Source organism: Echiichthys vipera (assembly GCF_963691815.1).
Source record: "Echiichthys vipera genome assembly, chromosome: 10".
Taxonomy (NCBI): Eukaryota; Metazoa; Chordata; class Actinopteri; order Perciformes; family Trachinidae; genus Echiichthys; species Echiichthys vipera.
In genome coordinates, this window is record NC_139835.1 from 14,500,502 (window position 1) to 14,572,590 (window position 72,089).

The following is a 72,089-nucleotide window of genomic DNA, read 5'->3' on the forward strand; positions in this document are numbered from 1 at the left end:
TTCAACCTGAATTGCTTTTGAACCTTTTCTATCATGTTTTTAGGCTCTGTTTTTAGAGCAGATAGAAAACATTTAATCTGTTTTTGTCTTTATTACGGTACTAAAACAATGTTCACATAAATGCAAAAGCAACAGGCAGGAATGTATTTTTTTGTAGGTTTTCCCTAGGATTTGACTCACAGTGGTGAGGGATTTAAAAGTGGCACTTAGGTTTGATTCCACACACAGTTGTACAAACTCTTGTTTTTGTTTTTCAGAGTAAAGTAATATATGCATAGAACTAATTTTCTATATTTCAACCTACTTTGATTGGGTGGTGCTGTTTTTCTGAAATACACTTCAGTAATGTGAATTTTTTTTTTCACGTAAGTACCAGATTTGTTGTGACAACAGAATTCTTGTATGTCCAAACCATGTACAGTTTTGCACTTGTCACTTTGAAGATAGTTTGTGATTATGGGAGGAAACCGCTCAAACTGAAACCATGGCAGCTGTTATTGGTCCCATGTCATACTGATGAGATCATATTGTTTACTTATAATAAGAGGGTCAAATTCAAACTGTTGCACCTTTTAGACATATGACGCACTGTATGTATAAAAGTACAAATGAGACAATGTAATGTTTTCCATATACCTTTCACTTCACTTTATCGATAGGTGACACCAAAAGAAGGCTGCCATGGCTTTAGTTAGATCCGAGCACTATAAAGACCATTATCAGTGACACAGTAGGGCTGTTTCACAGTGGAAGAGCTGAGAGAACTAATGTTGTTTTTCTACTGACTATAATGTACCTCAAGTCCTCTGAGTCTGGTTTACTCATTTTTACACTGCTTCTTTGTGGGGGAGTTGAAGCAGTATGGGGCTCTATTAGTAGATCGCAGTGTTGTTTGTGCAAATCAAGTATTAAAATGTTTTATATTTACCTTTTTTACATCAGGAAGATTAATTTCAGAATAATCACTCAGATTAAATATTTTGTGATGAATTGGCTCATGTCAAAATGTAAGCGCCAAACTCCTGGGCTGCAAAATGAAGCCAATGTGGAAGTGACAAAAACTGCAGTTCCTCAGTGGACACTTGACCACTAACCAATGACCAAATTTACAGCAGAAATAAACATGTTTACAGCCTGGTACAAAAAATTGGTTTGGTCTCTGAAGCTTATTTCCCCATTCATGACAACTGTACAGGGGGTGAATTTTATATTACTCCCCAGTTTAAATTATATTAAAGCTTGAAATGATGCATAATTAAGGACATGGCCACTCTGAGTGACAGATGGGTGCCATCACAGGTGGCTAGCGTTGAATAGAGGCTTCATTTGGCCTCCGTCAGCTCCATCCATGCTCCACCTCTTTGACCATTTTTGGATTAGCCAGGTCAGGCGAAGTCAGTCACTGCCAAAATGGCGACAGCCGGACCCACACTCATTCTTCTTCATTTAATTAGGAATCTAAAGCATGAAAACTTGAATGAGTAAGTTATTTCCATTAACAAGCAGCTGATTAGTTCTACAGTAAATATGCAATCATCAAACTGATTCATATCCACCTTATCACCCTGGACCAGATTTTATATTTAATACATTTCCTGTATCGACCTCTTGTATTGCTCTAACGTTGCATGTACACAATCATTTGCTCATTAATCATCTGTGGATAGAGTCTAGATCAGAATGTGCTGTAATTTAGCCAAGGATCACAATGACTTTTTGACTGTTTTCCCAAATGTGTAAATCTTGCTTATATCAGATTTTTGGATCAATGACACATCCTAGATTTCATGAAAGTTCCCTTAGTATTTTGTAGCATTTGTACTCAAATCATAGGGCTTCATGTAACTGTACGATGCTCTCTTTTGATGTTGTACAAACCTACTTTGATCTCACTTTTTCAGATGCATGAATAGGGGAAATTCTGATCACTGTTCATACATACTGTGAGTCACTGTGTAAGTCATTGTTTCTGTCTTCTTTGTGAAATACTGTGAAGTTGTCATGTGGTGTGAATACACTGTTACTGAGCCACTGTTATCTTTGTCTTCACGCCTCATCCTTGAATACGAAATAAAGCAATAATGATTTGCATTAAGTCAGGGGTCTGTTCCATTACGCTATTTCTAAATACATACAGAATTTGTAGGAACATGGTATCAGTAACAGGGGAAAGACAAAGGATTGTCCGAGTCGTCAAACTGCATACAATACAATCATAAATGCTAGAGTCAAATTCAACTGGAACGAACCAAAGCTCCAAATTAAGCAGAGTATTTTGTTTGCCAGTCCTGCTGACACCAAGTGATTGTCCTTGTCTGGTGGTGCTGAATAATGGATGATCTGATGACCCCATGTGCCACCATTTACAGTATATCCAGTGCTTCCTGTCCACAAACTGTCCATGTAATACTGCACTCAGTATATTCCAAGTGGATCTATATACCATCTAATCTAACCATTCACAGCCGCCCCTCTACTGATGTCCTTCTAGGTCTCATCTTGGTCTGTCTTCTATTTCATGTTTACCAGAACAAATCAAGTATATAAATGCAGGATTACAGTTGTGCGTACATTAGAATCAAATGTGCTACTTGTGTAAATGTAAATGCTCCCGAGTCAGAGTCTGCTCTTTTGATATTTCTCTGATCTATGCTGTTGCCAAGTCAAATAAGATTCATAGAGGTCAGTGAAGTGATGAGCTTTTTCCTGGATTTCCTGGTCTTCCTGAGTTCCCTAAGGCAGTATCTGTTAGAGGACTGTTGATCGGGACGGAGCAGAGAGGCTGTCTGACTGCAGCTACTGACCTACATACAAAGTGAAGGGAGTAATGCCTATTATGTAAATTCCTCTGCCATCTTTTCAGGGAAACTGTGCCAACTTTTTTGCCTGGGGCCTCCGCTGTTGGACTAATCCATGTCCAATTTATCCGCATCTCTTCCTTCTTTCCACAAACAGTTTGATGATTCATATGAAGCCTAACTTGTGATTAAGCGTGCCAAATTGCCATCACATTGGTGACAAATGTGCACTGTCAGCCAAATGTTCTGTTGTCTTGTGACATACAGTGCCTACAAATAATATTCATCCCTTTTAGAGGATTTTGTGTTTTATTGTTTTACTGTACAACATCAAAGTAAATGTATCGTGGCGGTTTTTATGCTAGTCATTAGAAAGCAATATAATGTCAAAGTGAAAACAGATTTCTGCAAAGTGATCTAATAATAAATATAAAACATGAAATACTTGTTTACATATACTGATGTATTTCAAGTCAAGTCAAACCAAGTCGGTTTTACTTATTTTACTTATAGTCCAATATAACAAATCACAAATTTGACTTAAGAGGCAACATACAGAGGATGTCATATTATTTAAACTGCACTGAACGTGACAATAAGAGTTGTTTTTTGCCATATTCTTATGCTGCTGTTTTGTTTCCTGCACACATGTTCCACGTGATGTCGCTGCTCCGAAACCACACCACCATGCTGCTCTGCTGCTACACGTTGTTCGTTTTTAAGGTCAAAGTTCACTGCATGCGGAAGTAACATTAGCATGTAGTCGGGTTTTTTTTTTAGCACCAATGGAGCCTGTGTACCTGCAGTATTTGGCACTCAATAAACCCGTAACAATGCAATAAGTGTGTTGTTGTTTTTGCTAGGAGGCTAACTGACGTTAGGTAAGTGGCGGAGAAAGCTGTTGTGATGATTTATGTTAGCATAGCGTTTTATAAAAACAATGGGACGATGTTTAAAGGGTTGAGCGGCAGGGCTGCAAAACACTTAAAGCTAACTAACGTTAATGTTTGCCTGCAACTAACATTACTTGAAATCGAACTAGCTAATGTGAGCTGTTTGGATTAGCAATACCGTGTTTACGTAACTACGTTAATAGCTTAATAGCGTTTGTTTTGTCCAGCATGGTCTAAGTTTATGTATGCATTGTTAATGTTCAGCTAGCTAGCGTTAGCATAGTAGTTTGCCCCATTAAACAGCTAACGTTTAAATATTACCGTAACGTTGCAGTTAGCTAACAACGCAATTTACGTTGGTAGGGTTTAAGTCCGCGGGTTAATAACAAACAATAACAAGTTTTTCTTTAGCTTAAAATAAGCTAATGTTTCTAGATAGCGTGACTGTCACGACTAATGTTTCGCCGGTTGGTTGAAGCGTGACCGTGTCTTGAGACAAAACGCTGCTACTTGTTTGTACGTCTAAGCACTAGTAGTGTAGTACTAGTACTCTAACCTTGAATTACTAACGGGATCCTACCATGTTTTCTTTGCTTTTATTATGTAGTTTTTTTTCTCTTTATTATGAACTTTTTTTCCCTTGAATAATCTTTGTGCTGTCGATGTTGGCTGTCTTATCACTGTATTATATTATATTTTGGCTATACGATCTGCATGTATTAATGAAATGAATAAAAAAAAACAGTTAAAAAATGTAAGCACAAATACAAAAAGGGGGCAGACGTGTTTCCGGTGTGTTTTCTGATATAATAAATATGCAACAACATTGAATTATCAGAATTGAATGGAGTTTGTTATGGTAGCAACTAGGCAGTTTAGCACCATTTCGGTTATTTACGTTTGTAAAACGCTATTTTTGTTGTTTTTGTAAAGGCAAAGCACTAGTATAGTTCAGTAAGTAATTCAGGGTTTATTTTAAGAACAGCTAACATGTGCTAACAGTCTTCTGTCTCTCCAACCTTCCTGCAGCATCCCCACACCTGCTACCATGACTACCATTGTCCATGACACTGCAGAGGCAGTGTGCCTCTCCTCTGAGTACAACCTGTACCTCAAGCCCATTGCCAAAATGACAGTCAGTGTGGCTCTGCCCCAGCTCAAGCTGCCAGGCAAGAGCATCTCCAACTGGGAGGTAATGGAGAGGGTAAAGGCCATGGTGGCTCCAGAGCAGTTTTCTGCTCTTCGAATCTCCAAGAGCACAATGGACTTCATCCGCTTTGAGGGTGAGGTGGAAAACAAGGCGGTGGTAAAGACCCTGCTGGGCCGTCTGGATGTGAAGTGCATCAAACTTAGTGGATTTACTGATGTACTGAAGGTAAGGCTGACATTTTAGTGGACCTTAGATCTCATGGTCAGACTTTGCTGGTTATGCTGCTGATTGCAGAATCATTGTGTGGCACTGCCTTGGTTCTAAATATTACAAACATCTCTCATTAAAGTCCACCGCAAACAACCTCCAAAACTGACTATAAAGTTGTACTTTTACCCCTCTCAAAAGAATGGTTTAAACCAGGCATCTCCAATCCCGCTCCCGGAGGGAGCTGCCCTGCATATTTTAGTTTTCTCCGGCTGAAACACAGCTGAGTCTAATTATCATCAAACCCGTGACAAGCTTCTGCTGCTTGAAACCGAGCAGCTGAAGCTTGATAAGCAGAGCATTAGACTTAGGTGTGTTGGCGCGGGGAGAAACCTAAAACACGCAGGGCAGCGGCCCTCCAGTAGCTGGCTTGGAGATGCCTGGTTTAACAAAAACTTTGTTTTGCAGGGCTGTTGTATTGGACTGCATCAGTTTTATGAAAGTGTACCTCATGTGTATATCAACCCTTCTCTCCCTCTCTTTCCTTAGGTTCGTGCGGTAGAGAACAAAGTGGATTTCCCTACACGTCACGACTGGGACTCCTTCTTCCGTGATGCAAAGGACATGAATGAGACTCTGCCGGGAGAGAGGCCTGACACCATCCACTTGGAGGGACTTCCTTGCCGCTGGTTCAGCCAGAAGGACAGTCCGTACCCAGACCGGCCCTCTGAAGAGGTCCTCATCGCGGTCTTCCAGACGTTTGGCAAGGTGGTACATGTTTGTTTCTACCTGAACACAGAATTCCCATTATATTATTTGTTGGTTTGAAATAAGAGGATGTCCCACTAGGCTGTTAGACACTAACAACTATCAATGTGGCCTTCATTGCAAGTATAACACACCATGCAGAACTTTACTGGGGACTAATTCTTAATGTTTGGGCCTGTTAATTTAGCATAGAATAAACTTTGTTTCTCTCAGACAATATAATCCAAAGAGAAAGTTGTGATTATATGCATTATACTGTGTGTAAATCATTTTCTAAACATATCTGATTGATAACACTTACACAAGAAATGGACAAAAGTCATATATTGTCACATCAATATGAAGAGATTGAGCCAAGAATAACACCTTTAATTGTCATTATTCCACATTTTCAATTGTAGGTGCGAAATGTTGACATCCCCATGCTAGACCCATACAGGGAGGAGATGCTCGACAAGAACTTCAACACATTCAGTTTCGGGGGTCATCTGAACTTTGAGGCTTATGTCCAGTACCAGGAGTACGGTGGCTTTACAAAGGCAATGGACACTCTGCGTAGCATGAAGCTCATGCTAAAAGGAGACGATGGAAAGGCAGTGGCCTGCAACATCAAGGTACTGCAGGCTCCCATCGTTGTTAAGTACTGCATTAGCCATGGCAATTTTTATGGCAAAAACACAGTATGAGATGATTATAAATTTTCCCAGTTATTCAACCGGACCAACTGAAATATTTCCTCCCAGAGGGAGTTTGGGCTCAATTGATATCCAGCTCTTTCCTGATATCTGACAGAATTGTCAGCTCTGTAGAATGGGCAGATGCTAAGGTCTGCACCCAGGCAAAACCAATTTCCTGAAGGCTTCCTGACCTGGTGTTAGTTATTAAGCTTGATTAAGCAGTGTTCCCACCATCCTGGAAAACCTGGAAATTTAGTGACTAGTTTTCCAGTCATGGAAACACCTGGAAATTGGCTCACTTGTTGGTCTTTGAGCTGAACAGATTTGCAGCGATCTTTTTTTGTCATCAAGTCTATATTTTCTTAAGCCACGAGTGGGATAAGTGTGACAATACAAGGCCAACTGGTAAATTTAATGACCGTTTATGAGTAAGTGCTGTCCTTTATTTTCAAGAAAAACTCCTGTCGTGGGAAATGATTTCTTAAAAAGAGTGGGTACCCTGTTAATTCATTTGAATTTCTAAACATGTTTGCTTGCAAACCCACATGATTGTTGGAGGTTACTTTGTTACATTAAGAATGTATACTTTTTAACAATTGTGAAGCTATTTTAACAAATTGCTATTTTTGGTCTGATTGACTGCAAAAGGCATATCAGATATCTGCATACCTCTGTTTTACATGTGAGGCCGCATGCAAGTGAATTGGATTGTGCTGTTTAGAGTCACATAGCAGCTTTAAAACCTGTTAGTGGAATAAGATTTAAAGTTGCGTCATCATTATTTCCAAGGTAATGAGAGTAGAGTGGGGCTAGGATTCTTAATCCACAAATAAAAGCTCTGCTCTGAAATCTAAATTAGGGTTTAAGAAGCAAAAGAAGATCTGTATTAAAGACATGGGGAACAAAATAACATATTTATGTTGTTCAGCTTAAATAACAAACAGGGAAGCCATTTTATTATCTCACCAGCTCTTTCCTGAACATGAAGGGCTTGTCTCGCTTGCATATGATATGAAGTATTTTGACAGCGATGGCCCTCATTATAACCCTGATTATCAGTATTGTCAGTTTTAACCAAGATACTGTAGTAATCAACAGATAACATATTGCATTATAAAACTATATACTGTCGATTTCAATATCAACTCATTGTAAACATTTTCCGCCATCTCTTCTTCATTGGAAGGAATGACTTGCCACTCTAGAATAGCCTGGATTGTTAGAAATTGTCAGAGAACTGAATCTGACTCACTCAAAGTATTCTGTTATATATTAAGACTGTTGAGTCTGGTTTTACTGGATATTCTGAAATTACCCAAGCACAGATACTACAGATGGATTTAAACTGCAATAAATTATAGAGGTTTAAACACTAATAGTTAAAAAAAAAAAAAAAGATTTGACAAGATAATTAATATGCTGTTGTACTTTGTATACCATGAAAGCTGTTTTTGTAAGCCTCATATCTGTGCGTATGGGTTTTCCTCAGGTAACGTTTGACACCAGCAAGCACCTGAGTGAGTTGGCTCTGAAGAGAAGGAGCCTGGAGAGGCTGAAGTTACAGGAGCTGGAGAGGCAGAGAGAGGAGCAGAAACGACGGGAGAAGGAAGAGGAGGAGCGACGTAAGGAGGAGGAGAGGTATGATGGAAGACAAAAGAGAAATGGAAAGCTAGTTTATGATGAACTAGGGAGATTTCTATAACGTGACCCCCAATGCATGGTGGTGTACTACTGCATTCATTTTTTATGGGAAAGTAGATGAAAATGAAAATGTATAGGCAGTTTTCTTCAAGCTATATTCAGTAATGTTTGACTGTTTCAAAGGTAAACAAAATGAGGATTTTGGAGTTCATTTTCAGTATAATATTGAGGGGTTGACAATGAAAGGAACATGCTACAATGCATTGCTGCACAGCACTAATTGAACAGAGTTAATAGCCAAAAGATAGCAGAAATAATGGATAATTCACAGGTGACAGTTTCCCTTTTGTTCAGGAAACAGAAGGAGCAGGAAGAGGAGGAGAAGGAGAGGAAGAAGGAAGAGAGGATACGAAAGCGAGAGCAGAAGCTGCGGGAGAGAGAAGAGAAGAAGAACCTGAAGAAGGTGAGGCGACAGCAGGAAGAGGAGCAGAAGAAGCTCCAGATGAAGATCGCCATGGAGGAGAGGAGGCTGCTGCTGGCTCAGCGCAACCTGGAGTCGATACGGCTCATTGCTGAGCTGTTGGCCAGGGCCAAGGTACATGTACACAAAGATACACATTACACCACTGAATGAGGATACAAATTTTCAATAGCAATTTGATACCCTGGTAAACACTTGCTGAACCTAGCAAATGTGAAAGCATTGTAAGTTGAGGTTTGACGCCTCACCAGCCTCATAAATATTCAACAGCAAACAATACAGGAAGTGCAACTTACTTGTCTGTCATCAAAGTGGGCTATTGATGTTGGAGCTCGCTTTCATAATAAGTTAGCTGAGAAGATCGATACTACTCTCATATTTGCCTTTAAAATATGAAGGCAACACTCCCAAGAAGTTATTGCTCCCTGCCAAAAAGTCAGTGTCTCATCCTGTCTCTCTAACCTGAATTTGGATTTCACAGACAAATTTAGTTTTTTATATTTGTATTAAATTGTTTCTATTATCTGTACCTAATATTGTTTCCCCCTCCTCTCCAGGCCCTGAAGCAGCAACAGCAGGAGAAAGAGAGGATGGAACGAGAGGAACAGGACAGACAGGAGCAGGCCCGGCAGAAGGAGGAACTAGCTCGCCTTCAGCAGCTAGAGGCCTGCCGACGCAAACAGGAGGAGGAGCTCCGGAGGGTGGAGGTGGAGAAGGAGCGAGCACTGGAGCTCCAGCGCAGAGAGAGGGAGCTAAGGGAGAGACTGCTTTGCAACATTTTTAAGAAGAGGACTGGTACAACCACAAGAGCTCCAGGCACGCAGGACCAGGCCGGCCCTGTAACGAGCAAGGAGGCCGCCGATCCTGGTGGCAATGATGCAATGTTGGGAGTCCTGGGCCGTATGTATGGAGTGAAAGCAGTTGAGAGCACAGAGAAGCAGTTGTCCAAATCTAGTGTGCATTCCCAAGTTTTGGGCAAAAACAGAGCAACACAGGAGAGGAAAGGAGGGGACAAGAAGAAAAACCGTGAGGGAAGGAGGGAAGAGGTGGTGAAGTGCAGGCACAGTAGGGAGCAAGCGAGGGACCGGGGCCGCTCCCGCAGAGAGAGGACTACCCACAGCCGTAGCAGGAGGAGGCGCTCCGACAGCTACACCAGGAGGAGAAGAAGCTCTAGCCACCACAGGAGGAGCTCCAGTCGTCACAGGAGGAGCCTCAGTCACCGCGGCAGCAGGAGGCGCAGCCACAGCGGAAGGAGCACAAGCTCCAGTCAGGACAGGAGCAGGAGCAGCAGCGGGAGGAGTTACAGCAGAGGGAGGAGAAGCGGGCATAGTCACCGTAGATACAGCAGAGGCAGCTCTAGGACCAGCAACAAAAGTAGAGACAGGAGGAGTCACAGTCATTACAAATACAAGAGACACAGCAGTAGTAGAGACAGGAGCAACTCCAAAAGATGCTGAGCTCATCAGTATTATCAGTGATAATTGATATATTTCCCATTTCAGTTCAGGGACTTGTTTTTGGTCCCTTAAATAAGTGTGGTGTCTTTCTTCAGAATAAAAACAAGAAGTCTAAGATATTAAAAAAAACATTAATAATTAATGAAAACTCAACTCAACTGAAACAACATATGCAAGTGAACCCTGTATGTGTAAGGCATGTCAGTTGTTGCACTTGATTCTAGGGAGTTGCTTTTGCCCGTTTTAGTAGTTTTAACACTTCATACTGTCACATTAAAGTTTCTGTCCAAAATGTTCATTGTATTTACATTAAACAATTTCATGGCATAAAACTCCAAATGTACTATTAACGTTTGAACTGAAGTACACTCAAACTGGAACAGGAATAAATGTAATAGGGTATTTAAATTTGGTACAAAGTTAGTGATTAATATAATCAATGGTATAAATTGCATTGGACATTGGCTGGCTGATAAATGTTTGAATGAAAGGCTTCTATTATAGGCTCACTGTATTTGTTAATCGACATGCCAGTCTGACCCCACTGTAAACCCAAAAGCCTGTTGATGATCTCCATTTTCTGCAAGCAAGTTCTCTGTGTGCATGAAGAACAGTAAGTTATAGAAATGCAGAGAACACACTTGTGGACTGACTACAAAAGATAAAACACAGCATCACACTTTAATTTAATCAGCATGAAGGTTCACACACTTTCACACTCAGACCTCATGCCTGCCTTAGTCGTGGAAGACTTTTAATTGGACTACTGGCTGCTTTTCCATTAACAATGTGAAATGTCCATAGACCAGAAGACACCTCTATGTTAAGGCTGACTGTTAAATTGATTTGTTTCGCACTGCTGTGTTAGCTGCCTGAAACATTTCTTGGAAGACTGTTTCAGTATTGGCTTTTTTTGCTGATAAGCAGCTCAGAAAAAAACGTTACGACTGAACTCAACAGACTTGTCGTCAAGCTCCATCAAGCAGCCCCGTTTTTGATGATCACAAAGTTCCAGTCTGAAAAAAAGGACTGAATTATTTTGGTTTTATTTGAATTTCTAAATATTTCGGAAGAAGTAATTTGTTAAGTGAGTGATGACTTGATGTTGAAAGTGATAATAGCATAATGACATTTAACCTGCATTCCCTCTTAAATGCAAGTGTTTACAAGTCTGTGTCATCGTTTCATCAGTTTTGGGAATCCAGCTCTGGGACTCAAGTCAAACCAGCACAGCAAGTAAAAGTAAGATGTTAGGATGCGTTCATGACGACAGGTGTGTAGTGCTGGATACATTTAGCCTTACTAATAACTGTACAGACTGTTCTCATTGCTGTATTCAAGCTTTAGGGAGGTCCGGTAGTTTTGTTGATACTGCTAGATGTAGGTTACTTGTCGAGGCAAAGCCCATTTGTTCTGTGTACTGTATGCTCATGATCTACTAGAGCATGTCTAGCACATTGTTAAAATAAAAATTTGAGATAAACGATGTTCTGCCACCTTGCATTTTTTACTCTTAACATCCTCATGCTTCAACACAATTTAAATTCTGTCAAAAGTGCTTATTGTAAGTCAGTTTTTGGAAATGTTATATCGATCCAAACTTTCTCAAACCCCTGTGTGATCAAAGGAAACTAAACCAACTCCAGCTGTTGTGTCTGTGTGCTGTCGGTACACTGCTGGTTTAATAAACTGCGTGGATGAATAATTAATAGTCAAACTGATGAGTGTCTGTGTAATCTCATCAGGGCATGTGACATGACCGTCTGTGTCATTAGGTCTGATGTTACCATTAGTCTCTCAGCGTAAGTGCAATCATGCCATATGGAGGAGTGAAGGGAAGCGCATCTTTCATAAGACAGTTTCCCCTTTCCGCTGCGGGGTATTGCAGAAGTGTCAATCGCATGTTGGGGTCATGAAAACAAGTCTGGTATGAGAATGCACTGAGTGAAAGTCTCTATCCGAGTGTGTGTGAGTGATAATGAACAAGGCAGCAGTGTTCTGCCAGAGAGTTGTTTCTTTGTCCAATGCAGACTGAGCCCCTGCTCTAATCTGGGTTATCTGGGTGTAATCAGCTTAGCCCACTGCTACACTGGGCACTTTCTAGTCTGCTTCTGTATTCACTGCGATTCATACACACACCTGTTGGAGGGCCTCAGGAGCAGAACTAGCCAGCAGGGAAGTTCACTTGGCATGTATAAGAGGTTGGAGGAGTGCAACATTCAGAGTCCTGTCAAAACTGTGGCAATGGCTGAGCGTCCAGAGATGAGTTCATCAGAGGGGACACCTGCAACAGATGCGTACCCCAGAAAAATACTGGAGTACATGGAAGGATTCCTCATCTCCAAGGTAACATGCACATGTAGTAGATACACACTTGCCTTACACATACAGAGATGCAGCCCACCTTTACTCACTTAATGATATACTAGTTTCTGGCTTTGTCACCAACAGCAGGTCAGTTTACAGTATTATTATTATACTTGTATATACTTTTATCTATGCTATTTAGATACTGGATGATGAAGCTTTGTTTGAATGATACCAATAAACAAATCTTTGCAGATGGTAAAAGAAGACAGATGAGAAACTTAGGAGAGTGAGTGAAGAATGAAAAAATGCAAGATATGCAGCATGGCATTTTAGTATAAACATTAATGATGTCCATCATACATCGATGAAATACTGCAGCTACCCTATAGGTCCAATTAACATGAAAGTGTCAATGTTTTTTTTGCTATGTAGTCTTTTTAATCCTTTACTGTGCATGATAGTGACCTACTCAGCAGTGTGTAATGAAGCATGAAGCACAACAACAATTTATCTACAAAGGATGCAAAGATACGCTTGGACATCATTAGTACTGTCATGATAAGGGTTGGGTATTGTATGTTTTTTCCGATACTAGTGCTAAACTGCCAGTTTTCCTTCTGCTACAAAATATATCCTTTCTCTAAAACACACGAGGCGTCCTACCTATCAAGTACTTTTTTTAGCACATATTTCAGATCATAACTAGTAACACTGGTAAATGTGGAGAAGTTTCTTCTTTCCTAGCAAAAGTTTCAGGGACACACTAATTCTTTCAAGCTATATTTCTGCTATTTTCAGTCTGTGACAAAATGTCCCTCTTTCTAAAACGCACGGATGATGTCTTACCATCAAGTGTTTCATTTTGCACATATTCTATCATATCTGGTAACATTGGTAAATATGGAGACGTTTCTTGTTTCCTAGCAAAAGTTATAGGGAAATATATTCTTTCAGGCTGTATTTACTGACATTTTCAGTTTGCTACAAAATGTATCACCTCTCTAATACACAAAGATGATGTCCTACCATTGTGCTATATGTGACTAGAATTTCCTTGATCAGATTATTTAATCAGTGAACTCAAGGAGATGGATTGTACTGCAGACCGCGCACTGTAACTCTCACTATTCTACTCTGTTTGCTCTCTCTCTGTGATCTAGACCGTTTTCTCCTCCTGCGAGCTGGGTGTGTTTGATGTGCTGCTGGCAGCAGAGCGTCCCCTGTCCGCAGAGGAGATCAGTCAGGCGGTTGGAGCCAGTCTGGATGGTACGCAGAGACTGCTGGCTGCCTGCACTGGACTGCAGCTCCTCAACACACACCAGGACAATGGACGAGGTCGGCACACACCTGAAATAATAACAACTAATTAATAGTGTAACGGCTTGTCATTCTAAATAAGTAATAATCTGAGTAGCAGTAGTTCTTATTTCCATTTGTGTCCATTTGTCATATTATCCGTTGATTACATTGTCAATTGCTGCACCCTCTCGCACCCCCCCCCCCCCAGCCCCCCCAGTCCCTGTCTCCCATGTAGACAAAAAAGATTAAACATCTCAACACCTGCAGTGATTCATCCACAGTCACCTCCTCTGTCTCTCCTCTGTTCCTCCACCTCCCCCACCACCCGTTTCAGTGTTTTACAGTAACACAGAGCAGGCCAGTGTCTACCTAACTCGCTCCAGTCCTGTGTCCCTCTATCAGTCCATCCAGTACAGCTCCAGAACCATCTACCTCTGCTGGCACTACCTGACCGACGCTGTCAGGTCAGTGCACTGAGCATGGCCACATCCCTGCATACCTGCCTGCAGTTCGGACACTATTTCACAGTAGAAAGAGTTCATTCCATATTTATGTCGAGGGTCACCATATTGGGAAGCTGTAACAAATAACATTTTTTTTAATGTGTTTGATTCCATCACCATTACCTTTTGAAGTGGTTTTGTACTCTAGATGCTGTCAGAGTAGAGCTGCGACTTTTGTTTTAACCCAAATGTATGAATGTTTATGTCAATTACAATGATATATATTATTGAAAAACAACAGAGACATTGAAAACAGCCATTTTTTGGATATGTTGTAATGGATGACTCAAACAATGAATCAATAATCTTATAGTCAGTTGACTAATTGATGAATCAATTAATTAATCGGTTTCAGTATGTCAGACTATTGTCTATTACCCGAATCTCAGTTACACTGCATGATACAGTGATGTGATTTGATTGTTTTAGTCCCTCATGGGGTAAATTTGTGTCCTCTTTTTGGGGTGCAGATCCAATATCAGGTACCACAACTTTAATATGATCTGTAAGAATAAAATATAATTCACAAAATATAACTTGGAGACACAAAATGCTACAGGGGAAGTCAAACCAAACAAGCTTGCAACCATAAACACTGTTAAAAAAAGAATCAAACAATACTACTGTAAATAAAGCACAAGTAGGACGTTATTCGAATAAATGTAAGTGAAATAATACACAGGTGGGCCGTGGGGGGCTGTGAAAACTACAGGTTTGATTTGTAGCCTAAGGATGTGGATTCCACGCCTCCTTTTCTGTTTGAACAGTGTCTCAAGATGGATTTTACTCTCATTGTTATGTCTGAGGGAGGACAGCCAGCAGCTTGAAGTCCATCTGTGAGAAACACTGAAAACAGATAGAAATAAAGATGATATGATATGATATAAACATATGAATGAATACCAAACATTGTGTATTCATGCCGTCACATTTAATCTACGCCAGTTGTGCCGATGAGATGGAGCTGAAGCTGAGTTTAAGCAGCGAGAGGATCAATACCCACATTTGTACCCTCACATAACAAATATGTGTGAAAAGTCATGAAATATGTCAAATACTCAATACTTATATATAATGTGGTTGTTATATATGATTGTTCCTATCTTTGCCTTGCTCTAGAGAGGGAAGAAACCAGTATGAAAAGGCTTTCGGAGTCAGCTCGAATGACCTGTTTCAAGCTCTCTACAGGTAAGAAGCTGTCTTTGTTGAACACACACACAAGCGGATGAAAGTGAAACACATTCATGCACATTTACATTCCACCCCTGTCTCTCCAACTTCAGCCTGACTGTCACTCTGTTCTCTCTTCCCCCTTAAAACAAAAGGACTCATGGGGTTTATTAGGAGGCAGGGGATATGTGAGGGACAGAGAGTTTGTGGGCAGTGATGTGAGCAAGCTTGGAGTAGAGAGAGAGAGAGAGAGAGAGAGAGAGAGAGAGAGAGAGAGAGAGAGAGAGAGAGAGAGAGAGAGAGAGAGAGAGAGTCCCATGTGTTTACGATATCTAGTACCCACAGTTTTAACGCTTCACTGATCTGCTGGTCAGCAGTTTTTGGGGGTCAGACGCTCAAAGTCTCACACTTTGTTCGCTAATAGGTTTTCCGCCTGCCTGAGGCACTGCACTGTAGAAGACTGCCATAAGCACAAGACTGAAACAAAATCCTTTAAATATGCTCCCTTCTTGTTCTCATGGTGGTATGATTTGCACAGCTGTTGTACTTCGATGGAAGAAGATCTGAGGCGCACAAATGGAAGATGAAAGAGATGTTAAAATGCACATTTCCATTATTATATTACAGCTCAAATCAAATGTACCAACACCAATGCGCAGATGTATGAATTTTTTACATACACCTCTTCAGCTGAAGTCGAGAGTAAAAACTGTAACATTTGACATTTATTCGTATGTGAGTGCATTTTGGACTTTTAACATAGGCTGTCACCCAATTCATGTGTTTGCTGTTGGAACTTGTGCATAAGTTGTCTGTACAGTATATGCCATTTTTGATTCATTTTTGTTCTTGTATCGTTTTGAAAAGCAGCTGATGATCTCACAAAAACAGCCTCATTAAAGACGCATGCAAAATGAGAATATTTAAAGTATGAACCATATAATGTAAGACACCCTTATGCAGATGTGTTTGCAATTCAGCTGCAATTGATTGGAAATGAAAAAAAACACAGCAAGACAAAAATTCAACATTTCAATGTCTGCACACAATTGATTTAATTTGGAGTAGCAGTTGTTTGTCCCTGCTGATTTCCCCAGTGAATACTGTGGGTAAATTAGCAAAGGGGAAACAACCACCGAAGTCATTTCACTGCTTTCTCAAAGCACCACCAGCAGCAGCAGGATGTTTCAAAGCCGGCTGGATGACTCAGACTCCTGTTTACTCATCGCCATTTAACCAGGCCTGAATAATTTACAGCAGAGTCCCTTCTACAGCTGGAATTCTCATACTCGAGGAAGCAGACAAGATTTTAGAGTGAAAACTGGCAAGAGCTTTTGAGATTTCAAACCAAGACATTGCATAGGAAGAAGGTCTACGGATGAGTTCTTTTTTTTTTTTGTCCAAACCGGATAGATTTGTCTGATGGTTTCAACTTTCACAGATTAATGTCGTTTTCATGTATACTGAAATGGTGGTAATGCTTTAATCCATTGTGGTCATCACATTAATTCCTTGAGTGTCCATTAAAGGAGCTGTACTCGACATTCAGAGCATTAATATAGCAGCAAACAAATATTTTCTATATAAAGATATAGTGGAGTAATGGCGTCCTGAACGGAGGATGTAGTCCCTCTCTATCTGTGTGTGCGTTGCAATCCGACCTTCCCTGTTTATTTGTTTTAATAGCCAGATTGGCCGTGCGCGCATGTGAGTGCATGTGAGTGCATGTGAGTGCATGTGAGTGCATGTGAGTGCATGTGAGCGCTTTGTGGATCAGTATCAGATGGTGAGGGCCGTCTCGATATGTCTGTATTTGATAAGAGGGGCGGTTAGAATTGTATGAATTCAACTTTTTTATTCAGTATTTTGAGTTTGAGTATACCTTCATATTGTAAAAAGTGAGATTTCCATGACTTCTTTTTTTCAATCATAAAGTAGGTCTAGGTGCTATATAAATACTGTGAAAGTCTCAAAACACTCAATCTACAGAGAAATGCACACAGCCCCATATTCAGGCTCTTTAAGCCACAATACTTTTATACTTTACTTTTATAATGTTTAACTTTGGCACCCTCCTGTGGTTGAAAGGAAACATAAACCGCACCAGTTTTAATGATATTGTCACAATTTCTATAAATAACAATGAATAAAGAACAAGCCATTTAAGATTACTTCTTTTTTTGTTCCTGGATGTGTCTCAGCACACTGGGACAATACTGTCCATCAAAGAAATCATTCAGCGTAAAGATCTCCATTTTGGCAGAGATGGAAACACAAACACTAGTTAAAGAGAATATGTGTCATTCTTTTCTTCTGTTATCTGGATGTTGTGATAATGGAGCGGCTAAAGCTTCAAGACAGAAAAAAATTACACAACAGCGATCAGGCAGCCATGAGGCATAACTCAGCCGGTACAGATATGACAGAGACCTGCGGGGATGTTAAGGAGTACACCACTTGTGCAGAGAGCAGACAAGTCACCAACCACAATGATGTTATAACAACGTCTATAAGGACAGAAATAACCAGGCTGAGCAACTTTTCCTCAGTATGACTGGAGATTGGGTGAGATTGTGTGCACCTGTACTCAACAAGCGACAAAAAGGGCTGCAGATGTTATCGTTGGGGGGCATTCAATGACTTCTGTCCAAAATGTCCTCAAATTAAAGCTGACAGTCTGCTGTTTGGCCTCACAGTCATTTCGTCTTTTCACATCCAATGTAATCAGTCTGAAGCCGCAACAATGAGTCACTTTCAAAGTTCCTCTGGAGGTCACTGAGGCATCACAAGTTGGTTTGGGGATCAGATGGCTGATCACTTTGCTGCAGTGAAGTTTGGATGAATACAATTCTAGTGTGTGTGTGTGTGTGTGTGTGTGTGTGTGTGTGTGTGTGTGTGTGTGTGTGTGTGTGTGTGTGTGTGTGTGTGTGTGTGTGTGTGTGTGTGTGTGTGTGTGTGTGTGTGTGTAGCCCCATGGCAGGGCAGAGTGCTGGCTGATGAGGTAGAGATTCCTCAGAGCAGCAGCAGTCACCACAGGCTCTTCTATTCAGCTTCACCCTGTCTCTCTCACGCACACACTGTGTCGCCACCGGGAGAAACTTTGTACATGTGGAGAGGCACTGTGTGTGTGTGAGTGCTCATCTGTTTATTGTGGACAGAGCAAGCGAAACCGTAGATGACAGCTTACAGAAAATGATAAAGGCTTTGCCTCAATACACAGAGACCTACATGAAATAGAGGCTGTACTGAGATGGCTAACTGTATTTTTTGTGTTGTGTGTGTGTGTGTGTGTGTGTGTGTGTGTGTGTGTGTGTGTGTGTGTGTGTGTGTGTGTGTGTGTGTGTGTGTGTGTGTAGGTCTGATGAGGAGATGGTGAAATTTATGCAGTTAATGAACTCCATTTGGAACATCTGCGGTAAAGACGTGGTCACGGCATTCAACCTTTTGCCTTTCAAGATCATCTGCGACCTTGGAGGTAAGTGGCTGTGTCTATGTGTGTGTCACACCATATCTAATTTTCACAAGGTTGTGGGTTCACACTTATTACCATTTAAAATAGTCGCCGGCATGTGTTAACCAAGAGATAGCAGCTGGCTAAGCCACACGTTTTAATTCAGTACAGTGTGTGTTCACAAAAATGCACAACTCGTGCAGTCAACTATGGCCTTTATTATACCCCCCACCAGAGTTAATGACTCTAAGCAAATCAGTCAACCTTCCCAACATACGCTTAACTCAAAGTCACCTCTACCTGGAGTTCCCCTCATTTTGTCAGAGATTCATTGTTTCACTGTTGCGAAGTATCAACATTATTGTGTATCCGTCAGAAAAAAAGTTACAAGTTGTTAAAAATGTTCTCTTCAGAGTTGAACAAATACAACAACAACAATCAGTACAGTTAACAAACACATGGGTTTGATACATTAAAAACATAAACATCAGTTCATCAGTGTCATCCACTGTTGTTCTGTCAATTAAGTGTGAGTCCTTCATATGTCAAAGATGGTTTAAATACTAGTTAATGTTCAACCAGGAAAGAGTTTGCAGGAAAAACACATGCTGCTTGGTCAAGCTTTTCTGTTGTTTTAACCCCTGGCCATGTTCCCTCTAATGCAGATCAATTAAAAAATGTCATAATTTTTTCCTCCATTTGTGGCTCCCTTTTACATTAAAACCATTCAAAAATACTCCCTCTGAATAGACAAACTTAACAAAGCCAGAGCTGCAAAAACTGAAATGACATTCAACTGTCACAGGCGAGTGGTGCCTCTGTACGGCGCCAATGCTAAGAAGCCAGCTTTCTGTCACCAGGTTTTGTCATTGATGTATTTGTCTTGGTGTTTGTTTAGTTATTATTTAGTTTTTTGTTCAGCTAGTCATTTGATTGAATATTTTAATGGTCAAGGAATAATTGTTGCCTATTTATCAATATTTTATACACCTGCGTTTTTTTTTTTTTAAAGCTGAGACAAAAAGTCATCAATAAAAACAGCTGTGTGCTCTTCCACAATGAAAACAAAACAGAGAGTTGGTGGCAGCAGAGCAGTTCAAGTGAAGCATAGAGCCATGTTTGTCACAATCGTCTTTTTATTTCAAACTTCTTATTACCAGGTAATGGCTGGTGACATGATTTTGTAGTTTGACAACCAAAAGAATAAAGACATGTCATCATTTCCATGTTGTTGTGGTCAGTTATGCCATAAAGCTGTATTAATGTAGACATGGCCCTATATGCTTTACTAAAGGGTTTAGTGTGATTTTACGTAGCCCGATCATGTTGTTAATGCTCTTTTACTAGATTTTTCTAAAGCAGCACAAGAAATAGGCACATAAAAAAGAAGAGAAAACTTGTAAATCCATTTGCTGCAGACAACGCGAAGCAAGATGTTGTAGTCTTTGAATACATAAAGGTAAAAAGGTTGCTTCTTTGAGTGATCTCTGTGTATTCTTCTTTGTCCGATCAGATTTATTCATAAAGTGCACTTTGAACAGAAAATGTCTTACCAAATGGTTGGTAAGGACACAAGGATAAAAAAAAAAGTGAGGAAAAACATAAGACTGAACAACACAACGTTCAAGAAATGTAGAAAAAGGAGGCAAGAACAAAGAAGGATTAAAAGGAAATATGAATCTTCTGTTGCCACAGGAGTTTTCTCCTCCTGCTGAAAAAGTAATGATATTAATAACAGGGGATATAAACTATAGTCTGAGAGATGTTTCTAGTTCTTCATTTTGTCTCATCAAGTGTTCTTAACTGAGCTTAGAGCTGAATGTTGTTTCAACTTATGCATTCCTCCATCCGCCATAGTAGATGATGGGTAATAATGTAGCAATAATGTCCACATACAAGACTATACTCAATGATAATCACATTTCGAGAAACAAGCATTGTACTCTAACCCAGACTGAAAGTATTTTTAGTTTATCAATGAAGTAGGCAAAACTGCCTCAATATTTATCAAGAAAAAGAAAGACAATAAAGAATATGTTGTGTGAAAGCAGTTGATTAACATATAAGTGAGTCTTTTGTCTCTGTTTTAATGGAAAAACTGTAACATTTTGACTCATCAGGCAATGAAAAGGCAATCAGCTCCCTGCGCCAACCACATTTGACGCCCAGCTGGCCACCCCCGTGTGTCACCTCAGCTGACCACAAAGGGGAGCTGTGAAGCCACTGAGAGCATATACAAGCGGAGAGACACACACACATCCAGAGCAGTCCTCCTGTCTTTCCTCTCCTCTGTTACTTTCTCAACGTGAGGTCTGTGCGTTCATGATTATGCATTAAGGTGCACCACCAAGAGGAGCGTGCATGTGGACAGCAGGGGTGTGAAGGGAGTCACGGTGTCCCATTAAGACTCGGCCTCTCACACAGCATCTGTTGTGTTTGCACACACCTGCTGCTCAGGTCTGTCTGTCCTACTTTTTGCCAACTTGCTGACTTTATTCCACATCAGAGTCCACATTCAAAAGTCTTTCTCATCTTTAGGACGAATGTGGTTTGTTCTGTGCTGGCTCTGTGTGGGAAGCCCTACGCCTAGTTTTATTTTAATGTGACATTTAGCAAGAATTTCAATGGTATGTTTTGTTTTAAAATGAATAATCAACTTAAAGGTTACTGCAGCTCTAAGGAAATTATATTCATGGGTTTGAATCGTAACATATCTGTTTTTTTTTTTAAGTAAACAGCCATCTGCTTCATGATGCTACATATAGTAACAAACAGTCATAGAAAAACGTATTTACATAATTTACATTGGGAAAAATTCATGATTGGTGGAACAGCTGGCTGGCTGTGGAACCTATACCATATACAGTATATATGGAACATTTAAGAGTAAACAAGCACTGGTTAAATGTACATAAAGGGGAACTAGATGCCCATTTTCAAAATTCATACAAGTTTATACATAAACACGTAAATATTACTGTGAACAACTCTTTCCCAAATGAGTGCTAAAACTTGTGATTTGTGATGTCATCAGGTATAAAGGTGAAATGACAACACTACAATTGAATAAAATATACCCATTTATACTCAGAACATTCCCCTGGCACCTCTCACTGTCTCTACCCTAACCCTAACATACTGTATTTCCCAATTCATTGTCTATGGAGCAGATACACACTTTACCACAATAGAATAAAGCTCATTTAGGTATAAAAATAACCAAATAAATTTAAAAAAAACAAAAATGTGAACCTCTTGGTGGCACTAACACTGTAAGTCAGACAGTCAGTCAATAGTTGTAGAGATATTTCTGTCTTGGCCAAAGCAGTGTAAACGGACAGACATCACCATCCCTAGAGCCATGCCGCTTGCGTGGCTAAAATTAAAACAAGGATTTTTGAAATGCATTGAAATTGAAAGGCTCATATATAAATGCATGTGACTGTTTTTCAGATAACGATCAAATCAAATTGTATGCATCTGTGTTTACTTTAGAGATTACATTCTTCAGTTGGATTTCCTGACAGAAAGCTCCGCTCTGTTTCTGTATTAAGTGTTTATCTCAGTCACTCTAAATTCAGTTTGATTAAGTCTGCTTTATTGGCATGAATGTTAGATGAACCATAACCACATTCCCAAAGCTGCCACTTACATCTGAATACAAATCATGCAAATAAATAATGGGTATATACCTAAAAGCACCAGTTCCACTCGTATGACTCTGCGTGCCCTGTGTACCTTGTTAAAAAAGCTTGTGTGCATTCATTCAACTAAATGTAACTCTCTCTCGCTCTGTCTCTTTCTCTGACCAGGTTGCAGCGGAGCATTAGCCAAGCAGTGCACGTCAGCCTACCCAGAATGCACTGTGACGATCTTTGACCTCCCCAAGGTGGTGCGTACGTCGAGGGAACACTTTGTCACAGAGGCTGACAAGAGGATTAGCTTCCACGAAGGTAATGCCATTGTAGCTGGGCGAAATCCCTCAATAATCATGAACAGCTAGTTCAAGTGCAGTGCTTTACACACACACCAAGGGCGATAAAAGAACTAATTTTCACTTATTTTTGTTCGTATCCACAATTTGTTCTGATTTCGTTAGTACCCAATGATTTCTGGGATTCAAAAATCTTATCTTATTTTTTTTTCGGATGGTGGCGTGAGACCAGATGCAACATTTCTCAATGAGGGAGAAACACTAGATGTGCGTCCAGCTCCATCTCTTAATGTTAACAAAATATATTATGTTAAACAAAATATTAATCATAGAAGAGTAGTCTTTAAATACTTTAACACATGACTGGAGTGGGACTTCAGGCCTTTTTTGGTGGCATCTTTCCAGTTCTTGGGCATGTGCATGTGTGAGTATTTGCACACAGCAGAACACCTTCCTTTATAGTGTGTAAGGGCCATTTCCATTTGCTCATAAACAATTTCAATCAAGTGGGTAAGAGCTTGGTAAGATTTGGGTGTTAAGAATGTTTGATGCATCTGGAGTTGACTTCTATTATTTTTAAGAGAAAATTAAGAGAATGTTGCTGCATGAGGCCCGATGACAAAAGTGTTCTGTTCGCTTGCTTAGGAGAATAAGTGCAGATTTGAGGTGTGACATCTCAGCTAAATTCTAACAGTGAATACGGTTTTGGCATGGTCTCAGTCCACCGTCTCTTGTCATTCGTGTTTCCTTCTAAAAGCATAAAGAAACAACAGGGAACATTGTCTTTCATTATATAATCATTTTATACTGTATGCCAGAGAAGTTGAGTTGGTGTTTTTAAAATGTGACACTAAAAAAGTGTGAGGAAAACAAATTCAGATGGCGTGTGGGTTTTCCTCAACATGTGTGTTCAGTTCATACAATTAAGCATCATCTGAAAATAAAAGCACAACTAGAAACCATTTAAACCAATACTTTTTCTATGACGGCCTAATTCTGTTCTAGGGTAGTCTCATCTGTACCTTCTGTAATCTCAAAACATCTGGTGTTGTCCTCAACAAGGGTGTTGTTCAGATAAAGTTCATAGCCCCCTTTGTCAGATATAGAATATATACCTTTTTATAACCCTCAATATATACTGTTGATGCTGTCACCTGTGAGACCACATGCTCCTGCCCAACTGTTGCTGCTGGGCTGAAAATGTTGTGTCCATACATACCTTGCCCTTGTTTTTGTGTCGTCTCTCCAACAAAGCAGGTAATGTGGGAATAAAAAGTTCACAGCAGAAAACGATCTTGAAAACCCAGAGCCAAAATCAATTCGTGCCTCTCCTGCTGCTCTCATAGCCGCACTGGTGTTGAACACAACGGGAGCTGTAACAGGGAAAACATGAAAAACGAAATGCACTGATTTTGGCTCGCTATAAAAAAAGATATTTTTTTACGAGTGCAGAATTCTGTTTACACATTACCATATAATAATAATAATAATAATAATAATAATAATAATAATAATAATAATAATAATAATAACAACAATAATAATAATAATAATAATAATAATAATAATAATAATATTGTGATCACAGTTATAATGGGCAGTGAGAACATGTAATTGAATGGAGGCGAAGCACACAAAGACTTATTACTGTTTATACAGGGCACAAAATAACTATAGCTGGAAATATGTTGTACGGTCATATGCTTTTGACATAATGTGATTACAACAAATCATTTTGTATTAATTATATTTGAGTATGTAACCACTAATTAAATCAGTGTCTTATTACTGGAAGTCTTGTCAGACAGAATTAATAATTATGTGAAATAATTAATAGTGTCTTGGGAATTAAGCGCATTTGAATTGCGCATATGTGTGTGTCTTTAGGGGACTTCTTCAAAGACCCCCTGCCAGAGGCTGATCTCTACATCCTCGCCAGAATCCTCCATGACTGGACGGACGAACGCTGCATCGAGTTACTCAGTAGAGTCTGCAAAGTCTGCAAACCAGGTGTGTGTGTGCGTGCGTGTGCGTGCGTGCGTGTGCGTGCGCGTGTGTGTGTGTGTGTGTGTCTGTGTTTGTGTGTGTGTGAGGGAAAGGGAGAGAGTGAAAGGGATGAGTACTTTTTTTCAACCTCTGCTTAAAACGAGAAGGCAGATTGTATCCCACAATGCAGCTGATCCCAGAAAAAAATCTGTCCTTGTGACTTAGATCAAAGACAGACACGTGCACACACAAAAGCAGCAGGCATTATCAGGAGGCAGAAATCCCACTTGTGTTAAAAATCTGTGTGTGTGTGTGTGTGTGTGTGTGTGTGTGTGTGTGTGTGTGTGTGTGTGTGTGTGTGTGTGTGTGTGTGTGTGTGTGTGTGTGTGTGTGTGTGTGTGTGTGTGTGTGTGTGTGTGTGTGTGTGTGTGTGCGTGCGTGCGTGCGCGTGCGTGCGCGTGCGTGCGTGCAAAAGAGGAAAGAAGGATATCAAAGAAATAAAGCAGGGAAACCTATTTACACTGGACGGAGAATAAAACCTGCCCTAGTATTGTAAGTAGCTTCTCAGACAGTTGACCTTGTTGACAGCAGACATTTTGACTTGTTACATTGGGGAATGCACAGTCAGTGCCTTTACATGCAGTTTAAAAACCCAATTATATTTGGGTTAAGGGCATATTCAAACACCATGTAAACACCGTACCCCGGGTTAACAGACCTAGATAACTCCTTCAGTACCCTGGTTATTTGTGGACGTAAACAGCATTCCCGGATTACGATCGGGTTATGTGTCTGAACATGCTCCGTCAGTTATAACTTACCCTCCCCACACGGTGGCAGGGGTTTCTGAACTAGAAAAACGTTGGGAGGAAAGAAACCAAAAAACAACACAAGCTTTACCTTTAAACCGAGGGAGGACTTCGCCATGGCAAGTAACATCACTATTAAGAAGACCCATTTCTGTCATTATTCTGTCAAAAAGTTGGCCATTTTTTTTGCATCTTTATTTATATAGCGCATTTCATACCAAGGCAACTCCATGTGCTTTAGACAGCATAAAAAGACACAGTTAAAAGCAGGAGCAAATAGAATAAAAAAAAAGTAAAAGAAAAGAAAATGGATAATGTTTAAGGTTATTAAAAAGAGCTCAGCTATAAGCACGTGAAAAGAGAAATGTTTTTAACCGGGATTAAATAGTGCTCAAAGTTGGTGCTGATTTCAGATCTGCCGGTAGTTTGTTCCAGTTGTGTGCAGCATAACAGCTAAATGCTGCTTCACCATAGTCTGAACTCTGTGCTCCAATATCTGACCTGAGTCTATAGATCTCAGAGCTCTACTGGGTTTATACTCTGCTAACGTGTCATTCATGTATTATGGACCAATTATTGCAATGCAATGCAGCAATTGACAGTATCAGTTACTCCTGTTTGACAAGATGTCTGCTATGAAAAAACGTCTGAGAGGTTGTATCAGTTCTGCTGAAAAGCTATCACTAGCTAGCTTACTTTGTGAGGACACACTGTGAAATCAGAGAGTCAGAGAAAAAAACAAAGAAAAAGACAAATCAAATTAAGGACAAACAAAGCTGACCTTTTGGTCTGGCCTGCAGGAGGCGCTGTGTTGCTTGTAGAGGCGTTGCTCCACGAGGACGGCTCTGGCCCGGTGACAGTGCAGCTCTACTCCCTAAACATGCTGGTACAGACGGAGGGCAGGGAGAGGACAGCTGCTCAGTACGCTGCCCTGCTGGCTGCTGCCGGCTTCACCGACATCCAGCACCGCCTCACTGGGAAGATCTACGATGCTGTGCTGGGTCACAAAGAGACATGAGACCGACAGATAAGGCTTCTTGTGTGCAAATCCTAGAAACTGACATCATGGTGCATCTGGGGGGATCTTCTTCTACTTTTACTGTAATAGTTTGGGATTTCTTTTGTTTTTTGAAGTTTCTTCAAATAAAAAAAAGTTTCTCACATTGTGTTTCTGCTTTTTCACTGAATCTGTAAGACTAATGAAATAGTCAAACCAAGGCTAATCTTAATGGCTGCTCAATTCTGGATAATGTGAATTCTGAATTTGTGCATCATGAAGTGGTAATGATGGCTGATGACTGAGCAATTACTGTAAACATCCTTGATTAAATGTGGTTGTTCTTTAGACTATGACCCAAAAGATGAAACCTTAAATCAACAAATTAAGATTCTGTTACCTTGCGAGGGGAGCACACTAACTTCGTCTATAATATTTTTTATAGGGAACAAACCCCCCACCCCCCAATTAAATAAAAGTTTTTATTCTGGGTAGTTTCTGAAAATCTCACCTACTGTAGGATAATCTTCAAAGTGCAAAAAAAAAAATAAGCTTATCCTACAGCCTGTGTCAAATCTAGACAATCAAGTAAGAGACTAATCCCAAAGCGGTCTGATTTAGCTGTAGATGATTAGCCACGCACTGCAAAGGTCGACCCCTATTAGATGGTGTGCTGTGTGAGCTTCCAGTCTCATTGCTAAGAAGATGAACTTCTTTACATATCTGCTCTCATCATTCAATCCTAAGCCCTGTGTCTGAACCCCCTCGCCTCTTAACAGCCTAGTAATGCTGTCTTTGTACCGTGTTCTTCGTAAGGATGGACGCGACTCAATGAATATTCTTCACAATGACCCAGCCAATCTTTTTTTTCACCCCTATCCTCTAGTGTGTGTTTTCAAAAATGCCTTTTATTAAAGCACAGCCTGTCCCTGTGCTTCACTCCTACCACTGATTGTCAGTGAGGGACTTCCACACAAGTTTTTGTGAATATAATTTATACTCATACTTCATACTTACTACATACTTACTTACATTATTACTAACTGGCATTCATAAGGGCATAAAATGAGCATGCCAAAAGATAATTGTGAAAAATATCAGTCGTCTGACTCCTGAAAAAGATCATAATTAACCCTCAGACACCAATAATGTCTGTTCTGCATTCAGAAGACTGTACTGCCACTGTTCATTTCTCTGTTTATTTTCTATACACCCACTCATTCTCACTGCCCTCTATATCCGCGTCTCTTTGTCTTTTTCTCTCAGTAATTGTGAATAAATCAGACCTCAAAGTGCAACAAATTAGAATTGATGTCAAATCCTTGTGGACAGAGTTACAGAGAGTCAGCCTAATGAATCGAAATGAAGTGCTGCGGCTGAAGACAGCTTGACCTGTGCAGAGACAGTGATAGCGCCTGGAGACATGGTGCAGTATTACCAATGTCATGGTGGTGAACTAGCGCTCTGCACTACTGGGGGCTGATGTCTTCTTAAAGTGAAATTCCGGCGTAAAATCCTACCAGTGTCTTTTTTGGCAAATACACTCAAATAAGCAGTCGAGACAGTTTTTTTGTTCAACAACTATTAAGGGAGAAATCCTGGACAGTCGATTACAGTTGCTAACAGTAATTAATGTAATGTAATGCAGCTAACATTGATTACCTTGGTGCAGCACAGTAGTGGCATTAAAATGGCTTCTTTAACCACTAATAATGCTTATGACAACACCAAACCTCTGCAGTAGCAAGATAAGAGTCCCTACACATTAACCAAAGCACCAACAACGTAGTTAGAAAACCCAGAGTTTATTGAAAAGTGTTTCAAAAGACTTACCTACTGGCCCCGGTACCAGCTCCTCTCACAGTAAAGTCCATTTAAGTTGATTAGTAAATGCACATTGATGCTTTGTTTTATGTGTAAGGACTCTGATCATGCTACTGCAGATGTTTGGTGTTTGGTGGTTAAAAAAAGCTGTTTTAATGCATTCACCGTACTGCTCCGAGATATTCAGTGTTAGCCACATTCGTCTGTTAGCGACTCTACAGTTTCTCAGTTAATAGTTGTTACATGGGGGAAAAAAATGTCTCACTGGCTTATTTGATGAGTGTATCTGCCGAAAAAGACCCTGGGATGATTTTACGCCGGATTTCACTTTACGGATAAAACATTATTTTTGTTAAAACAGCAAACATAGGCTACAGTGAAATATAAGTCCATTGAAGTATGACTATGAATATGAATCATAAATATGGAGATTAATCTGAATTAATACAATTCTACAATCATCCTTATAACCTGATTTAACTTTCTTGCAATTACAGCCCTGTCTCCCAGAAAATTCGGCATTCCCATACAACAAAAACGCTTTCATCAATGATGTTTGGAGGGATGTGGTTAATGTGAATTGAAATAAAACTGCGTGGTTAGGTTAGGTCAGGTAGGAAAGTCCTGCCTATGCAGTCTTTTGTGTTCTTTTTTTCAAAATGTATTTGTAATATGTCAAAGACTAATATCCAAGACAAAATATGGTTCCCTGACAATGCACTATTGTTGTTTGGGATCATCATTTTTAGGAGACCAGGCTGGTAGTTGCTAATCCCTTGCTCACATACAACCAGATTCAAGGTTTTTTAATGTCTTGGATGAAAAATTTAAAAAAGGACAACTTTTTTTGTATGAAAGTATATCCCACTGCTTGGTATTTTTAAGTAAAAGGAACCACTGGAAATCAGTGTTGTTGGATTTTTCTGATTATTCATGCGTTGGGTGGTGGGATGTTTTCTTTATCTATGAAAGAAAAGAAGCCCAGGACATGAAATTTAAAAGATTATATCAAAAGCTGTGTGAAGAATTACAGCAGGTAGTATCATTTTGGTTGCATTTAAACAAACTTGACTGTTTGTTCCACCCCACTACTGAAAATCAGCTGTAATACTGTGAGAGTATCTTTTCAAGTGTTTTCCCCCTCTCTTTTAGTCAATGATTTAGACTTGGGTCAATGTTTTCCTCTTAAGCAGAGAAAGGTGCAGGCATTTCTCCGCTCTACTTTACGGTTCCTTTTACTGCTCCCTCTCATGAGACTGTTATTGTGCCAGCCTCAGGTTCAACCTGAGTTGGTTTTATGGATGGTTCTAGGAAGTTTGAGCTATAAAAATAGGGGACTGTGATGGAGAAGAGGATAAGTAGGTGAGCTGAGGACATCCAGGCACTTTTACTCTCCCTACGCCACACAAGTCTGACCGTAGAGGACACAGAATCCCAAAATAATGCGAAGTGTACTGTATGTGTGTGATCCGATTCCTCACACCTTCATTATCTTGTATGGAAGCACATAACCCTCAGGGAAATAGATGAAACGTTTGTAATGATATAAACAACAACCCCTGTGAGTATCTCTTAATTAAAGTAAAGTAATTGAAAATGATGACTTACGGCCACGCATTTATGTCAGAGTATGTTTTATCCTGTGTGAGTGTTGATGCAAGTGTCTATACCAATGAGCATGTGAATTATCATATAGGAAATTGCATGTACTCATCTTTGTGTCTTTTGTCTGTGTCTGTGTACTCGACACTCTTTGGGGACACTCTAAATCTGCTCCACAAGTCATGCAACCTCCTACCCTCAAGCTTCAGGATGCCACTTTAAGATAACAACTTCAGGGAATTTCAGGGAACACACTCAGTTTATGCCCAGAGACTGTGTTTGTTTGTGAGGATGTGTGTGTGCGCGTGCGTGTGTGTGTGTGTGTGTGTGTGTGTGTGTGTGTGTGTGTGTGTGTGTGTGTGTGTGTGTGTGTGTGTGTGTGTGTGTGTGTGTGTGTGTGTGTGTGTGTGTGTGTGTGAGTGTGTGTCATCAGGGCTCATGGCTGTTTTTGTGATATTGTTATGTCTTTATGCCAGAGGTTTCACAGGAAACTGAACGCATTTCCTTCTTTGGAGCAGCAGTAGAGCTTCACATCTTAACGTTTTTAAACAGGAATCTCCTGGAAAAGACACTACAGGAAAGAGTCATCTTCCACTTTAGGATTTTGTTTGTGTGCTTTTTATACATATTCTGTATATGTAACAGCTAAACCAGATTAAAGTTGTACAATTAGAATTGAGATATGCTGTTTCTAGGTGTCTCTTTGTCAGTAAGATGTAAACAGACGAGCATGTTCTTTCAGAGCCATTCATCTTGTCATGTTCACAGTCACTATATGTGTGTTGACTATTTATTTATTTATTTATTTGCTCTTTTGTAAACTTTATTGACACACATTCACCTCTGTACTTCCAGTCCGTCCCCTATATGTCACCCTCTTAAATCCATACACACACACATTTTCCTATTTCACTTCTCTCCTTATTACAAGCCTGACTTAGAAGTTGAGCAACGTCACTAACATGGCGGCTTATTTACATCTAGCCTGGGAATGTCGAAGCAGACACACGGATTGGAATATTCGACAACACAACAATTTTTAGTCTGCCTTTTTTATGATGAACATGTCTATTTAACACTTTTGTTATGCATTTCTTTTAAGATGGAAAATGTATTCTTCTGATTCTTCTCTCTGAATTGCATCCACACGTGTTGCTATAGTAACCTGACGTGGCACAGTTTTGCTGTAGAAAACTGACAGTTTACCTTATGTGACATGACCTATTTATTTAGTATCTAACACACATGGGCTTGGATGTGGCTAATATAGACAATGTTACCAGGCTGCTGTCAACGGCCAGACCTCTTTCAAACTGCTGTTTGTTTTGCTTTAGTCCAGCTCTAAGGTAGAAACAGAAGAGGTGATGGCAGTGTTGCCTCAACAGAGATAAAAGGCGGAGATGAGCAGAGAGAGGTGATTCATCTTTTCATCACAACCATGGTAAGAACACACACACACACACACACACACACACACACACACACACACACACACACACACACACACACACACACACACACACACACACACACACACACACACACACACACACACACACACACACACACACACACACACACACACACACACACACACACACACACTCACACACACACACACACACACACACACACACACACACACGCATGACAACTCAATAAAAGTGTCTCCTGGCCGTAAGCCGTACTTTGTCACTTCCAAACACTTCCATAATTCATGGGCCGCTGACAGCAATATTGAACTGAGGACAAAGATGTCTGCCCTACAGGCAACACACACACACACACACACACACACAAAGGTGGACGTACGTGTAGATTTTTGTCATATAGCTACAAATACAGAGAAACAGAGAATATCTGTTAGTGGAGACCTTTGGAGAGGTGATAAAGCTCTAGCTCTGCTGTGTCTGTGTGTCTGTGCCTGTGTGTCTGTGTGTGTGTACATGTTACATTTCTTCACTTGATAATGACTAATCCCTCCATGTTTGCCTTTCCTGCTCTCTGTCACTTACTGTTGCCTTTGCTTTTTGTATCTTTGTCCTGCCCCTTAGCATGACTAAATACAGTCCGTCTCACACACACACAGTCCCTCTCTCTCTCTCACACAGACACACAGACACACAGACACACACACACAGACAGACACACACACACACACACACACACACACACACACACACACACACACACACACACACACACACACACACACACACACACACACACACACACACGCACACACACACACACTGGCAGACATATTTCAAGGTTGTCACTTCTGCTCCTGGCAGCATGTCACCCACCCTATGCCCCCTCCTAGACAAAGGACCGGGGACAGAAATATATCCACGTCCCTGTTTTGACATAATTTGATCCTCCTAGCCAATCTTTGGATAAACATGCATAAGTTTGTCTTAAATCATTTTTTTACAGAATTGATAGTCATCCTGTCAGAACACGTGTCGCCGCCGCATTTGTAACACGGACACTGAAGGCGTCTAAATTTACCATGAGCCTCTGAATAGGACTGGAAAACATACTCAAATCAAACTGCATTCACACTGTATTAATAAAAAAGCAAGAGGGTTTACATTTTGTTGTTTTAACTTAAGGACCTACGAGTTGAAATGGCATTTGCCTTAATTTACATGTTTATTTTTAAATTGACTATTAATTTACTGTAGTGGGTGCAAACCAGGCAATGTGTGATTGCAAAAAGGGAGTCTTTGAAGTGGATTCCAGGTGATTATCATCAAAAAGAGGAAAACAATGTCAAACAGCTACATAGAGAGTTCATCACAGGGTTTTACTTTGTATTATCTTCCCACACGAAGCACGGGGAATTATTCCATAACTAATCTACAGCTAATTAACTATTACTGTACAGTACATCCCTGCGCTAATCAGTTATCAAAATTGGATTTCTTCACTTCCTGAAGTTGTCATTTTTGGTTTGGCAATGTCACTGACAGAAACAGCCCCAACTTTTTAGATGTGCCCTCCACACTGAGGTTCCGATTCGCCCAAAACAATGAACAATGTTTTTCTGGCAGTTTTCCTAACAGCGCTACGATCACAGTTTAATCCTTGGAGACTTCAAAATCCACGTCTGCTGCCCCTCCAGGGTTTTCACTTTATAGCATTTTATACAAGGAGCCAGTCACTGTAAGGGTCAAGAACTTGATTAATTGTCTCTGTGTTAGATTTTGAAGGTGTACTTTTTGGAACCCTTGTTCAACACATTTCAACCTTGTGTTTTTGAGCATTTAAATCTTCACTGAAGATATATAGTAGTTTGTATCTTCAGCAATAACTACCAGCTTAAGATCTAACGTCAAATACATATCACACAAACCAAGCACGCTCCCATGGTTACTGGTACACACATTTATCTCTGTAAATCCTATTGTATTCTATTATAACTGACAACAAATTCAGTAAGGAGTGGGTAATGTGGAAGTGTGTTTTAACTCATTTTCTTTCTTCTTATTTTTCCTGAGAGGACTAGTTTTCATTATATTTCCTCCTGGGGGCCGACCAGCTCTCACCATCCAGGCCAGGGCTCTACACCGTGGTGTGGAGTCTCCTGTCTGCCTGGGCTGGGGTGGTCCCTGGGGCGGCGCCCACTGCAGTCATGGACCATGAGTGCTTTCGGTGTGTGCGGCCCCCAAAAGTAGCTCATTCCTCACCTCAGATCTCAGTGCCCAGTCATGTCTCCTCAGCGACAGCTAGTGCATGTGTGTGGGTGTGTGGGTGTGTGTATGTTTTTGTGTATCTCTGTGTTCATATTTGTGGGGGTGGGAGGTTTGGGTTTTCATGATGTTTCTTTGTTGTTCATGTTTTGTTTTGTTTTTTTGTTTTGCTTTTATTTTCTTTAAGGCAATTTGTGCTACTGTAAAAGTATGAAAAGTGCCATATAAATAAAGATGGATTTGATTTGATTTGATATTCTACAGGCTGTACAATAAGTGCACAAACATAGTTATTCACATGCAGGTGAGCGTGACATTTATGGTTCATGTATTCCTGTCATATAGTGTGTGTACTTTGTATTCTTCTGTGATTAGTCATTCCTTCCCTCGCAGCCATAATCAGCCGAGTTCCAGCAGCCGTACTGGATACACTGCTCTGTAGAAGAGTTCAGCTCGTTTCATCATTCGTTCTGGTTAAGCAGGATTAGTCCACTGTGTATAACTGATCATATTCATCATTTTGCACTGTTAAACAGAGTCATTCCCACTTGGTAATGATTGTGTTACAAGCTTTGTGACAACTGAATCATTTCGTCCTTTAGTTGTTGCCTGTATATGTCACCCAGGTGATTAAACAGGGTGCTTTGGAGACAGTAATGGATAATCTCAACTCTGTGACCCAATGGCAAACAAACAACAAAAAAAAGCCCAACATCAATCCCTCTAACCATCTCTCTCACATTGTATAAAGTACATCACACACATTCATGGGTCAAATACGGAACCATAATGGTTAAATGGATTCACTTGCCATAGATGATTACTCACAGAAGCATCTGGCCTTTTTGAAAGAGCACAGTTTGTTTCAGCCAACCACAGCCGGGCAGATTAACATATTTCCCATGATTGTTTTCATTAGTGTGTAAATGCCAGGGTCGCCCCCAGTCCTCAGCGCCGAGGGAATCAGAACAGGCGAAGAACACTGCCTGTTTAACAGGCAGGAAGGTTGGGGGTAGTGGGGACACTAAGTAATATTCATAAGGCATACGTATATCTATAAGCCTAACCCCACATGCAAAAACACGCACCTACTCTTCTACATGATATTCACTATAGGATGCTACTAATCTGTATTACACTGTCAAGTTCGAACATCCACAAGAGGAAATGACTCCCATTCATTTAATTCCATGGATTAATAGCCGCCTCCACTCATGTTGATTCAGTGTGTCAGTTTGAGCAGCAGGGATAGGGTCTAGACTTGGCTCGGCTCGGCTCGGCTCGGCTCGGCTGCAGAACTCTTTCAACTCCATCTCCTTTCAGACACTTTCCACAGAGGCAAGGAATGTTTCAGGTTTTTGCAAAAATACAGAGTCAGATTAAACCCAGTTACACCCAGGCTTTCTCTTGTGGGTATGAGGAGAGATAGCAGCAGCCTGAATGTCTGACAATGAAACAGCAGGGTGTACTGTCATTGTGGAATTTTTGCAATTTGAACGCAATCCCACAAGTGCCTGTCACCATGCTATGATACAAAACAAATATTCAGGGAGCTGACTGCGAAGCCTAAATGAAACTCTGAATGTTGCCTTTTGTAGCAGCCAGTTGGTTTCCTTCAACACAGCAGATATATTTTATATTCTATCTGGATGTGAATTGCTTTTCCGCATATTTTATTCCTGCAGCCATCCCTTTTCTAACCTAGAAATGCACATATGCGGTTTATGATACTATCGCTTTCTGATTCCACAAATGCATCGATGAAGGCAGTGAAAGTGTCTTAAATATGTAATTTCTTGGCCACATGTATGACACCTAATTAAAATGTAAGGAGTCTTTGTCTATCTGTTGACATTTTCTTAACAACCATTCATCCACTCCACTTCACACCTGGCGGATGTATTGCTGAGGACCCAAGGAAGTGCAGTGTAGAGTGTTAGCTCTTGAGAGCTACAGGACATATTTATTAGTAGTGTGTTGAGAGGGCACCCTTAATAACTGCAGAACGGCATGCTGGGTACAACTCGCGTTTTGTTGTTCGAGAAGAGATGAAACTAGGGAGACCTGAGATGTTACATGATAGCAAACTCTAACATTTCAAGCATTATATAACTTTTGGAATGGATGCTTTTGATTGCTGGAAAAGGCCGGGTCCCAAAAAGCTAGCTGTTAGTAAATGACGGGTATTCTCTAGCATTGCTAGGGGACTCAACTATGTCTTGGCGCGTGTACTGGACAGGAGCCAAGGAAGTGCAGTGTTGAGTGTGAAGTAGTTCTGATGCGGAGCTCTTGAAATACCCCTCCTTTCCTCTTCCAAACAGGCACTATTTGAAAAGGCACTGCTCTAGTAACGCTAAAAGACGGAAGCTGAAGCATGTACGAGTGAAAACGTCAGCATCCTCACCAGTGGGCGATCCATGTTGGAGAAATGGGAATAAAGGAGCAGCACTACTGTCCTTGTATTGTGGGATAGAGCTAATAAACCACATAAAAGCACAGTAGGATCGGTCATTTTTATTCTATCATATTCCTGTTTGGATGCTTACTTTAGAAAAACCTAGCCTACTTGGACAAGCACCAGAGGTTAGATTTATGCTTTGTTTATATTTTAAAACAAAATTTCACCTCAAAAGAAATAATAATTTATTATAGGCTAAGGGATTTGAGGATTAAGATCTTTTGGCAAATGTAATACAGTTCCTGAGTTTTGCTGTGGGAGCTTCTCCGAATCCAATAACAAACAGCATAGAGTTGATGCCTCTTATGTATGTGGAGAAAACCATGATCTCCATGCTTACTGCATTAGTATCAATGACATTGACATTGACATTGACGTTAAGGTAATTCGAAGGGGTGACCATCATGATGGACCACTAATGAAAATAAATGGCAGCAGCACACACTGGTGCACACACAGTGGCGGGGCAAGGGTCCTTTGGGGCTCCAAGCAAGAAATTTGTGGGGGCCCCACCCCATCCCTCCACAGTGAAAAAAATTGTTTTTGCACACAATTTCTGGGACATTTGATATGTATACTGAAAATAATACTTTAGAAGAGATTAGGGGTTCTCAAAGTGAATTTCAGGGAGGAACAGAAATTCTTAAAACCCTACGCCTATCAATAATTGTTTTAAATTAACTGACACCAACACAATATAAAATATGAACTTTTTTTATTACAAAAAATAGAAATCTGAATGTTGTTAACAATAAAATAAATACAAAAATAAAATTGACTGTTCACATTTCGGTCTTGATGGAGCTGATGACAAAAAAGAAAAAAAAACAACAACAGGGTATATTTGTTATAAATAATCTTTAATAGCACGGGCTAATTACAGCAATTCTTGTTGCAGTTATTATTATTGTCATTGTTATATGTTCTCTATGGAAGTAAAAAAAAATTATTTAACTCACAGTCATCTGTGTCAGCAGTTGGACTTGATCTCTGATCATCGGTTGGATGTTCCTGCACAGGAGGTTGGGAAACCACTGTGCTGCTGGAGGTGGATGTTGATGGAACTAAACTCAAAAAACAACAACAGGGCATATGAGAATCTCTAAGGGCAGGCATATGATTATGTATGTGCACAGCATTTTCTACTACTACAGCTTAATACTACTGCCATGAAGAATATTAAGGCATAACATTATCAATTGTGGAATAATGAACTTACAGTTGTCATCAGGGATGGGAGGGGGAACATCATCCTTCCCTGTATGTGTTGGTTTAAAAAAGACAGTAATGATCCTGAGGAGAGATGAGAGGGAAACATATTGTTAAGTTCAACATGTATTATGCACTTGATGTACTCTTGTGGTGGGTGCACATATCATATGTACTGCCAAACACATATTTCTCCCTTTCTGGCACTATTAAGTTCATCTCATCATTATGCAAAGCTTATCATAGAAGGTGTACTTTAGTATTACATACTACAGTGGAAACCGCTTATAGTGATCACGTTGGTCCAGAGCCAATTTGATCACTATAAGCGGTTGGTCGCTATAACCGAATTCTTATTACAGTATTTCACATTTTTTATGCAGAATATTATCTAAACGCCATTTGTATCGTTTTTCAATGATAAGAATTGCACGAAACGAACCGTTTCAGCATTTACCGAATTTTATTATGGTTTCAAACACATTCGTTTCAAATGCTCCTTTTGAGAGGAACCATGCAAGTTATATTACTGCGCAGTGCGCAGACATAACTCATAAATACATAAATACAAATACAGTAACTTCTTCTGTGCGTCGGCTCTGCCGTGAAGCCGGTTCATTTTTTTAAAACAAGTCTTAAAATAAACTTTGAAACACTGTTTCATAGAACAACAACATAGAAGATAACAACGGCATCAAGAAGAGTTAAGCTACGTCTGTTTTGTGTTGCGGCTCCGCTGCGCCGCGTTAAGAAGTCACTTCACATGTTTCCATGGATCAGTGTTGTCTAACACCAAGTTCACTGGTTTTTCAAAACGATAAAAAAAAATCTGTCATAAGCCTTGAGGAGACGTTTCTCATCAGGTGGCAATGACTTCCCTTTTCCAGCCATGATTCGCGCGCTTGCTGCCGGTGTCAACTCCTTACATTAACTAGCTGTTAGCTCACTCGTTAGCTAGCTGTTAGCTCACTCGTTAGCTAGCTGTTAGCTCACTCGTTAGCTAGCTGTTAGCTCACTCGGCAGAAGCAGACGTCCAGCACGTTTTCATTCATAAAATGAGAAAAAAAATGAACACTATAAGCGGATTTCTCGATCACTATAAACGAATTATTTAAACAGCATTTGTATAGAAATGATTCTGTCCCAAGCCTTTTGATCCATATAAGCGGTTGATCACTATATCCGTGATCACTATAAGCGGTTTCCACTGTATTAGGCTGTTGTTGTTGTTGTTGCTGTTGTTGTTGTTGTTGTTAGACTGTCTGCCTCACTAAACTTTCTGTTGTTTTCTGCTGGTTGAGACTGGAGAGTGGTGCACATCTCCTCCTGCTAGCTAGCTTCATGTAGCTGTGTCATGTTACGCATTCGTCATAGCTTAGTTTTTAGCTTATTAGCCGCTATGGAGTCCGTGACAACACAACACAGTCAGTCAGAAAAACATAACAATGCACTTACCACTGTCTTACTTTCGTTTTTCCTCCCTTTCCTTCCTCTGTTTTTTCTTTTCTGCCCCGCTGGGATAACTCCTCTTCATCTTTTCGCAAGCGCGGAGCTCGGTGTAAGTGGGCGGAGCTCGGTGCTAAACAAACAATCAAACCTGCGGTTCGCGCTGATTGACACAGACAGCGCCGACGGCAGAAGTGAGTGACGTGGGGGCCCCCAAGGGGGGTTGCTACGGCGCTTTTTCATAGTAAATGCCCGTTTTTGTCGTTGCTGTGCCGTACATTAGCACTTGGGGCACCGGTCACTGGGGAGGATGCCCAAGTCGGGGCCCCCTGGAAGCCGGGGCCCCAGGCAATTGCCTGGTTTGCCTGTTGGCAAGCCCCGCCCCTGTGCACACATAAAGGCAGGCTTTTACGTGGGCAGAAGGCATGCACAAACAGAAAAGTGGGTCCTCATCAGGATGTGGACAAAGGTCACAGGAAATTCAGTCTCCCTTAACCTCTGTCTTTTCTCCGCTTGCACATTCCCGCTCTTATCATCCATCTATCCGTTTTTCCTGCAGTTATCCAGCACAGCAGCTGCATATAGCTGCATCGCCCCCCGCCTCTAACACTAAAATGACCTTCACAAGCTCAACGTGCCGTAAGATGGGATAGACAGAAGCAGAGTGGTATGGAGAGAAAAAGGATGAGGAGAAGAGGAGGCAGGAGGTGCGGTAAATGGGAGAGGTAAAGAAATGAAATGGCAGAGAGAGAGAGAGAGAGAGAGAGGGAGAGAGAGAGAGAGAGAGAGAGAGAGAGAGAGAGAGAGAGAGAGAGAAGGGAACACAAATGTAAGATGGGGAAGAAGAAAGGGAAACTGTGAAAAAAGATGAGATTGGGTGTGGAATGATAGCCCACTAACAAAAATAAATCCTCTTCTGCACATCTGGCTTCAATCAGATGCACCACAATTTAACCCCCATAAAGCATTTTAGGGTAAAAAAAAAACAACAGAACAAATCTCTGCCCACATGCCAGTGGATATCAACCAGTCATGCAGAAGATACAGTATATTACTAACATAGATAATTGAGTCTCTCTTGGAGGAGCACTGTCTCATGTGGCTGGAATGACAGGAGGAAGATTAACTGTGTCCATGTGAGTTTGACCTTTTCTTTAACCTTGTTTAGCCCTGTTTCACTGCTGCACTGGAGATGAACACACATACAATGAAGAGAGAGAGTGAGAGAGAGAGAGAGAGAGAGAGAGAGAGAGAGGGAGAGATGGAGAAAAGAGTAAGAGGAGCGCTCTCACACGCAGTGCTGCAGGCTTTACCGCCTAAACTCTGTCTCTCTGTCTCTCTTTTCCTCTCTGACTCATCGCAAAGTCATGAAATACTCAAGCCGTTAAAGGGAGATTATTTAAAAACTAACTTATACATTCGAAAGGAAACTGTGGCTGTCAGCTCCGGCAAAAGACCCGACGAGATACGGAAAATCTCTTCCCTCCGCCTTACCGTCTCTATCTCACTCTTTCTCTATCTTGCTTTTCCACTCCGTGTGTAATCGTCATTAGCATTTCAAAAATCATATCTCTATGAGTCATGCATCGCAGGCGCTCTGGTGAGTTTGTCATTACTTGGTTATGAAACAGGGGCAACTCAGCTTCCCCCATGGAGACCCAGTTCAGGGTTGTCGGAAGACATTCCGCATCCCATAACTTCACAAAAACACACTCTGTCACAGTCGTGCAAAGAAGTGAATGTAGTAGGATGAATACAAGGACATCAAAGATAAGATGAGAATTTACTGATCTCTGGGGAGAAAGTGAGTCGTTGCAGAAGGAGTCGCTAACAGGATTCAGCAGGAAATAAAGAATAAAAACCGATGGGGGAGTTTTAAAGTGAAAATGTAGACATGCCAAGAACCAACAGGTAGGACTTCAGATATAAGTATCCAGAATAACCAACATTCTCATAACTACACGACACACTAGGTTGTTTACAAATGACTCCCAACACGACAGTTTCTATTTAATGCTGGGAAACGACCACACGGTCTGCAGTCTGCAAGATTTTTTTGATCATATTCATTGATATATTCCACCTAGAGCCTTTTGTTTGTTTGGGCTGTGAGTGCTGACTGTCAATCACAGTTCTTGCACACGCCACGGATCCCCCCCTTGACTAACATGAAAAGAGTCAATGAGTAACATATCCATAGGGTAGCGAGAGTAGAACCTAGCTGCCTAATATCTATACTTTTAATCACATCGTAAGCCAGCCTACCTCTGTGCACTCGATTTTCTTGATCCATGACCACGTTCACAGAAATCTAGTGTGCGTGCACTGAATGGGAGCTCGGTGGTAATGGGGAAGGGGCGCAAGAGTTGTAATCATTCGAAATTTGGCTAAGTCGATCTACCAGACTGGCAACAAAAATAGTTGGTTATTGGCTATGCAACTGATATTGAATAATGATAGGGCATAGCCTGTGCGAAATAGAACCAGTGTCAATAATGTGGCCTCCTCATTTGTCAGTGTTTGATAAGAAGTAATCATGTAAAGAGAAAAAACAAAAAAACACACCATGAGAGTTAATTGGGGGAACGGAAATGCAGTAAACTGGTGTTTTCTCCTCTTCAAGTTCAGTAAGCAAAGAACAGTTACATTGAGCTTGCAGAGCATCTCTCTCCAGTCAATCTGTCTTGTTAACATAGATGGGCAGTCAGTGTATCTCTCAGTATGTACTTTGTACAGACAAAAATGAGACAAAAAAAAGGTAAAATACAACTATTTATTACATTTGATAAATGTCTACTGGCAACTGCGTTTATAAGAAATATAACTTGGATTATGTCAAGATGGAAAGCAATTTTAAAATGTTGCTTAACTGGGTATACTATGGACGCACATCCCTCAGTAAATGATAGCCAACAAGTATTCCGCCAAGTTAGTATAAATATTATTTATATTACATATTTTACTATTTTGAGATATAAAGCTGAAACCATATCCCATAGGCTTTTGTATAAATTGTAAGTCAAAGCTAACTTTATAATATTGTAAGGACTGGACTAATTACCAGGCAGCAGATTTTTAAATTCCTACATTTCTTATCTTCTATAATTCTCTAACATAAGAGTAACCCCTTTGCCCATTTACACACCTGCTCCGAATCAGCCTCATTATTTTTTTTTTATCCCAGCCAATCAGCCTACAGCCTGTTCTCCTGCCTAATCACCTAATTCCCCTCACCTGAGCTTCTCCACCCATATCTCCACCTGCACCATCCCCTCCATCCCCTCGTCAGACAAGTTTATATTTAAGTCCTGGTTTTCACTTCAGTCTTTGTTGGATACTTGGTTTTGTTCTGTGATGATCAGTTGTACCTTGCCAGCACAATCCTTGAATAATAAGGTTATTTTACTTCTAGTTTGTGTTATGTGCAGCCTGCTGTGTTTGGGTCCACCTGGTCCACTTAATGACAAATTATTACACAAAAAAAAATGATATTGCGTACACGCACAACACGTAACAAGGTGCCATTAAAGGGTTAAACTGCTCTACAACCACCTGCATTAATGATCTGATTCAGGCCCCATTTACACTACACAGTTATTTTTAAAGCCCCTGAACACCCACACAGGTGTTTTCAGTTATTCTAAGTGATTCGACCTCTGCTTGGGTTGAAGGTGGGCGAGGCTTTCATGAGAATTTCATGGGAATGTATGAGGTCATAAATGTCCATCTACCACTAAGAATGATAAAGGTGTACTTTGTCCCGCCTTAACTCCTGTCTCCTGTTAACAAAGCTAACAGGAGACTCGGGAAGATGTCAATCAATCACAGTAGACACACGCACACAGTCCTGAGAAAAGGTCTAATCATCCAGATTAACTGAAAACACCTGTGTGGGTGTTCAGGGGCTTTAAAAACAGTAACATTTCCCTGCGTTTGTGCCCTATGTTTACATTCAAACGGAGAATTCGCCTTTGAAAACAAATCTTTCTGAAAACGAATCTTTCTAAAAAACGAACGGCATATATACACAGGGTACGCAATTAAACCATTTTTTTTTCTGAAAACGGACAGGTGTGCATTTTTGAAAACAGAGACAGTGAAATATCAGTTTATGAAAATAGACGGCCACGTGTAAACGTAGCCTCAGGTCAGATCCCCTAAATCCCTGAGCTTTGGCGATGCCAGACTTTATAATGAGAGAGTATAATGCGTTTAAAAGCACAAAATAGGTTGAAGGTGAAAAAGTTTATTTCTATGAAAGAAGTGAAGTTTATTTTTTCTTCCACGTACTTCTTTTGTTGAAAAAAAAATGTCATCCTTGACATTTGAATACTCCCCAAAGAAGAACAGGGAGAGAGGCGGTGCAGTTCATCATCACAGCAGCCTCACAGAGAAGGGATCTGTCATTGCTGTTATGAGCGGCTGAGAGGAAACAATAAGACAGATAGCAGACTGCAGTCGCGCAGTGAAAGAGAACAGCTTTTTTTTCAGAAAGCAGTGAGGAGTGGCCTTTGTAGGAAAGACATTACTTGTTGATCACGATTCAGTTTGTCAGCAATGATAGTGAATAAGGTCAGAGGAATGGGAGCCACAGTTGTTTGGTTGGTGTATTTCTTCTAATCAAAAATGAAGTGGAATTGATGCATTTTCAGTGCAGTTTATTTGGAGTTTGATTGCAGGAAAAGTTTTGTTGCAATCACTATTACTTATAGTCAAGGTTTCTTTCAATGTTGCAGTGATTACCTTGGTGAAGCGAATTACTGCTGTACTATTCTGAGCACAAGTGTCAGCTAATGAAAATCATGATGTCAATAAGTGTTTGATAATTACAACTTGCAATAATACCATCTTTGTTGCACAATGAGGGGACTGAAATGTCAGAATATTAGGGCTGGGATTGCTGCAATATAATTATTTATTGTCTTTCAATGGAAGGACTCATCCCATAAGAGAAAGAAGATGTATGTTGTCAAAACGATATAAAATCATTCTATATCGTCTCTTCAGTGATTTTAAAAAACCAGTGGCTGAACTGCGTTGGGGCAATATTTACGTCATGTGGACGACACTTTATCTTCTGATTCATTCATTTTGCATTAAATCTTGTAAAAAACGTATTTTAATGTATTAAGTAAGATTAAGTATTTCATGAACACATAAGCAGAAATAGACTTTACCATGTGGTTACTTCATATAGACTATTTATTTGTTAATTGAATTGTTATTAAGTTATAAAGTTACCCATATCAGGATAGAAGACTTTGGCCCAGCCTTAGTCGAGGTTTATTCAGAAAAGATTTGCAGAAAAATGACAGTGGAAAAGATACCTTTACTCTAAAAACATGGACTGACCTTGATAGAGGATAGCCAAAGTGCATGCCAAAAAAGGAGCAAAACAAAAAGAAGGGTTTAATTTAGTGCAGGATGTAGGTCCGAAAGTTAGCACACAACACAGTGTTCTCCCATTTGTCAAAGATGTTCCAGGATGCTCGTGGTTCAGTCCAACTCTTTGTTCCTATACGCATCAGCACATCAACAGGGAGGCAAAATGAACCACATATATATATATATATTTATATATGAGATGAAATTTTGCCCACCAAAAGCCCTTTAATGCTCATGAATAACACGTTATATCTCATTTGTTAAATCTACGTCTTGGTGAACAACTAAATGCCGTGGGTCACAGTGTTGTTGTCACAGTGCAGAATGTCGTCATTCATTGTTCATACATATAATTATGTTAAGTAATGTACTGTAATTGGTACGTAATCCGCACATTTATTAATGCAGCTCAGACTTAGTATGGGAGCGCTAAAATCCATGTAGGAACGAGGATCAGGGTGGTGGATGGGTCCCAAAACACAGGACTTTCGCCAACAGGGGACTGGTGTTGGTGTCCTGGAAATACCCTTGTTTCTAATCTAACCAAGTCCTTTTGTTGCCTAAAATTAACCATCACAGTAAACTATCTGTCTCTGTTTCACAGTGTTAAATAAAATGATTCATTTTGGTAAGATATACAGTGAGTATGGAAAGAACCCACTGGTTGCTCTGAGGAACGTTAAGTGCAGCAGAAGTTAGTTTGTAACCTTGGCCTGATCTGTGCTGAACACTCTCTCTCTCTATATATATATATATATATATATATATATATATCTTTCTCTCTCCCTAATTAAGTCCAATCAATTTAATTAAACACAGATGGACTCCAATAAAGGTGTAGAACCAACTCAAGGATGATCAGAAGAAATTGAAAGCACTTATTACAATATAAAAGTGTCACAGCAAAGGCTCTGAATACTTATGGCCATGTGATAGTTTCAGTTTTGGCTGTGTGTACATTAATGAGGAAAAAATCAACTTAAATGATTTTAGCAAATGGCTGCAAATTAACACACCTCCTGGCTCTAGCTCTCTACTTAAAGCACACAAGAGGGTGTCAATCTTCTCATCTACAGTAAGTGTTGACAAAAATAGCAAAATGAACACATTGAATAATGCTGTTAAACACAATGACTCTGCAGAGCAACTGGCTGATACTGTCATTAATATTCAATACCGTATGGCTGTCTGCTCTGCTGCTCCGAACACTCACCAACCTCTGGGGAGATGCTCTCTCTGATCTCTCAAGGCTGCAATGTCACACAAAAGCAGTTCTAATCAATATCTTTTATATGGAATATCAACAATGGATCAGATCAGAAATGAGGTGAAATGAGTATGGATGATTAAAATAATCTTTGTGCACATATAGTGTTTGCTACACTTGAATGTCATGTCAGAAGATGTAGCAATATTTTCAGTGCGCTGCACACGGCGGTGTTAATTAAATCACTTGGTTAGTTACTGCACAGCAACACCTAGGTGCCGTCTGTGCACCACACGCTGGGATTTTAAAAGTGTTCTTTGACATTTATTTCTCCCCCTGATCCACTGGATCAGCAGCTCTCAGTGTAAAATTAAGCCCTTGCTTTCAGAGCATGACTCTAAATGAATGATAATGTGGCTCTGTGACAGCTGTGTGTGTGAATGAGAAACTGCTTTCTAACAAGTTAGCCAACACAAATTTATAAGGCTACAATGTCAGTGTTAAAGACCATTATTATCAATAACTTATACGTTATACGTTTGGTCATTTGTTTGTGCCACAGAGCCAGTATTATTGCAATTTATTGAAATGTCTATAAAAAGATTTAGAATTTACAGTTTACCTGATGATGATCCGAATATAAAAAATGTAAAAATATGTTACAATATATATAATATGGCAGCTTTAAATTAAAGATTTCAACAAGAGCAGGGTAAAGTGGCCCAGCTCTGAACTCTGACCTATGTTAGTGTGTTAGATGTAAAGCACTCATCATTTTCATCACTCCACATGGGGTTTGTTTATGTTGGGTTAATAAAACTGCGGCTTATCCTCTAGTTCTTGGCGTAAATATGTGTCTCTGTACAATATAAATGTTCTTGTTATGTCCTCCTCCACATCTCAATGATGTTTTCTTGGTACAAAATTACAAGGTAATCCAATGGAGCCGCAAAAATCACCCTCCGCCTCATGCACAATTATAGCTGCAATCACGGCGTTTGCTTCGAGGCTTCATCGCAAAGGATGAAAAAAGAAGCAATCCCCTTTAAACGTACATTTGACACCTGCAGAATCGCTCACAGACTGCATAGACCAAGTTGATTTTTGAATGTTTCCAGAGATAATGGCCTATTTATACATGTATTCTTGTAATTTTCTGTGATGGGTTTTGATGTTTGTAGTCCTGGGATTTGAGTTCAGATAGAAACACATTTTCTGTGTGAAAGAACAAAGCTTCCATGCAAGATGTCTTTGTAAGGATGGTCTTAAAAGGCACTGGCAGGGGGGAAGAGCTCAAACTACATTTGTCTTTCTTCTCAGACTTCATCCAGAATAAAATGCTAATGCAACTTGATTTTTTATGATTTTTTAAATATGTTGACATCAACATCAAATGTCAAATATGTTGACATCATTGATTTGATTTGATGTCAAATATGTTGACATCAAACATCCTCCTGGTGAGTTTAAGCGCTGTTGAGTAAAGGATTAATCTGTCACTTTTTTCTGGCTCTCCTTTTTTTTTTAGCATTGCTTTCATCATCATTCTCTGCACCTACATGTAAAACCCAAATGTGATATCAGCATATAAATCACTCCTTACAGTGGCTAATATGGAAATGTTTTTATTTTATATGTGGCTTTGTAATATGTATTTTTATATTATTTTGTTAGTTGTGAGATTTTGGGCTATATTCCTTAACATGTCTTATTTTAGACTAGTGGAAAGAAAACATCCAAAATACACATTTAGCTGTTTATTTAACGGCCCTTTCTCTGATTTCTCCTTAATTCACCCAAATTAGCATTAGATAAAGCCTCATTTGCATATTTAAACATACAATTTTTAGAAGACTTACATAGGAATGTATGTTGAGTTGAAAAATGCATATCTTTAAATGCTGTTTTCTCACTATGAGCTCTCCACTTCAGCAGCGCTATAGTTACATTCCTCTCCCTGAAGGTCCTTACTGCTCATATATCATTCATGGCCTGATTTATTAACATTGTATTCCTTAAAACATGACGGAAATGTATGTTTTTAATGCTGTTTTAATTCTGTATTTTCTGATTCAAACGAGCCTTCAGGACTGTGAGGTTATATCATGACTATAAGATATATAGGTAGAAAGTGCTGCTACAGTGCTGTCGCAGTCATTCCAGGGCCGCATTTTAACATTAAAGCATGTAAACATGTTCTAGCAGAAACCCAAAATAAAAATATGAACCTGAAAATGAGCATTATATGGGCCCTTTACTACTTTACTGTATCTATGCATAATATATGTCTGTTACCTCTGTAATGCACTTACTCTTGAGAATTAAGACCATTAAGGATATTTTTTGTGTCTTTTATGTTCCCTGTCTTATAGTAATGTCTGTATTATCTAAACAAAGGTCAGTGAAGTTGTAAATTGGGGTAAAAACACAAATGAAGGGAGGGTTTGAACAGCTTTAATCATCTGAGGGACTTCTTTTGTTTTAAGCATTCCGACTATTTTGGATATGAATAGAATGAAAACAAATGCTTTGGCTTATTAAAGCTGACGATCACACATGCATATGAATGTAAAGTGGCCTATTAAGTCTAATATAGAAGCTTAATGAACTAATCATGAAAATACTGCATCGTTTTTGTCCTTGCAGCAGACATCAACACTTATCATGTTGTCCTGAGATTACTGAATTCACTCAGTGGAGTTTTATTGGATAGTATCACTCAGACATTATACTGTGTTATTTCTACTAAAGAAATAAGAATCAGAGCAATTTATTCTCCCTGCAGGGCCCCCGTCCTTGAAGAGGAATGCGTGTGGATTTGAAGGAAAATAAAAGTAAAGCCTTGAGAGTTGTTGAAAATGAACAAAGTGCATGAAAGTGTATGACTTAATTTAAGATTCAAGATGTTGTTGTCACGCCGGTTATACAAGCAGAAACTGAGATCCTCCATTACAGAAAAATGTGAGGATCAACACTTCACATTCTGAAGAGAAAAGTCTTAGAAATGAGTTTTGATACAGCAGCAGATTTATCCATCTCAGTTTTTCATCTTGACAAGAATATATAAGAATAATGAGAATATATTATAAGGCAATTTTTAGAAAGTAAACAAAATGTCCTTGACTGAGTGCGTGGAAACAGTGTGTACTTGTCATCATTATCCTCTGAGCTACCCGCATCTTTCAACATCTATGGTGTGTCTGTGTCTGTGTCTGTGTCTGTGTCTGTGCCTGTGTCCGTCGCTGTTGCTGTCAGAAAATGCAATCAAATCCATTTTTCTTGGAAGTAGGAGTTTGTGTTTTTGCTGTTTTTTATGTTTATATTTTAAGTCAAGCTGAAAAAACAGGCTTAATAAAGCACGTACATACAGCTACCAAAACTTTATTAGACGGAGACAAAAATATGAAAAAAAGTTTTCATTATGTGAAATATGGACAAAATGACATAAGTGTCTGATGCAAACTCTATTGCATCTGTGGAACCACACATTGAAACTGATATTTATTTATTTATTTACCAGGGACAGTGCACATTAATCAACATTTCAGTTTCCACTTCAATATAAATGTGTCAGAGCCTATTACAACATAATGCATTATACAATACGATACAATTACAATACAATTAACTACAAAATGATATTACAAAAGTAGCAGAAGTATGTAAAAACAAGAGCATGTGATTTGCACTGTAAAAGCATGAACTGTAAAAAAAAAAAAAAATAGTAAAACAACTGGCAAGTTTTCGGACGGATGCTGTGAAATTATATTAAATAACAATATTAAATAAAAGTACGTATGCATTTATTAACAATAATATACTCTAAAAATGAACTGTAGAAAATGGTAAAACGACTGGCAGCAAAATTCCAGATGAATACTGTTAAATTACCGTAAATAAACATATTAAATTACAGTATATTTAATGTATTTTGACTGATTTTGACTTTAAAATGTGCTGTGTTTTTTTTTTTTTTTACAGTTTATTACATGTAATTCTGTGATAAATGTATTAACTGTAAATTCACAATATCCGTCTGGAAACTTTGCTGCCAGTCCTTTTATTGTTTTCTTTACAGATTTTTTCTTTACAGTGCATTCATCTTTCATTCAATAACGTTATGTCTCAATTACTGCAATTACTGCAGTCCAGAGCTTTTGGTTTTTACTTGACTTTAAATTTTAAAAGGTTTTAAAATGTCATTAACCTTACTCTTATACATGTTCCCAATGTTATCTACAGCAACTTGTTCTTGGGTGGAGAAAAGTAACACGTTTGAACTCATGATAACATTATAAATGTTTCTTTAAGTCATCTTTCATATTGCTTGTGCTAGTAAATGAGTGCAGGATTAATGTCAGTGGTCATCTAGACAACAAACAAACATGTACAGGTCCCGAATGATACGTTGCTCTGCAGTAGAAGCACATAGCTGCGTTAATAATTAAAGGTGAGCAAGAATGAAAGAGAGCAGTTCTGCTCAAACAACCAGAGTATTGGAATGACAACTTGATTTACTGAGGAGAGTCAGTGTGTTGGATTACAGCAGAGCAGGGTGACATGGATGCTTATAAATGGCTTTTCCACTAGCTTCATGGTAAACGCAAACAAAAAAAAACAAAGATGAAAGCTGTAGCACTACGTAAGAAGACATAAAAAAATATATAGCCTGATTTTATGAATATTTAAAAGATGGAAAGTAAAATAAACGAAAAATAAATGATCTCATCAAAATACTAAACAATTCTATCGAAATCTGCCATACGAGGTATAGTCACAGAATTGGTGATGTCATAGTCATTCACACTGAGTAGTCAATGCGCATACAGTACACCTTGTCTATGTTGGCCATTTACCTTATGAAGACCAGGCAGGGTCAAACATTGTCGTTTTTCAGTCTAATTAAGGCTTTAAGAAGTGTGATACTCTCAACACTTCCTTCATTGAACCTGTTATCCTGCATTCTGCCCAAATATAGGACAGGATGTACACACCACAGCCTCTCTGCCAGCTCCCCAAATGGACCTGAACTTCAATGTCAACCCTGAGCATTTCTAACACATTTGATGAAACACATTATATAACGCCGCGAGGGCGAGACATGAATCCATCCCACGAAGAGAGGAGAGAAGATGAAACAGGACGGAGATGGAGCAATGACCTTGGAAACAGGACTGTCGTCACCTCTCTCTCTCTCTCTCTCTCTCTCTCTCTCTCTCTCTCTCTCTCTCTCTCTCTCTCTCTCTCTCCCTCTCTCTCTCTCTCTCTCTCTCTCTGTCCAATTCCTGTCACTGACACCGGCTCCTTTTATAATCCCGATTTATGCCCAAAGTGTTCAAGGCAAACCTGTTTTTGATGAACAGAGCCGAGCCGAGTCGTTTGCAATGAATTCCCCCCGTAAAGGTTTAATACAGCCACAGAAGGTGAGAAAACTAGATTCTGTACATGGAGAAGCTCTCCCCTTTGCTTCCTGCAGCTGTCTCTCTCTTTATTTCCCTCCCACAAATACACACGAGCGGACATGAACACGCGAACACACACAAGCCCAGAGAGAGAAAGAGAGAGTGATGTGTGTGAAATATGAAAAGCTTATTCCAGGGAAACCCATCTGATATCTGTTTCAGTCATTACCATAATAATTGGCACTCCACTGCACAGAGTAGGAGCCTGGAAGACTTGGATTGAATAATAACTAGAGAAGAGAAAGGAGGGGGCACACTGCAAAAAATATCAATCATATCAAGTCCTATATCCAGTCTAACTGGCTTACTTTCCTGTAAAAGATGCAACACTTATTCCTCTTGATTTCAATAGTTTGATTCATTGCAGGATTCGTAAAAAGAAAAAAAAAAGAGCAACAATTTGAAAATGAGGCCGATTAGTTTAGAAAACAGATTTCTTTGTCTTATTAAATAACAATAAGCATTCACCTCATATGTGATTGTAATGATATATGTTTTTTTAGTGTGTCGGTGAGATTAGCCGGTAATACCATTGAGCATCTGTCGAGCACAGCCCATGATGTACAGTTTCACGCCGTATGTGCTTCTGCTTCACTGGCTGACAGCCACATGAATCTCACCCACTCTGAGATTTATCAGCCACCATGTCTCCTTTTCAGCTCACGAAAAAAATCTCTTCTCTGTCTCTTTATTTTTTTGTTTCACAATTGATTTTGCTCCAAGCGTGCAGCTCCTGCAGTGGTGATGAATGGCTTCATTTTGATTTAAATGCTACATTGTAGAGATGGAACTGCTTTCAAGACAACTGAGATTCATGATCTGTTTGAGATTTCTACTTTACAAATCTGCAGGTTAATGCTGTCATTGGTGAGCTGACTGATATGGTGTTTTCAACAATTCATCCGGGAATGCTTCTCAATTACGGCCAGTAAAGTACGGTTCAGTTCTTCCCAACTTGTCAGCGGTGTATAAGTACACTACGTACCTATAAGTACAAAGGGAAAAAGATGTGGATTTAAGGAATAAGGGTCTAACAATCTCAGAACAAAAACATTATTCATACTGTAGATGGACAGTATGTAAGCCAAAAAGAACATTATGCTGAACATAACCGGCCAATAGCTAATGAATGGCACATATTCCTTTAAATGATAGACTATATGGAGGGAAAAAAAGGTACGTGGCGTCCAGTAGTGAGAGTGAGGCTGCATGTTATCTGTATATTCCCAGGTGCAGAATTTACACTAGTTTGTTTGTAGCCTGGTGGCTTTTTTCCTGTAAATCCGGTGTTGTGTTATTTGGTGGAAACTTAATCTGTGTGTCCTCTTGAGTGTACAGAGCAAGAACTAACCACCATGGACTCAAAATAGGTTAAAAATTATAGCTTTGGTGTTTTTTAAACTGATGTCAGTGGCAATAATTTATGTTTTTTATTTGTTGTAATAATCAACATCATTAAATTTGACAAATGTAATGCCAAAAGCACTCTGTTTTATTCTCATAACATCTTACCTTTTTGTCTTAGTCACAATCAGTGCCAATGAAAAGTCTAAATCTTCTACCGTGAGACGTTGCTGCTGTCTGTTGCAGTGTTTTTCCTGCCCTCACCAAATTTGTTTTTGGCCTCTTTGTTACAGGAACAAAGGTGAGCACTTGGCTAGGTCACATGGGAGTTTGGAAACAAGGTTTGCATTAATTACACCGACTGCAGTGAGCGTCAACCTCCCAGACAGAGACTAAACTGTGTGGATTTATCAGACAAATACCAGGCAGCTGAATGACAGTATCCCACATTGATTCAGCAGTGATAAGAAGACTGGCAGCTCAGCGCAGGTTGAGTTGCAAATCATTTCATCATGTCCACAGAAATCCCTCAGATGGATTTCAGTTTTCAAGTTACTTTAAGTCATAATGCGTGAGATTTGATATGTTTCTAGCAGCCTCTCTGGCGATAACATGTAACTGCAGGATGGCCTGTTCTTTCAGAGCCCTCCATCTTGTCCCATTTTTTTTTTAGCTCTTTTGTAAACTTTACTGACACACATTCACCTCTCTACCTTCAGTCCATCCCCTATCTGTTAATCTCTTAAATCCACATACACACATGTTCCTATTACACTTCTGCCTTTACTAAACACCTGACTCAGAAGTTGGAAGTTCCCGATTTCCGATTGCAAGTGAATGCAGCATATTGGTTAGTGAGAAGCTACACCAGCAGACTGGCTGCTGTCAGCAGCGTCACTAACATGGCGGCGCATTTACATGTAGGGAGGGTATGTCGCCACAGACACACAGATTGTAATACTCTGCAAAAAGGCAAGTAGAAATGCTTTCATTAGGGGGTCGTATGATCAGTCACCATTGTTTTAACTCACCTATCTTTGATAGATAGGAATTTAAAAGACAAATAGATGAAAATCTAACGGAGTGCATCTTTAAAAAGAGATATGTTGCTTAGTTGAATCTACTTCGGTGTTATTGTTATATGGTTAAAGTATCCCTTTAAAATAATTTAACCCACGGAAGGACAGCTTACTTACATCCAATCCCAGATCTTTTAGTTGTGGTCAGTGAAGCAACAGCTGGAGGTTCAACACCACAGTGCATTTAGACCCTCGGCAGCAGCTGCTGCTCCCCAGAAGAAGAATTAAGGAGGCGAAAGACAAAAAGATGGGCTGTGGGCGAGCTATGTTAGTACCAATTTTCTTCAAGGTCAGGGATGACGTGGTGCATGACTCATAGAATTAGTTCATAAATCATTCAGTGGCCGAAGAGATAAAAAAACCACTACATGGAAGCTGGTTTGTGAGTGTTAAAATGCTGAAGGAGCAACCCTTTTCTCCAACTAATACTTTTGCACACAATCAATTTGCTTTGAAGAACACAATTGTGAGGAAATGTAATTAGCTAATTAAAAAAAGAAGAAGAGAGAAAAGTTAATGCCCTTAGTTGGTTGATTGAGTGGGAAATGGGACAGGAAATGATCTAGTATAAATGAATGTAATGAACACTGTCTCCTAAGCTTCACTTGGTCGAGGTTAGGCAAGGATTCGGGTTTTGGTTCAATATTGCAAATGTCATTATATCCCATCTCATTCTCTCTCCCTAACCTTAACAGCGGGCTATAAGTAAAACTAGAATCATGCTTCAGATGCCAGGAAAACATGTTGAAATGTGTTCCACATAAACTTTTCTTTTTAAGGAGTCACAGGATGTGCAATAGTTATGTTGGTCCACAGAGCAAAAGGTATTAGTTTTATAATAACTGCTCTAAAATTGTAAGATGTAAAAAGAGAAAGAATTCTCGGAACCGAAGGAGAAATAATTACAACGAATGACACATATTGGTGTTTTTCAGTGGAAAAATGTTGGGACACAATATAAAAGGCAAAGACACAGTCATTACACATTTTGATGCGAGACTTGGTTGTCTAGGGCGGTGAAGGATGGAGGCCAGAAGGGCTGGATAACAGCCAGTATGCCTTTGATTTACGCATTGAAATGAGTCTGAGAGCTGCGCCATGTTATGTGTCATCAGGTTCACGTAACACAATAGTAATTTACTGTCTTCTAATGGTGCCTCTCCTCCGCTCCATCTTTGTCTGCTTTCTCCTCCCCGGGTCATTACGATGATATCTGCCTGCTAATTTAGCGCAGGTTTATTCTGAATGGTCATTAGAGGCTCACAGTCGCTCAAGTCCCACCTACATTTCTTCCTCAATGCCTCACTTTAGCGTGACCTTCCCAAAGCTCTGTCTAGCCAATATGTCTCATTACTGCACCATGGGGGGCTGACATACACACACACACACACACACACTGAAATAGACGCTCACACAGATCATAGAAAATTAAAGAAAGCACAGACATACTGACAGGCACACACAAAGTAAATACAACAGAACAATAATACACATAGCTCTGCCACGTCTTTCCGCAAGCACACCAACACACACACACACACACACACACACACACACACACACACACACACACACACACACACACACACACACACACACACACACACACACACACACACACACACACACACACACACACATGCACCCACACACATACCGTACATACACACACACACACATACACACACACACACACAAAGTAAATACAACAGAACAATAATACACATAGCTCTGCCACGTCCTTCCTCAAGCACACCAACACACACACACACACACACATGCACCGAGACACACATACCGTACACACACACACACACACACACACACACACACACACACACACACACACACACACACACACACACACATACCGTACATACACACACACACACACAGACACACAGACACACACACACACACACACACACACACACACACACACACAAGACAAGAAACAAGAATACAAAAGGAAAATAAACAGATTATAAGGGGATGCATATGCTGTCAGACGATACAATTTCAACCTGCCACAAAATGTATCCCCTCTATACAAAGATCACTCTTAAAATGCAATAATAAATCCTATACAGTACTCTACAATAGAACATCAGTGTGGTGGGAAACCATGATTCAAACTTTCACGGAAGCCCAGTGGATAAAGAATTTGCGGAATGTCTAAGGACACATTTCTGTATTTCTGCAAATGTTGCACTGTGAAATTTTGTGAACAACTGAGAGTATCGAAGCGTCTCATTTTTTTCATCACTTCGTACTTCATCATTTCTGCTCCTCTGTTGAGAAGTTACTTAATTTTATTCAGGTCTCAAACTGTGAAAAGTTAAAGGTTATGGCGTCATATTTTGAGCGCAGAACGAGTTTTCCACAGTGTTTAGCTGGAATTGAAGGTTCCCACATCCCTTTGTTGAAATGGTCACAAGGTGAAATCACTCCCCCCTCTCTTTTTCAGCTCAGGTTCACAGCTACATAAACTGACATGATCAGCATCTCAAAATCAGTTTTTACATTCAGAAAAAACAATTTCATACAAGAGCACTCAATTTATTTTATTATTATTATTATTATTTACGTATGACTATATTTTAGTTCCCATAGATATTATAAAAAACAACCAACTGATAATCAGTTTACTTATACTAACAATATGTATGTTGGTTCATTAAAGAGAATGGTACTGTAATCCAGGTTACATTGTTTCTCTTAAAATGTATTTTGCTAATAAAATGTGTTTAAATGTGATGCACATAATTTGGAGGAGATACTTTCAGAGAAAAGATACAAACCTTTCTTGTTAAGCAAAGAATAATAATTTCTTACAGTATTATCAAAGCTGCTAAGTCACTGCCAAAGCTTGTCATTTCTGCCACTGCTGCAGGTTTTAAAAAACTGATCTTTGGCAACATCTCTGTTAAACAATCTAAAGAGAAGCTTTGCTCTTTTAGTAGAGAGTTTATTTCTAAGTGACAGGTACATTCAGTCACCTATTTTCCACAACAACAATCTCCAGTTTGTATACATATTTCTATTCCCTAAATTGAGTGATAACAGACATTAATTGCCTTGGGGTCTCCACTCATTCATTTAAATTCGTATGCCACCTTTAATAAATCTCCAATTGCACACTGCAATGCACACTTATGGTATACGATAGAAAACACCCCCCCATTTCATGCAACATGAGTATTTTCTATCTCCTCTGTGGACCTATCCTCAGATGATCCAATCTGAACTCAGGAAACACGACTACCTTCTAGGGGACGTTATCTACATTTTATTGTTCTGAGACAGATGGGATGCAATATTGGTGTTCTTCTTTTTTAATTTCTTTTTTAAGGCTTTACATGGATTAATGCATTAGGTAAAATCCCTAATTGTTTTGTTTAAAATATATCGCAGCATATGCAATCGCTATTAAAAATGCAATATAAATGGTGTACAACTAATCTACACAACTAGATATGAACATTACTGGTGCTTTTTTTTTTTAGTAGAACAGTTTTAAAAAATGCAAGGAAGGAATGGTACAAGGAGAAACAGCTACAGTGAGCTGTGACGGGCTTAGACATCGTCATGGTATGACTCCTTTTGCCATGCAGTCCTACTGTATAGAAGCACTCCTGCGATGTGTGCATCATAAGATCTAATCTCGGTTTCCCATTGAATGACTTGACATGAGTTTCGGAGCCATTAATCTGCTATCTGGAATCACTGTTAGCCACCTTTATTTACCAGTAACTGTTCTTCCAGCCAACTGGTGGTACTCTTGCCTGATATGCTCAGATATTGATTTAAAATGCGATAATATATATATATATATATATATATATTTACACACTATATTTAATTTCCATTCTTGTCCAATTTATAATATCCAACAAGATTGTAGTTCACATATTCCCCCATGTCATAGTCCAGACAGTTTTATAGACGTAGCTTAGGTGTCTGTTGGTGACACCAGGAAGATACGAAAGCACAGAGACCGTTAATCGAATGTTATCCTTATCATAGACATACAGAGCTGAAGATGAAAAATGGCAGAATGCAGAATGATGCTGAATTTATCCTTTGATGTGAGCGTATTGGCAACTGAAGCCCTCAGGGTTAGAGAGAGAGAGAGTGTCTGTGTGTGTGTGTGTGTGTGTGTGTGTGTGTGTGTGTGTGTGTGTGTGTGTGTGTGTGTGTGTGTGTGTGTGTGTGTGTGTGTGTGTGTGTGTGTGTGTGTGTGTGTGTGTGTGTGTGTGTGTGTGTGTGTGTGTGTGTGTGTGTGAGTTAGTGTGTGTGTGTGAATGCCTGCCAGAGGTAGAGCTCGTGTTCACATGATGACAAATTGTCTCTCTAGAAGTCTGCCTGTCCATGCAGTGTCACTCATTTGTCACACACATCCCCCCGTCTCGCACACACACACACACACACACACACACACACACACACACACACACACACACACACACACACACACACACACACACACACGCACACACGCACACACACACACACACACACACACACACACACACACACACACATCTCTGGACAGCCTTGGCAGAGTGTGTGTGCATGTGCAATGGCTTTATTGACCTGAGGCCCAAGGACACCACAGCACTCCCCACCTATGGTTGCTTAATGGACAGCTCTCCTCCCATCCCATAGACTCCATCTCCTCCTGATTCTCCCTCTTCTTCTTAATCTCCTCAATCTCTCTATAATCTCCCGCTCTTCTCACAGTCCTACATAAGTGAATGGGGAAGAGGAGAGGAATGAAAGTCAAGGAACTGTAAGGCATTTATAGCTCCCCAAAGCACATGCTCCTGTGCATTCACACACTCAACACACTCCATTTAAAGTGAAATCGAGTGTCTGGTGAAAGCTGCCCTTCATTTATCTGTCAGATAAAATAAGGGGAATCTTGGATACTTGGGTGTAAACCCTATAGTGTTTGACAGCTGTGTTATGTGCAGGTAGTTGTAAATGTTTGTTCTTTTATTTATGAAACCCAAAAAGAAATGTGTTTTATATTTCATGACAGGCTTTTGAAGAATATTACCAAATATACAATACAGTTCTGGCACAGATGCATATACGTCTCCACTGTGTTAAAGCACCCTGGACCCAGCTTTTCCCATTCTAGTAAAGCACGACGAAAGACATTAGTATTCCTCAGATGAAGTCGCTGTCAAACATCTGAAACCACCTTCCCCCATACCTTTCTAATGTTGGAATTGGGGTCTGACCATTTTTGCAGAATCTGACAAGCATGTACATTTTAAGCAGCTACTGGCGAAGTGGGAAATGGGGAGAGGTGAGAACATATAGTATGTGCAGGATTTGGACTTCTCTCTCAGGATACAGCCACACTACTAAGTTTTTATTTTAAAGCGGCGTTGCAAAACAAAAACAATCCATGTCCACACAAGCATTTTAGCTCTGTATCAGAAATAATCTCTGTCCATCTTAAAATGCCTGAAAACGCATATCACATGTACAGTTTACGTACACTGGACATGTGTGTAACAGATTGTGTAATGTTACTTTGTGGTTAAAAAGGATGAGGTGCCGCGGCCGATGGAACAGAGGTAAGAGCAGACGCCACATGTAAAGAGGCTGAAGTTCCTCAAGGCAGTGGCCACGGGTTCGACTCTGACCTGTGGCCCTTTGCTGCTTGTCTTCCCCTCTCTCTCTTACCCCATTTCCTGTCTGTACTATCTAATGAAAAGGCTTGAAAAACTGCGACGATGTGAGTCCTTGCGATTCTGAGTCGTTGCAAAGAAAATACAGCAACATATCAAAGCGATACTGGGAGCATTATCCATTGCTCAAGGAGGCCATGGTAAAGGGAAAGGAGTATCCACACCAGAAGGATGAAATCACAAATGGTATGGTAAATATCTCCATTTTAGGGGTTTGGAAACACAGGAGTAGTGTTGATGTAGCCTCAGTCAAACACAACAAATGCTTTTTATGAGATGCGGACCAAAAGTTTATGCCGTTCTACCCATATGTATGATTCATTGCAGCTTTGCACTCCTTCGAGTGTGGCCAGTTCAGAACAGCAATAAATATATTTAGCTTCAGACATCGTTGGACAACACCTCATACTAACAAGTGTGTCTCAAGCATACTGACGCGTCAAGGGTCGATGCTCGATCTGAACTTGTTCATAAGATAACCACATCGGAGAACAAACAATTCAAGTGTTTGCAGTAGTTTTGAATAGCTATACTAGAAAGATGGAGCCCTCTGCAGTAGGGAGGGGCTAATGTGATACGGATTATATTTTATCTCTCCTGGAAGATACTCATAATGTTGCACTCAGTTGTTCACATGAAGAGACAGAAATAGTTGTGTCAAGGAAGAAAAAAAAGACCTACGTTGTTATCACATATGAACTCCAGACACCTAGCCTGGGTGTTCCCATGCTGCCTTTCGCACAATTTCATTTCACCCTACTCGGCTGCCTGGATTCCATGGATCCAATTTTCGCCTCAGTGAGGGAACCAATCACAGAACGGGGAGGGATGGCAAGACAATGGCAACGGCTCTGGGCAATCGTAAACCACACCTCAAATACAAGAAAGTGAATGGGTGGTTCCAAGACCAAATCGTCTTGAGATTTGGTAACGTTAGCCAGGCTGCCAGACAACATCTACAGAATCAAGTTTGGAGTTCACTTTCGCACATGTAGCACACATGTCGCCCACATGTTGCCCAAGTTAGACTTGTACGTTGGCGTCACCATGTATATCACCCTTCTTCTTCGCTCTCAGAGGTTTGTTTTCTTCTGGTTTTGCGTGACAGAAACACCATCGACACGCCCACTCGTTCACTGTAAATTTTCTGGCAAGGTAAAGTCTGTTTTTGTCTGGAGTGAATGATTTGGACATTTGCTCTCTCACATACAGCTCCTCCAGTTAATGTCTAGGTAATTTAAGGGTGCAGTGCAATAGAGAGAGATAATTTCAAACCCTGGCTCCATGACCAATCATTGCATGAAGTGCATGTGAACGTCGGAGCATTGGTTTTCGTAATTTTAGTAAAATGGTTTTTAGTCGTGAATTTCAGTATTAGAAAAACACAAAAGTTGACCTGAAGATGTCGTTTGATGAAAGGTCAGAGGGTCATAGTAAATATGTCTATCTGGACCAGAGTGGTGGACGGACACTGTATGTATTGGTAAATACTTTTTACACATAAGGTGTGTTGCAACTGTTTGACTAATGTGTGCACTAATAAGATCTCTTCACAATTTCATTGGTCACTCGCAAGAAGTCCCAACAGCACCATCAGTGCCTAGATACTGTACCACAGGGGAAAATAGTCATCTGCTGTCTTCACAGGTTGTTAATTAATTTCAGGATGGGGTCTAATCACTTCGGTCTTCTGTGTGAATTCTCTACTCTTTTGCGATTTCAGTCACACAATAAAAACTTTCAAATGTGACACCTTGTGGGATGAAAAATCTCACATTTGAGTTATTTCTCTAGAGGCGTGACATTTCTTCAGCTTTAAAGTCTCAAAGAGCACAACCTAACACTTATGTTCTCTGCTACATGCACTGTATCTTCTCAATAAGCACCCAGACACACAGATCAATGAACTATGAAATTTTAATCATGTTTTTTTTGTGACATTTTGAAATCTGGACCTTACGGTGATTTAGACGGTCCAAAGCAAAACCTCTTCTGTGGATTTTTTGTTTGTTTTGTTTTTTTCTATCTGATAAATAACTTTCAGCAATAAATTACAACAAACCTACAAAATTGTTCTGTCAAAAATCCATCAGGGACAAGCAGGAGCAGAATTATGTTTAATGGATTCCATTTAGCAGGCTCCTTCATGAGCTGACTTTAAATCAAGCAACAGCAATACCTTGAATGGCTTAAACATAGATTCCTGTCCATCAGTTTGCTAAAAATGGTCAGAGCAGCATGTCGCCGTCTGCTTTTATCAATTAACGGTGACAAGTCTTAAGTAAACGTGGCTGCACTGACAGCCCATACAGATGACATTTATGGAAATAGAGAGGTGACTGTATGAAACTTGAACGACTGTGTTGATATCAGTGAGCTATACTTAGCTGCTGTTTATCAGCTATGGTTTGCCTCATCTTTGTTTTAGTTGTGTCCTGCTGTCCTTGAGATTTAGTCAAAGAGAAAGAAAAAGCCAGAAATCAGGGAATCATGTTCATGCTGTCCTCATGCATTTTTCATACATATAACAACAAAAAGTAAGGCACAGTAATTTGTGCATGTGTATTCCATGTATTTAAAGCATGAGAGGTGGTATAAGACAGCAAATGTCCACATAAGGAGGCAGGTTGGGGTGGTGGATGGGTCCCAACACAAGACTTTTCACCCAGGTGAGTGGGGTAGCCAAATGACAACCTTTTTCTAATCCTAACCAAGTTGTTTTCATGCCAAAGCCATAACCATATGTGGTTTTGCAGCCTAAACCTAACCTACACCAAAAGCACCTATCGCAGTAAACTTCTGAACCGTTGCCGACTCGCGGTCGACTCCTGAACTTAGGTGCAGAACTTTTGGATACGATATGTTACGAACCTGTTGATGAGAATACGTTGCCATGTTGCACATCCACTGCCGGTAACAGGCCAAATTACAATTTGTGCACATTTAGAACACTTGCTGCTCTTCTTCCATACATTACAAGTAGAAACCATATCACTGCCACAGTGGGAAACAGGACATGACATGTGAATATATATATATTTTTTTTTTTGGCCAACCGCCTCCCTCCTGCTTCCACTTCTGCTAATCTAGGTTGTGGGATTAGCGTCAGCCAAGCATATTCATTCATTTTATTACTTACAATCTTAATTTCTATTAACTGACCAATAAAACTGAACAATTTAGAGCTTGCACTTGCAACAACCTGTTACCCATTCTTTTTTTTGTGTGTGTGGCAGCAGTTGACTGTAAATTCTATCAAGTGGACGTTGACTATATTCAATTCATGTTCCACACTGAGCATTGATTCCACTGTAATAGTTTATCGACCGTGATGACGTGGTATCGGCTTAGCGTACAAGGTACAGGAGCTCATATTGTCTTAGAAAAGATGGATTGCCAGGTGTGAAATCACCCCGCACAGTGAGCCTGGTGCATCAACGGTTTCAAGGTTGTTGTAGGGCGAACAAGGCAAAATATTTTCTTCCAAGAAAAGAAAGAATAGGACGGAGGGATAAGCCAGCCACCTGAGAGAGGAGAGGATTGTCATTCAGCAGGCATCTGATGGCTGTCAGGCAGTTCTCCTCCACTGCAGATGTGACGCAAACATACACTCTCTACATTCTCTTGTCTCTGCTGTGTCATCCTCCTCCCCCCATCCTCTGCACTTTCCTTTCCTTCATCTTATCCTTGCCTTTCCTTGGTGTTTCCTCTCCCTCCTCACTCTCTTACTCTCCACTTTCTCCTTCTTTTTCCTGCTTTTTTTTATAGCTCTCCCACCTATTTATTCCGCCCTCCGTTCTTCTTCTCTCAATCCTCTCAGCAGAGATGAGTGGGTGGAGTGAAGCATTGTGCCCTGGAGATTGTTGTGCCATCCGCTTTTCAGATGGGCCAGACCTTGTCTGCGTGCTGTGTCCATGTGAGTGTGTGTGTGTGTACTTGTAGAGCCCCTAACACAACAAAAAAAATGGACATTCCCTTTTTACTTTGACTTAAATAAATTATTTGAAATATTGGTTCATCGTTGTTGTCCAACAAATACATAAATCTTGCTTAGAAAATGACAGCTCATTTTCTGCTTCTCCCGCTTTCCCAGCAACTGCGTCTTTGCATTCAACCATTTTCCTCTTTTCTGTTTTTCTTTCTTATTCATCATTTCTCTCTCCCTCGTGTCTTGTCCTCTTCTCCTTCTCTTCCTTTCCATGTCACATCCCCCTGCTCACTTGCTACATTTCCACATATCTTCTCACTTACCCTGCTTTCGTCTCCTCCCCTCCTCCCCTTCTTCATCCTCCTCCGCTTTGGCCATTTTTAGACAGTAAATCCCATCCTCTCTTACAGTATGTCCCTTAGAGTGTGTGTTTTTAAGAGATAGTAAGGGATGCGCACATGTGCGTGCACACACACACACACATACACACACACACACACACACAAACACACATTCAAAAACAATATGCCATCGCTCACCTTCTCAACCCTGTGGATTGAGTGTTTTGAAACTTTCAAAATTAGAGAACAAAGTATTAGTATTTCATTTATTCTGAAATACTGTTATGTTTTTATTGTTCAGAATTTGATAGATTATCTGCTGTGGCTACTGTGTATTACTGCAGTACTAGCATGTTTTTTTTTTTTAAATAACCGAGGCACTTTAACATAAACCTTTATTTTGTGGAAAAAAAGCAGTGAGAAAAATGAGTGAACAGTAACCATTGTGTCAGAAGAGAAGATTTAAACAATGTTTTCTTAGAGCTATAGGATTAAAAAATTAATAGGAAGTGTAGAAGTCACAGCTTTAAAGGACTTCAGCACATCTGTGCCCACAGGACATCACTAGTTTCTCTCACTGCTCTGGTTTGATCTTGGTCCATTCTTCTTCAGTCTCTTCCACAGTTCTGTAACTGTAGTGGGTTTCTTAGCCATTACTTTGTTGCCAAGGATTTACCAGAGATTATCTATGACGTTTAAATATGGAGGAGGAAGTGTCAGAGTCCAGATGCTAGTACAGCAGTGGTATAGCCACATTGGATATTCTGAACAATACAAAATAACAGTATTTCAGAATAAATCAAGTTTTAATAACTTGTTCTCTAATTTGTTCACCAGTGTATATGGCATCTCAACGTGCTTTATAAAAAATAAAAAATGGGGCTTTTAAAATGAATGTTCAAGACCAAACATACTGGTCGTCTGGTCATTGTTTCCCTCTTGCAAAGGTGAAGGACCTCCTTGAGCATTTGAGCATAAATAAATATGTACATATATTTAAAACCTTATTTCTATGTGACTGTGGCCAGGAAATAACTTTGATTAGATAACATGACTAGCTAATATGTGACATTAATTACAGCCCAGTCTAATCCTATAACTATGGATTTTTACCATGGTAAATTGGCTATGTGATTGCATTTTATATTTAACCACACTGATTGGTAAATCCATGCAAACCACCATTTAAATGCATCAAGATGATGCCAATATGTAAGTTGATGATACTTTTTTACAAGTTTTGTAAGTTCTGCTGCTTGATGTACACACTGGATACATCTGGGACCAGAACAATGACAACATGTTAATAGATATAGGTTTATAGATGTAATGCTGGACAATGAATATTTTTAATCAAACTCGTAAACATCATCAATATATTGCAGATATTTCTGAAGACCTTCATCTTCTTCATCTCCATCAGGTACTTTAAATACATGGATTCTGAACAGAATTGAACAACTACAGTGGCTTACAAAGTGGAGCCCGGCAGGCAAGAAAGACTCATGTCATATATGAGTAATTACCCTCCTAAAACACAGCATGAATGGCATGATTTCAGCTACAAATAGCATAAGGCATGGTACATTTATAACCATCAAAGAGAAATATAGTTTCATCAAACCGAAAATACTAGAATCATACATATACAATTTAATACAAAACACACCACTGATGCACATGAATAGTATTTCATTTTGATCTCCATCTGTATTTCTCCTGGCTTCACTCCAAATGCGGCCTACTGTTTTGTCAACCAGAGCCCAAACCAAACCAGTCTGGCCATAAACAGCACAGAATGGTTCGTAATTAGAAATATATTAACTGAGATGAATATAAAACAAACCATGTCTTAACAGAATGAAAGATTGTGCAATGAGAGCTCCCTTATAGTTTTTTTTTTTTTATTGGAACTGGATGTGCTACAGAGACCTGTTCCAGATCCTGAGGCAGACTTTGACCTCTGTGTCGGCAACAAGCAGCAGGTAACTGAAGTTGTTTTTCATTAGAGTTGTTGTATGGAAAAGGTTGAAGAAGCCTCACTGTCCGCGGTGTTGCTGTTGCTTTATTACTTCACTTTTCCAAACAAACAAACAAACACATGAATGTCAGTTTTGGGGCTGTTATGATTTAAGAATAAATACATTTTTGTTAATCGCCAGATTTGCAGAACAAATAAATGCCTGCTGTAACATGCTTATCAAGACTGAGGCGATTTAAACAACCCCGTACACTTTCTAATTTGGTTTGTCGGCAACAACAGGCAGGATTCGGTCGAGTGAGATTCTCTAAACCCTGCCTGAAACCCAAATTAATATTATTGTTTTGGAGAAATTTTTTTCCCCATTATTTTTTGACACCACACATAAAATAGGAAACTGGTCTATAGTTCCTCCCATCTTTCCCACTACCATTCTTATAGAGGGGGGAGACCTTGAGCGCTCTTGACAGATTGGAACCATAATCTGTCCTATTGACATATTTATTACTGTATATGGGCAGCAGATGGTGCAAAAAAATATCTGCAGCGTCTTTAAGAAACCTGGCTTGAATGTTATTCAGATGTGCGTTAGTGTTGAGTTCTGGAGGTTTCTTCCGGACCTTACTATGGCTCACTTGGTTCTAGCATTTTTGCTATAACCCAGATCTTAATGCTGACATGCATCAACTTTCACCTGTCCTACCTTATTGGCCAGGTGAGGTCCGGCGTTTGTGTGTGTGTGTGTGTGTGTATGTGTGTGTGTGTTTGTGTGCGTGTGTGTGTGTGTGTGTGTTTGTGTGCGTGTGTGTGTGTGTCTACCCATCAATCCCTCCATCAGGAATCTTGACAAAGAACATGTATCACTTAGCCCAGGGCTGCCTGGCCTTTTCCAGAAGCCACTGCTGCCTGGATGATTAATGACCACATTAATCTCACACTTAAAAACTGTTAATAGGTGGACCTGCGGACAGACAAACCTCTCTCACACTCTGCAGAAAAAAAATGACCCTCATTCATTTTTTCCACCTATTTTTGTAAAATACAGCATTAGTGTTTTGTGATTCCTTGTTATAACCACATTAGTTTATCTATTCAACAGATAAGACAGTATGAAAAACAGACAAATGTTGTTCCTTAGGTTGTCTTTCTGTGTGTTTTGCACACTTTTGTAATGCTGTAACTGATGGTTTTTAGTCCATTTCCTCTACGTTTCATGTTGTAAGGAGGTCAAAGAAAATGTTCTGTTTTTCTCTACAGTCACTGGGAAAACTCATCAGTGGATTTATTGGACATATGTTGGACACATCTGTTTAGCAGACTGACCTCCGATCAGGTCAAAAAAAATAAGCAAAACTAATGAGCAACCTGGGGAGGGTTTGTAATTGGAGGGTCACTGGTTTGCATCCTTGAAATTACATTAAGGAAATGAGTGAATGAGTTATCAGTAACTCAGTAACATAGAAGGATATAATGTTACTGGTTGGAGACTTGTGCTGTAGGAGTTCCTTTTTAGGGGAGTGGTATTCAAGATCATTTGGATAGAAGCAATTCATTACAAAACTGCATGCATGCAGCTTCTTCCCTCAATCTTTTTCCAGTCTGAGCTGAGCTGGTTCCTAATTAGATGGGTTACTAAGTGTAACTCCAGCAAAAACAGGACCCCACGGTCTTTTTCGTCACGAATATACAGTACATCGAATAAGAGATCGTTTTTTTTCGTTGATCACCTATTAACAGAAAAATCCTGGACAATCGCTAATAGCCAGACATGGCTAACACTGAGTAGCTTGGGGCGCAGCGCTGAACCATCCAAAACAGGTTTTTTAACCACTAATATTGGTCGAAATAGCATCAAACCTCTGCAGGAGTCCCTACACATAAAACAAAGCACTAACAAATTATTTAGTTAAACCTGGAGTTTATTAAAAAGAGACTGTTTTACAAGTCTCAAAAAGCTGTTGATGGCTTATTTGATGTATATTCATGCTGAAAAAGACTCGCGGTCCATTTTCGCCGGAGTGTCGCTTTAAGAGAATGGGTGTCCGTGTTCTCCAGTATACTTTGGTTAATGAGGCCCGGGAAAGGGAAGTATGGGGTCCCCTGCTGCCCCCGCGACCTGACCCCAGATAAGCGGTTGAAGATGAGATGAAGATGTCTCCTGCTATAGCTGTAACTGAAACACACTACAATTACATTTCCAAAATTAAAAAAAGCATTAAAAGAACTAAAAATCTTATTTCTCAACAACAAAAAACAATCTAATACTGTAACATCTCCCTTAGGCCACCAGGATGCCCCGCCCTATTATTACCCTTATTAGGACATACAGTTTGATGACTTCACTTTATCTGCTTTGCTCCACTCAATTACCTGCACACCTTAACAGAGGTCTAATCAGCCAGGATAATTGAAAGCACCTGTGTGGGTGTGCAGATTATTTCATTTGCAAAGTAACTACAGCTGTCAAAAAAATGTAGTGAAGTAGAAGCATAGAGTTGCATAATGTGTAAATACTTAAGGAAAGTACTTAAAATGTTCTCTTTGTGTTCATTTTGTGTCTCTTGGAAGTTGCTTTGCATCTCTTTGTAGTCGTGTTATGTTTCTTTGTGGTCATGTTACGTGTTTGTTTCTTTAAGTGACATTTTAATGAGATGTTCCCAGTGGTGAATGGAATTTGTTACAGGTAAAAAGAAAAGGGGGGGATGAGATTATAAAACACGTTGCCATTTGAATATTACTATGAATAATAACCTCAGTCACTTGGCGGCAATTAGAAAAATGAATGCTTATTAGCCACTTCCTACTTTATGAGTGTGCATGCAATGACTTCATTAAATCTCCCATGAGGAATTTATGGAGGGAGAAATGCCTCTTAATGGTTGAATAAGGACCCATTAAGTGTGTTTATAATGCTTTACGGAATATACTCATTGTTACAAAAACCATAATATGTCCCAAGTATATGAGCGTCAATTACCGGGACATGAATGAGGGTGATCATTCTGTCATTTCAGGTGGCTCTTTCTTTCCCTGTCTCCGTTTTCAGCCGAATGGGCCCAGATGACAGTCAATTAAGTGCAGACACGCTGTATTGTATGTGTCCTTGTGTTACAAAGAGCTGAAGAGACAGCGCCTCATTCTCCCCATTGTGTAAGATACTCATTTTAACAAGTTGGCATATACATGATGTACCTCTGCTCGCCTGCCATTCAAATGCACCTTGATGATTTTCTGCTGTGATTCTTGTGGCTTTGCAGTCATGTCGGCTCAGCTGCCTAATCAAGTGTCTCATGACACACACACACTCATGACAAGATGAAGGCAGCTCTTCTCTGCTTCTTCTAATAAAAACTCGATTGTCACATTATGCAGAGAGAGAGATGTCAGCTTCATTTTTTTCACTCTGTCTGGGTCCAAGGTTTATGAATACATTTAGTGAGGAGCAAATGTCAGGGATTCTTTGTTTTACTTCTAAGATTTGTGTTTTCTTTTCCGTGCATGTATTTTGCATCGCATTGTGCGTCAATATCAGACGCGCAGGGACGTCCCAAAGCGCTGGTATTTGACGAGCTGGGGAACGGTCAGTATGAATCGCGTGGAGGCAACTTTTTTTCATATTTCGAGAAGAGCAACTTTAATTGAATCTTATTTCACAGAACTAAATCAAAACATATAAAAGTAAATCCCTTTGACATTTCATTACTTCCACCATGTGCAGTGTTTTTAATCCTTTTTTTTTGCAGGTGAAAAACCTATAGCAGCACAACTGGCCTCCTCTGTAAAAAGGAAGCTGGAGTCTTGTCCACATTGTTTTTGGACGCAAGGGGTTTTGTTATTTCCGAACAATGGATGCCTGATGTGCTTGCTACTAGCAGTTTTCACTGACCACTGCCAAACAAAGAAAACAGGCTCCAGCCTCCTACAGCCACCATGACTGTATCGGATTGGACTTAGGCAGTCACTTGTGGGCTGTCTTCTCCCTGATTTACAACAAACATGGTGGCTCGGTTGGGAACTTTCTCCTATACTGTGGAAATAGTTCATGGAATTGTGTTTTAGAAAACACCTGAGGCCAGAAACAAGCCATGCAGTTGCTGAATCTGTAGCTTCTCTAAGCAGACTCCAGAAATGGTATAAACAAAGTGGTGGTGTCCGCAGCTGTCCATGTACACTTCCACTCTAAAGTATATTCAGGGCCTATGAGTCTCTTGGGAGAGAGAGTGACTGATAAAAGACTAGACTTGGATTTGATTTAAACCTGATGACCCGAAAGGACTTGATTTTTTAAAATGAAATATTTGAATTTCTCTAGATATTAAGGAGTTACATTTTGCTTTTAAATCATGATTGGATGATTTTGTGCACGCAAATCTGGCCTATGTGCACCAGATCACCACAGGCCAAATGTCTCAGCAGTTTGAAACCGTTTTTTGTTAATGTTGAAAATAAACTAAACTCTTCAGCACCACTGTCTTTTAGATGGTTTAAATGAGAAACTGGGGTTGATAATCCGAATTTCATGACTTGTGACTTGACTTGACTTGTAGCGGGAACTTGACTTGATTCTCACCACAGTAACATGGAACTTGACGGTTAATACTTGAGACTTGCTTGTGATTTTCCTGTCCACCTCTGCCTCAGGCAGTAAATCAGGCCGTTTATTAATTATAGGACTACTGCTCTGCATATTCTTAAGATTAATGTTATTAAATAGCATACTAGTATTTAAAGGTATCAGTGGTGAAATAATGACTAGACCAAATCTGATATTTAAGATGGGACAAATGGCATTGTGACCATAGTAAATATGTTCGTGTATGTGTGTGTGTGTGTGTGTGTGTATGTGTCTCACTGGTGGATCTGAGAATATCTAAAATGTTCAGACTGTGCTTGAGGCTCGCGGTCTCATGCTGTGTGTAATCAGTCTGACAGTTTCTCACTCACACACACACAGTGTAAAGGACGGAGAGCAAGAGTGGCACAATGATATGTTTATTGTGAGGCTTTGGATAATAGAAAAGGTGGTGGCTGCTGCTGGAATGTCACAACCATTGACAAAAAACATGAACTCCCTTATCTAGACAAACACACACACACACTCACACTTTCACACTCACTCTCACACAAACACACACACGTCATCTCCACTCCCATCACTTCCAAAGAGAGAAAAAACTGACGGCAATGCACAGGACAAGACGGTAATCACAGTTTCTACAAGCTCATTTCTACATGAAAAATTCACAGTTACACATATATGAGGGAGATTTTCTTCTTAGGCACAGCAAAAGCAATAAGATGCATATCTCAACAACAACAAAATCATAAAAATAAAACATTTTGCACATTTCATAAATCCTCAGGGGCCCAGATGGACTGAATATTTACACTGGATTTGAGGTGGCACCATCCCGTATATGCAGCCTGTGGGGACTCTAGTGAAAAGGTACCACTAGCACCAGAGGAGAGACATGGTGCAAGGGGATATGGCAATGGGGGTGAAAGGGCAGATTAATGTTAACTGGACTAGTACCAGAGTAAGGACTCAGTTCATCTGGTGACCTCCCTTATACATCTTGATATTATTTCTCTTCCTATACATATACACATTTAGGATTTGCAGAACTTGGGACTGAAACATTTAATATAAATGTAATCCCAGGTCAGACAGAAGAATGGCTATTAGAACATTGTCAGGCTACATACAGTTCCGCTGTTCAATGTCCAGCGGCAACAACGCTTTGAAATTATCATATACGAAAAAATCACACACAGACAATACCATAGACAGTTACTTGAGCTGTTGTTGCTCTTTTTCTATATTCGCAGTTCAAGTTCAGGAAGTGTGTTGTCCTTCACACTTCAGGAATACGGTAAATATATAACAAGGTAATCATTTATAATTTAGCAGCCGTCTTCTGCACTCTGACACAACAAGAACACCAAGGCAGACCCTGACACCGCTCCTCACCTCGTCTCTGACTGACGTTCTGCCTCTCAGGGTTTAATACATCTACTGTAGCAGCTGGAGTGTGAAAAACACGCCAGAGCCAGGACAGGATGTAGCCCACACTGTAGCCTTGCACTTTTTAAATGAGTGCTTCTGTGTAGTAACCAGGGTTTTTTTATTTTTATTTTAATAAAGTTTCAATGGGCCTAGATTTCGTTGTTTCTTATTCTGTTATCTGTCAGTGCCTTACAGTTGCCTCAAGGAACCACAAAGTCAAACAACGAAGCACTGAGGCAATAAACAGTTTGTATCTGAGCAGTTTGACAACACTGAGTAGAAGAAAAGATACTCTGGAACTGAGGAGTATTGCTGGCTTTTTCAACACAATTACTACCTCAAGAAAAAAAAAAAACCTTAAGAGATGTTTCCTTAAAATTGAATTTCCAACATGAATTTAACTTCCTTTTCAGATACACAAAGGTTTTAGATTGGGATATATTGAATCAAAGTCCCCAACACACCTTGATTGACTCACTGGTATCAGCTGCTCATTAAAATGTGGTTAAGCTGCTGTTTGGAAACTGGCCTGATTGGACAGGTTTAATTAATTCTGTAACGAGAGTCAATCAGGACCAAATTTAACTGTTAAGTGTTTTTTTGTAGGAAGGGCACGGTCACACATGCACAAATGCAGGCGAGTGACCTTCACACGCTCAGGCGAAACAATCAACTTCTCCTCTCTCTTGGCCAATGACAGCCAAGTGGGGTCAACAACACACTGCTTTGCTATTGGTTCGGTAATTATGATTCGGAATCTGTGCCCTTCAATATATTTGCCCAAGTCATTCAAGGTCAATTGAACTCAAATGTACCGGATATATAGCGTTATTTTGTCATTTAAAAGTAATTGAAACACTTTTAGGACGAACTGTCTTGAGTTGT

General features: G+C 39.9%; 2 protein-coding genes and 1 long non-coding RNA gene across 3 annotated transcripts; 2 read left to right on the forward strand and 1 right to left on the reverse strand.

Moving 5' to 3' along the window:
- The first annotated feature begins 3,544 nt into the window (after positions 1-3,544).
- On the forward strand, positions 3,545-11,490 carry akap17a (A kinase (PRKA) anchor protein 17A). Its single transcript, XM_083922089.1, has 7 exons — positions 3,545-3,679; positions 4,721-5,066; positions 5,598-5,816; positions 6,218-6,430; positions 7,983-8,131; positions 8,489-8,729; positions 9,173-11,490. Exons 2-7 carry the CDS (start codon positions 4,740-4,742, stop codon positions 10,070-10,072), a joined length of 2,049 nt encoding a protein of 682 aa, XP_083778215.1. The 5' UTR covers positions 3,545-3,679; positions 4,721-4,739; the 3' UTR covers positions 10,073-11,490.
- Positions 11,491-12,316: 826 nt separating this feature from the next.
- Positions 12,317-26,552, forward strand: asmt (acetylserotonin O-methyltransferase; the record flags this gene model as incomplete). Its single annotated transcript, XM_083922238.1, has 8 exons — positions 12,317-12,418; positions 13,543-13,717; positions 14,016-14,145; positions 15,304-15,372; positions 18,711-18,829; positions 22,618-22,758; positions 24,627-24,749; positions 26,335-26,552. 8 exons carry the CDS (start codon positions 12,317-12,319, stop codon positions 26,550-26,552), a joined length of 1,077 nt encoding a protein of 358 aa, XP_083778364.1.
- A 10,256-nt stretch (positions 26,553-36,808) lies between these two features.
- Positions 36,809-38,846, reverse strand: LOC310953084. The gene is made up of 4 exons (XR_014593390.1): positions 38,775-38,846; positions 37,330-37,403; positions 37,070-37,174; positions 36,809-36,914 (listed from the first exon to the last, which is right to left on the reverse strand). It is a non-coding gene; the product is annotated as an uncharacterized lncRNA (long non-coding RNA).
- Between the last annotated feature and the right edge of the window lie 33,243 nt (positions 38,847-72,089).

What these genes read in the sequence shown, in the direction of transcription:
- akap17a (XM_083922089.1), top strand. Translation starts at nt 4,740, where the DNA reads ATGACTACCATTGTCCATGACACTGCAGAGGCAGTGTGCCTCTCCTCT. An exon ending in CAGTGGCCTGCAACATCAAG is followed by an intron (nt 6,431 to 7,982) that starts GTACTGCAGGCT and finishes GGTTTTCCTCAG; the next exon opens with GTAACGTTTGACACCAGCAA. An exon ending in CGACGTAAGGAGGAGGAGAG is followed by an intron (nt 8,132 to 8,488) that starts GTATGATGGAAG and finishes CCTTTTGTTCAG; the next exon opens with GAAACAGAAGGAGCAGGAAG.